Genomic DNA, 72,089 nt, shown 5'->3' on the forward strand with positions numbered 1-72,089 from the left:
AGTTGCTTACATTCCTTACTTTGCACATGCACTCCCCACATTGTTATAGACATTTTTGGGCACTTCAACCCCAATCATATATGTCCATAAACCAAGGGCTTCTAAGTCCCTAAAAGTGTTGTTTCATGCCCTAAAGGAACAAGGTCAGCTGATTACATCATCTCCTAGAAGTTCTCCAAAGAAAACTGCTCAGAACTGGTCAAAACTGGACCATACAGGTTGCTCAGTGCTAAAGGTGCGATGCATCTCACTTGCCCAGTGTAAAAGGTGCGATGCATACTGGAAAGCCCTTCTGTAGGGTGTGATGGGCGAGAATGGATGAATGGCAGAGACAGTTTGCGAGGTGGATAATCATGGAATCTTCCAGAAACTTCTCCTGTGACACTTGCCTCTCTGAATTCACCCAGGGATGAGTAAGATATCATCAATCTCCAAGTGGAATCAAGAACTATCAGAGAGAATACACTAATCAAAATCCCAGAAGCTGACTCACCTCCCTACAATCATCTATATATGGATCCCTCATCCCAGAGATCCAGAGGCTGGAATTTTGTATCTTGTAAGGAAGTGTTGTTGGTTTCCTGGTGGAATATCATAGTGTTGGGTGATCTAAGCTTTGCATGAGGTGAAGAAGGGCTTTCATGATGGGAGGATGACGCTGGGTCAAATCAATGGGTTGTAATCCTCTCTTCTAATCTTTACATCAATAAAGCTATTCAAGTTTTCCTCCACATTCTCGTATGTCTCATAGTATATGCATTTGTGTGGTCAATATATATCTAGTCCTATATTGTTTATGATTGTAGATCTCTGCACTTTGAAGGTATTATGCTGCTTTGACTTTACAGGTACTCTTTGAAGCGAAGTGGTCAAGGGAGAAGGGCCAAAGACCTGTCGGTGAGGAGAAGGAACAAGCAAAGAACCGAGCGAAAGATCGAGGTTGGTATTCTTTGATCCTCTCCTATCTACTTCTCATAAAGGAAAACGAAAGTAACTTTAATCTGTTTGTTTCTAAGATAGCTACCCATCTTAGTGGGACTAGCAGCTCTGCATAGACACTAGATTTCCCGATAACACACATACACATTTTGGTGCACTCTTGTATGTGATTTCCATGACAATCTTCGCATATATTTTGTCTGTATACTAAAACAAATGTACAGGAAAATGACTCTGCAGAGCAAGGAATTGACACTTTACCCTGCAATGTTTCGTATGTATGTATACATTTTGCATGCAACATATTTGGTGCAATATTCAAACTTTAGTCTTGATACAAAGTAGGTGCAAACATGCAGAAGTTCACACGACCAGAAAAGCTTTACATAAAATTTAATCAACCACTTAACTCTATACAATAGATAAAATGTCGCAAAAAATAGAAAAAAAATATTTAAAATCAAATTCCTCCTCCATACATTTCGTTTTGTAAACTAAAAATCATCAACTTTTACGTTATATGGTACACATATTTTCTCTTTTGGCTATAATGTTTTTAATGGTGAAGCTGAACTAGCAATTACTTGACATGGTTATACTTGAGATTGTAATTTCCACAATCCAAATGTCCTACAATGCCAAATAAAAATGTTTTTGAAATTATTTATCTGTTCGTTCGTCCATTTCAACATTACTTTCAATTGCCCAAAAGCCGGCGATTTTTCACTCAAACCAAGTCACTTCACACAAGGAAAGCTATGCACAATGAAACATTGACTATGACCAAATCAAATTTATTTAACAATATCTTTTAACAATTTCTAAAAATGGTAGGGACTTATGATACAATAAATTATTTTGCTAAAGTTGAAAGTATGATCTCATAATACATTAAACTATGGGTTTTATTTTTCAAAGAATTTTGAAAAACTCAATATTTACTTTTGTAATAGTCAATGCTAAATTACTCTTTGCAATTAATTTGCAGAGAAAAAAGAAAGATTATGAGGGAAGTGCGGCAAAAATGTGTGTGGAGAAACTGGGTGCGGGGGAATTTGTTAAGGAGTAGAGACTATGTTGAATCATGCTCTCTTCCTCCACAATGAGCATAAAGCTAAACTAATTTTGTGGATAGTTATTTCGTTATTGAGTACTTTGACACTGTTATAATTAAGATTGCTACTAATCCCTGAGAAGATTTCATTTTATTCTTATTCTTATTATTATTATTATTAATTTTAAGCATTTTATCACAATTTTGTGCTATATCTATATCTATATATATATATATATATATATATATATGCATCAAAGAAATTGCTAAAGATCAATAAAGCATGAAGCATAAGATATTAAATACTAAAAATGAATTCAATAAAATGAAACGATCATCTCATTGAATTTTAAATAAAAATAAATGAAAATAAGGAAAAAAAGAATATGTGGATGCAATAGCAAGAAAAGGGAAAGCTCGAATGATTGAAAATGTTAGAATCATTTGTAAATGAAGCTAAGTATCACTTTATGCAAAAAAAAGGATTAAAATGTCGATAACAAAGCAAAAAAAAGGTGTTTCACTACCAAGAAGGAAAATAAACAAAAGACCAAAAAGCCTTTTTAGGATCAGTACATATCCAAAAGCTATTAACTATGAGGGGTAATTATGGTAAAATATTCTCTATTCTTGAACCCGCGGACGATGGAAGCTAAGATTCACAATGTAGATGTTTCTCCATATGAGCCAATCTGCCTTCAAAGTGATCTAGTTTTTCCTATAAATGGTTGCGACCCCTCTGCAAATTTTTTAATTTATCCTGCATCTGACATTGGTTGCATTAGAGATCATGCATGAATGAGATGATAGTATTTTGGTCATATGCTTGTTTCTTACAAGTTGTTCTAAGAGAATTTTGAGATATGCAAGTTCATTACCAATTTTGTGCTCATCAAATGTAGTGTCATTAAAATCAAATTTGTTGTCAGGGCTAGGAATATGCCTCCCCCTATCCAATTCTCTCTATGTGACATCGACTTAACTCTGCTCATTCACGAACTCCACACCTCACTTTGCCTCGTTTACATGGCATTTTTTTATTTTACCAGAGAACAGAAAAAGAATTGAATACAATAATGCTATGGATAGGATAAACCAATGACATATTTTAAATTAAACAAAATAACAAGTTAGCTAATAATAGTAACAATCCACTTAGGCTTGCATTTCAATGAGCCAAGACCTAGTTTCAAAAGGAACTGTTTAAATGAATAGTCATAGACTGAAAAACAAAAGTTATAAAACAACAATTAATAATAACACAAAATACTGAAACGATAGCATAGAAGTATTCCACCTTAGTTTGTTATCAAATTTGAAAATATCCCAATATTTTTGTGAACCGAAAAATATTTCCCTAATTTTAAAATATCTCCATAACTTAATTTTCATATTTTTCTATTTTTCTTTCCGATTAACGTAAGCATTTATTTAGTGAATCAACATTTTTATAATGATTATTTATTTTTAACAAATTGATCGATATTATAAAATAGTATTTTCGGCATCTATTCAACAAATGCATGCATAAACATTGCTCCACAACCAATTTTTGTTGTAGTAGAGTGGAAGGATGTGTGGAAAGCAATATGTGTGGCCGAACCTTCATTTTATTATTTTTTACACTTTCATATATGTTACCCATCTACTAATACCCAATTTCTAGAGCATGAATTACAAAATATTAAGAAATTAATTAAGGCTAATAGTGAAATTGTTATGCCTCACATGGCAATTTGCAGAGTACGGGGATGTGGAATTAATTGATTAAAGCATTGTGATGTTTTTGTTCTGTCAATAATTGAAAAATTAATAAATGGTAACTAGAATACATGCAATTAAAATAAAGTCCATAATTCATGCAATTTGGACAAATAACAGTAGATGCTTTATTATATTCGATGTGATTTTGTTTGGGTAACCGATATACAAAATAGAGATGTACGCATTGTTTTGCAAAGCATGTTTCATATGTAAATAACCTGACTAGAGGTATTCGTTACAATTTGTTCTTATTCTAAAAAATAAAAAAATGTGATAGCAGTAATAAACAAGGATTAAGAAAAAAAAACATTGGAAAAATTCAATAGAATTGAATTCGCATAAGCTTTAAACATATAATGATTTTACCATTACTATACTACAAATGCATATGATCCCCATAGTACCTTCAAATAATATCTGAAAATATATTTTTTTAGTAATAGAATTAATTCTTAATTAGGTTTTAATCGATGTCTTGATTTTGTATCAATTATTCTTTTATATCCGATAATCCTCTAAATGTTGCTAACAAGTAAGGAAATGTACGCAAGAAGTGTGCGAAGAAAACGAGCTTGTTGATTACATGTCAATTTACCGAATAAATGGAGAAAAGTCTATTTTATAATATCTGAAAATATATCTGTTGTCATAGAATTAAATCTCAATTAGGTTTCTACAATGCCTTGATTACATATCCATTATTATTTTATATTCGATAATCGAAAAAATGTCGCAAGAAAACAAGGCAATGTGCACAAGAAGTGTGAAAAGCAAACAAGTTTGTTGATTACATGTCGATTCACTTAACAAATGGTGAAAAAATTATTTTATAATATTGATAATTATATTATTCTTGATATGTTGATGACCAATAATCATTATACATGTGCAGAATGTGAATATGTAGAGGAATTTTCCATTGTGAAAAAGGAATATGCAAATAGAAGTGTGTGAAGGAGATCCACACATCGTTTCAATTTTCCATGAGGCATATTAGCTATGAAAGCCTATGAATATTCTCAAATTGTTTACAAACAATAAATTTTATTAAGCACTCGAAGGATGTGCTAACTACATGTTGATTCATCCAATAAATGCTGAAAATAATATTTTATAATATCAATAGATATAATTTTATTGTATGTTTGTAACCAGTAATCATTACACAATGCACCAAAGAAAATTCTATTGAGCACTTGAGTGATAACGTGATTGCGTATTGATTTTCTAAATAGATATTAAAAGTACTTCTAAGCATTAATTAATTCTTCAATTCTAACTTCCAACTCATTTGTAGCATAATCAATATCCATCACTCCAAGTTTCTACATCTTTGCAAACAATTATGTTTCGACATAGGTTTTCCATATATGGCTACCCCTCACACTTGTCCTTTCTCACATTTTGTAGTATTAAATGCTTTCAACATTTTGTATGTTACCTATCATCATTAGAATGATTACATAATATAATATGTTATAAACACTAATGTTTACTAGCAATCCTTGCTTTCGTACTAATTCTTCAATTAATAAAGAGACACAACCTTAATAACACATTGTATAGAAGTACGGTATCTAGCATTTAGTGCATTTGATAATGTGAAGAGCCTTATACAAATGTAGAGTGAGAATATTGGAGTTCTTTGTCTCAAAAATATTTTATTTGAGAGATGTGCTAATGTGTTTTGAAGTGATATGTCATTTAATTGGCTTTAGTTGTTTAAAAACTAGTATTTTGCATAAGGAAGTTGTGCGAGAGAACTTTGAAAATATAAAATGGATGTGGAAGTGCAGAACATTGCAATAGACAAATTTAGATTATGGAGATACAAATCAAGCTTTCATTGTGGAGAAAGATGACTTTCATTATGCAGGATTGATGTGATATGTAAGAGCTAGAGTACCACGTCTATAAGTAAGCATATGTACTTCTCACAATGAAAGCCTCTTTCACTAAGGTATGCATGAGAACTATGCATAGAGAGAATGCATGCCTATTTTCTTTGAGAGATGTGATAACATGTTTTGAACTAAGATGTAGTTTCGTTGGCTTCAATCATTTAAAAAATAGTATTGTGTGGAAGGAAGGTGTGTGGGAGAACTGTGAGAAAGGACAATGCATGTGGAAGTAAAGAAAATTGTAGCAGAACAATTCATAATACAGAGATACGAATCAAGCTTTCATTATGGAGGAATATGGATTTTATTGTGTGGGGATGATGTGCTATGTAAGAGCTAGAGTGTCACGTATATAAGGAAACCTCTGCACTTCTCATAATGAAAAAAAAAATCAGTGAGGTATGCAGGAGAACTGTGTGGAGAGAGAATGGATGCGGAAGTGTGAAACATCATGAAACAATTGTATTTTTTATTGCGCACACTTGTTCTATCACACAAATCACAAATTAAAAAAAAAAAGATTATCTAGTGTTGTAGTGTTTAGTGCATTTGATAATGTGAATATCCTTATACAAATGTCAAGTGAGAATATTAGAGTACTTTGTATCAACCATATTTTCTTTGAGATATTCTCTAATGTGTTTTGAGCTGAGGTGCAATTTCGTTGTCTTCAACCATTTAAAAGCTAGTATTGACATGTGGAAGGAAGGTGTGTGGGAGAACTATGCTAAGGGAGAATGTATGCGGAAGTATGGAATATTAATTTCGAATACAGAGATATAGATCAATCTTCCATTGTGGAGGAAGATGGATTTCATTGTGTGGGATTGATGTGCTATGTAAGAGCTATAGTACCACATCTATAAGGAAACCTCCACACTTCGCACAATGAAAGCTTCTTTCACTAAGGTATGTGAGAGAACTGTGTGAAGAGAGAATGCATGTGGAAGTGTGGAACATTGTGGCACACTTGTATTTATTATTGTGCACAAAACACAAATTAAAAAATAAATTTCATATAATGTTGGACAACAAGTGTTCAATTCAAAAATTCTCAAAGAAATCTAATTTTTTGAAGCTTTCATGATTATAAATGCAAATTAGCATGGAGAACATAATAAAATTTTAACAATTAAAAATGTTTGTACTTGCGTTCATCAACTATTTTGTTTTCCATAAAATGGATGCTATGGAACATTGAGTCAAGAAATGGTATTTTACAGAAGGAGGGTGTGTGCGAGAACTATGTGGAGGGAGAATGCATGTTGAAGTATAAAACATAGCAGTAGAACAATTTAAGATGCAGAGATATGGAAGGAAACCTCTACACTTCACATAATTAAATATTCTTCTATTATCGTTTTACCTGCATCTTTGTGTGGTAGTAACATGTGTGGGAAGACTATGGAGATAGAGAATGCATGCAAAGGATTCTGTCATTATGGAGGAAGACAACTTTCATTATACGGGATTAATGTGCTAGTGGTTGATGGCCACATAAACGAATACACCAGTGGTGGGACCCATGGAGATGGTGTATATCCAGTTGGTAATAGGCCCCTCTATGGTGGTGTCTTTGAAGATCCTAATAGCAAGCCCAATTAGGCTTGATATCCTAAACACAAAAGCTTATGTTGTACAAGAAAGAAACATGCACCACAACATTTTCCTAAGCAGAACTATTCCCATGGCAATTGTAGTGAATATATTTTGTAAGCACATTGTCCACGGGGCTCTCCACACGTCACCCTTGCTCTCTACAATGTTGATAGCGTACCTTCAAACATTGATTGGAAGTAGAGTGTTGATATCAACAACTGGATCTCTTCTAGATGATACCTAGATGCATATTGTGCTCCTTCTTCTTTTCAATTTCTGACTTTCTCCACATCCCCATTGGTTTTCTAATTTTAATTAGCCCACATGATCATGAAATCTACTGACATTGTGATAAGGTATCAAAGAGATTTCCATTGTGCAGATATTTTTTTGCAGAGAGATTTCATTGTGTGGAGAGATTTTTGTGGAGAGCTTCCACTGTGCAAAGAGCTTTCACTATGTAGAGAGATTTCACTATGCAGAGAGTTTTGTGTGGAGATGTTTCATTGTGTAGAGAGATTTGTGTGGATAAATTTCATTGTGTGAAGAGATTTTATTATGCGGAGTTTTCTTTGCATTCCACGCAACCTTTAATCAATTAATTAGAGGTAGAGGAAGGGACTATGTTGTGCTGCAACTATTACCCTCGTTATATATGTGATTGGTGTGGTCACCATAATTAAGTATATGGGCCACTCTTATGGTAACTTCTTTAATGGATATGGTAAAAGAAATTTCATAATTTATGAGTAATTTGATCATGTGTTTATGGAATTATGGTAAGTATTTTGGATTATTGAAGATAATTTTATTGAGTCTAGCCAACTCAATAGGAAGTGCAGTGATTTTGTTAGAAATGGTTACTCTAACAAATCACACACATGTGAACATGGAAATCCAAGAACACGTCTAGAGAGTGACATTGAAGATGTCAAAGACAAATATGTAGAGGATATGAACAATTCCATAGAAGAAGGAGGTAAAGGAGCAGTACAAAGTCATGCATTGATAAAGTGTAAATGGGATTATATATTTTTGCGCAGATTATCACTACAATGGAATGTTGTTAATCTTTGTATCCTTGTTGTACCTAAATTGAGAATGTTGTGATGATGAGTTGTAAGGGGTGCATGAATGGTTGTACTTGGCACCCCTAGGTATTGGTCCAAGTTGATTTCCTTGGGTCTGTTATAAGCCCTATTAAATCAGGCATGTATTGTTGTGGAATTAACCATTAGATAGGTACAAGAGTGGTAGGCGTAGTGTACTTGTATATAAAGCATGATTTATAATCAAATAAGTCAGTCTTTGATTAAACAGGGTATAAATGTGAGATGGAGTGAGAATGTAAGGGACCAATTCAAAGAGTTTAACATGATTCATGAACCATGTAGGCGAAAAGGATTCCTAGAGAACTAGCGATTACAACAAGTTGTACCCATGTACCTTGATAGATGGATTTATTTTTATATGGACATCAACAATCAATTATGCATTTACAAGGGAGAAAAGAGGAATACTTGTTGTGAAGAAAGGAAAGGAAAGATAAAAATGACTCAAGAAAATGATTTTGGAGGCACTATAACAGCAATGGTTGGAGCAATAGATGAAATTTGATGGTGGACAAATGTAGGTAAATGCGTTTCAAATAAATAGTAGACTCATGATCATATGTTTGTGAGAAAGCCTATAGAGTTATGTTAGATTTTATGGATATTGTAATTGTACATGAGTACACCCATTGTAGTTTAGGCTTTTAGTCACCCAAAAACTACTTGAGGGAGGGTCAGTTGAGAAGACCCTAAAGCATGGTTGAGGGTCAACCGAGAAATACCTAGGGAGGGTTCTGAGATGAGGATGAAGGGGGAGGTATAGGTATAAATACATGTTTATTGAATGAACCATGTACTTGAAGAGAAATCCTAGTATACTGGCAATTGCAGCAATTGGGCACACATGTGTTTCGGTGGATGGTTGTTTCTTTATATGGACGTAAACACTATGATCTTATTTGTGAACACCATGTTGTATTAGATGTAGGCTTTGTTCTGATTGAGATTGAGACAAAAGTCATTGAGGGAGAGTGTTAGAACATATAATTCCAACTTGTCTCAGCATATGAGTTTTTTTCCTATTATTTAGGAGTTGTTTAGGCTAGTTGCTTGGTTAAGAGATTCTCTCCAACTAGTATTCCTATATTAGTGTGTGGTTGAGATATTCTATCAACCAAGTCCAAGTTAGTTTGTCTACATTTAGAGAACACTTCTTTATTATATATAATGTCATTTGATCAATATAAATGTATTATATGTGTGTTCAGTATTTCTTTATGACTCAAATTTGGGTTGGTTGTGTTATTTGTCATATGAGAGACTATGTAAGGATTACTTTGAGAAGGAGAGGTCATTATTGTTATAGAAGCACCAACAAGAATTCCAATAGTAATAGAAAGATGACATATGAAAATGGAAATCGATGATTTAATGTCTTGAATATCACCAAAAATGATGGCAAAAACATAACCTATTACCATCACATTCACTAAAAGGTGGAGTGGTGAACTTTTTCAAATGTTTGTCTTTGGTAAAGTGCCTATGCCTGGAGAAAAAAGTCCATTTCTTTTGTCATTGTTTTGAACTAGTAGTTACATGCTAGCTCAAAAATGAAGAAACTTCAAAATTGAAATGGGAGGGACTGTGTATTGATAGGTCTTCTTCATTCCTTATGATGGCAATGAGATGCTCCATGGATGTTTATATTGATGACTGTCCCATAGATCCTGGTTCTAAGGACCTGCGGTCCTTGGCATAACCGAAACTTGTGCGAAGGATGGTTTGGACAAAGTGCGACTTGGTGTATGCACGAACTACACAAAAACGACAGAGTGGTCACTTATGCGAAGTGGAGGAGTGAGTCACATGTTTATATGATGAATGAGCGTGGGCGTTCACTTAGCAAAGCTGATGGTAAAGAGTTGTTGTTTGGAGTGTTGGCTGATGGGTCGACCAAATGGAAAGGCAAACAAAGGCGTTGGTTGGAGTAAAACAAAGGTCGGTTGAGAGGTGGCATGACCACACAACATAGCGTATATATTAGACGCGATGTTGGATCATTCAGAAATCGATCAATCGATCAAGAATTCCAGCAAGATCATTCAGTGATGCAAAGAAGAGTGCGAGGTGCAGGTCGTAAGGAGCGTAGGTGGTAATGCGCCCGTTCTTGGGTGAAGGCACACGGTGAAGCACTACGTTCGGTTATCGGGTGAGGGCGCGGGTGAAGGCGCCCGGCGTTTGGGTGGAAGGCGCGGGTGGTGACTCAGGTGAGTCGCTCGCCCGTCGTGTAAGGCTAAACACGGAGGTGGTGAACAGGAACTTGGGTGAGGTCGCCCGCCCGCCGTGTAGAAGTAAGCAAAGGGTGACTTGGGTGAGGTTGCCCGCCCGTCGGAACAAGGTTCGGTTGAGAAGTGTGGTTGGAAACTCGTGTGAGGGTGTGCCCGCCCAGCTTGGGCAAGGATCTTTGGTTGGCACACGAAGGTGTGACAAGTTGTAAATTTGGCTAAGAATGAAACTTGGTTTTTCCCAAGTATACTTGTAAAGCTTGTGATATTGGAAAGTTGAAAGTTGATTAATATAATATATTCGGGTAGACTCATTGTTCATGGAGTTGCCCCTCCCTTTATACTGTTCAATTGTGTTCTTCATTTATAATTGCTGATGATAATGAATGTGTATGGGTGTTCATTGGTATAAAGGAAACATAATAATTACTTGGTTGAGAAACACAAACTAAGTAGGACAAGTGGTTAGGCGTAGTCCATGAACATAAGTATCGGTGTAAAGAAAGTGTTCAATGGTGCCGCACCTCACCAACAGCGGCTGAAAGACTACCGCCGGCCTAGGGGCGTGACAGTTGGTACCAGAGCTCATGGTTGGAGCTGGTGAACGAAGAGCAGATGGCTCGTGACAAAGTGCAAGTGTGCATACATTTGAAAGTTGGTGACAGTGGAAACAAGTACTTGTAGGTGAAGGAAGTTGGTTTCACACAAGTGGAACAAGAACTGGTTCGATTTGCAGGAACTTGGCGAAGCTGGTGAATATGGAGAAGGCTGAAAGGGAAAAGATGGTGGATGAACCTATGACAGGTAAGTCTAGCCATAACGCAAGTGAAGTCTTCCGGTACAAAGTGTTGGAACAGATGAGTAGATGGAGTTCTGACTGGGTTTCGATGAAGGCTGAGAATATGAAGATTCGAGAAAGTTGTTCGATGCTGAGGGAAGAACTTGAAGAACTCAAGTTTCAATGTGGAAGTATGATAGATGATGAACTCAAGGAACTTGACAAGGAGATCCAATGGAATGGGCTTGGTCTTCAAGAGCTCTTGGATGAAAGAGCCTGACTGAGGAAGAAAAGTGCCATGGTGGAGACAGAAATCAAGCAGCTTGAGGACGAGATGAAGAAGAAACTTCTTGATAAGAAGGTTGTTGTAATTGAGTAGGATGAGCTCGACTACATTTACAGGCTAGGGACTCACTACCGTAATAATCCAGAGGATGTTCGGAAGCTTAGTTCCATGAAGGTAGTCAATGGGCACTTGGTTGGTGCACTTAAGCAGGATACGATGGAGGAAAAGCTTGAAGGAAGTCAAGCTGAGCCAGGATCGAATTGCTTAGAAGGGCCAAGCAAGGGAGTGAAGTACCTTAGGAGGAATGTCAAATTGGAGCACAAGCCAATGGACACTTCTGAGGTCAAGTTTTTGAAGAAGGTTGTTGATGTGAGACACAAGATAAAGCCAATAGAAGGAAGTGATGCCTTGAAGCTGAGTTTTGTGCAGGTGACCGTGAAGGGCAAGAGATTTGTAGCTTTTGTGGATACGGGGGCTACTCATAGCTTCTTGAGTAAGAAGGCAGCAAAGTCTTTTGGGAAGAAAGCTGAAATGGAGAGGGAGTGGAGTGCTTTCAAAGCAGTCAACTCTACCATGAAAGCTATTATTGGTGTGATGGAGAACACTCAGGTGAGAGTGGGCTCGTGGTTTGGAAAGTTGGACTTGAGGATCGTGGACATGGATGATCATTCTATGGTGCTGGGGCAAGATTTCATGAAGCTTGCACAAGCCATACCAATGGTGGACCGGGACATTCTCTTGATCACAGCTGGAGGAAGAACTATGTTGGTTCCGATGAATAGAAGGAGTTGCTTGGGGTATAGACCGAGGATGAATTCTATGACTTTGTATCCCAAAGATCTGAATGTGAAGCATGAGGATGTAGAGCAAAGAGGACTTGGGAGTATGACTCAAACAACGAAGGAAGGGAAGGTGATTGACTTCGTTGAAAGAGCGAGGAAGAAGGAAGGAAGTGAGAGGACAATCTCACGAATCAGGGAGCACTTGACAGAGACATCTTCTACTGATGATCTTCACAATGGAGTTGCAAATGAAGGGAGTCCGAGTACTACTTCAGAGGCAGTGGTTGGAGAAGATTATGCAGGTAGAGATCCGGCTGGTATAGTGGAATTTTGCAGGTATGCTATGGGTATATATGACTTTCAGTTGCATAGATACTTGAGGACACAATATCAATCTGATACATGGGTGGATGAGAGTTAGGGAGGAAACTTCCTAGCCCTCCTTTCTCTATAAACAACCTTGGAGATGGGTTGGTATGGGGACCTTGTTTGGGAGGGGCTACACCAACTTAGCAAGGGGCCTTGGAGGAGGCTTCTTTATGATAGATTTGCAGACTTGGATGCGGATGATCAGATGTTGGGATGAGGCCACTTGGTTGGGCATCATGGACAACTAGAGTCATGGACATCAGGTTGGAGACATGGAGCATGAGTATGCAGGGACATGATGCAGGAGCATGTATAGAGGTGTCATTCATGGACATTCTATGGGAGTGCCGAGGCAGAGATGTTGTGCAGATGTTGATGTGACATGGAGATGTTTTGTATGATCCGATGGAGAGGTTGTACACTCCTTGTACAACAAGACCATGGACTGGACATGTTGCAGATGGGATGGAGTTTCCATGGACCTGAGCATGGGATTTTGAGCAGACTTTGATGAGTCCGAGATGTAGCAGAAGTCAAGGAAAGACTGATGATGGCATAAGGATGTGCATTCTTGTGGTTTGGGCGTATGGTTGGATTAGCTACCCAACTAGCTTGAGTCATGAGGGGTACCAGTGTGCATACAGATGGCAGAATCAGGTGGAGTATCTTGGTAGGCAGACTACACGGGAGGATGACACATGATGGAGATGTGGTTCTACATATGTTGCAGGGATTTTTACGGTATGTGGAGGAGTTGATATCATGGATAACACTGTTCAGATATAAAAATCTTGATCTTGGTGGATGGCTACCAGGATGGCATGTTGTCAGGGACGACAACGACTTCAGGTGGAGGAGGATGTAAGGACCTGCGGTCCTTGGCATAACCGAAATGCATGTGAAGGTTGGTTTGGATGAAGTTCGACTTGGTGTACGGATGAACTACACAAAAACGATAGAGCGGTCACTTATGCGAAGTGGAGGAGTGAGTCACATGTTTATATGATGAACAAGCGTGGGCATTCACTTAGCAAAGCCAACGATAAAGAGTTGTTGTTTGGAGTGTTGGCCGATGGGCTGACTGAATGGAAAGGCAAACAAAGGCATTGGTTGGAGTAAAAACAAAGGTCAGCCGAGAGGTGGCACAACCGCACAACATAGCGTATATATTGGACGCGTTGTTGGATCATTCGGCAATCAATCAATCAATCAAGCATTCGAGCAAGATCATTTGGTGATGCGAAGAAGAGTGTGAGGTGTACGTTGTAAGGAGCACAGGTGGTAATGCGCTTGTTCTTGGGCGAAGGCACACGGTGAAGCACTACATTTGGTTATCGGGTGAGGGAATGGGTGAAGGCACCCGGCGTTCGGGTGGAAGGCGTGGGTGGTGACTCAGGTGAGTCGCTCGCCTGTCGTGTAAGGCTAAACGTGGAGGTGGTGAATGGGGACTCGGGTGAGGTTGCCCACCCGCCGTGTAGAAGAAAACGAAGGGTGACTTGGGTGAGGTCGCCCGCCCGTCGGAACAAGGTTCGGTTGAGAAGTGCGGTTGGCAGCTCGTGTGAGGGTGCGCCCGCCCAGCTTGGGCAAGGAACTTTGGTTGGCACATGAAGGTGTGACAAGTTGTAAATTTGGCTAAGTATGAAACTTGGTGTTTCCCAAGTATACTTGTAAAGCTTGTAATATTGGAAAGTTGATTAATATAATATATTCGGGCAGACTCATTGTTCAGGGAGTTTCCCCTCCCTTTATACTGTGCAATTGTGTTCTTCATTTATAATTGTTGATGATAATGAATGTGTATGGGTGTTCATTGGTATAAAGGAAACATAATAATTACTTGGTTGAGAAACACAAACTAAGTAGGACAAGTGGTTAGGCGTAGTCCATGAACATAAGTATTGGTGAAAAGAAAGTGTTCGGTGGTGCCGCACCTCACTAAGAGCGGTTGAAAGACTACCGCTGGCCTAGGGGAATGACACTGGTGGCTGGATATATCATATATACATACCATTGGGTCTACGGAGTAATAATGACTATGCAGTCAACTGGATGATGAAATTTTCAAAAATAATCAATGGAATGAGTAGTTAGGAAAGTAGGCACTAAGCCGACTAGTAAACAATGTTGGTCACGATAATTTTATTTTTGATTTTATTCTGACATCCTATCTAATCTTTTATACATCCCCTCCACGTTCCTTAAATTTAATTCATTAAAAATTGGAGAAAGGGCACCTATTATAGTTTGTGCTAACATATATTTTTAGAGCTCATTTTTGTTGGAAGTTTGGAACTATTAAAATAAAATTTTATAGTTTTATGCATAATTTTTAATGGTAGTTTTTTAATGTATTAAATAGAAACATTTATAGTTATTAATTGATTAAGTGTAGTTTAAAGCTTTTCGTGAAATTTTAATTATATTTAAGATTGTATAAGGAAACATAGAACTAAGAAAGAAATTGCAATTTGCATTGAACCCGTCTTAATTATTTACCAAATCCATCGCAAAGAAGGAATAATCGTCACAAGGTTTTTGGATTTATTTTATTAAAGTTTTGTATATCTTGAAAGTAATAAATTCATCTTACATAATAATAAGGATATCCAATACAATTTTATACCTCTTTCTGAGTTCGTGGACTCAACGAGTTCAGTATTACCTTATTTTTTTTCCAAATCCATTTTGATGGACTTTGAATAAATATGATGCCTCACCACTATACTTTCTATTAGCATTATTAAGCATTTTTCGTCACTGAGAGCTACATGAAAATTCTTATAATTGATTAATACTTTCTATAGATTGTCTAATTCCACATCAAATTTATTGGCATAGGTAGTATAATTATTTATGTAATTATGTATTAGATCAAAGAATATTTCACCTATAGCTCATTGAAAAGTTGCACGAGCATTACAAAGTCTAAATGGAAAAACACGTTAAGGAAATGTCTCCTAAGGAAAGTGAATGTGGTTTTGTTCTTGTTTTTTGGAGTGATCTAAATATGGTTATTTCTATTGAGGAAAAATAAGTACTTCTTTCCTACCAATGTGTCTAGTACCTAGTCAATGAATGATAATGGGAAGTGGTCTTTATACGTGGTTTTATTGAGTTATCTGTAATTAACACAAATCCTCTATTTCCCTTTCTTTTTATGTACAATGATAAGATGGGAAACCCATTGGTTGTTATAAATGGAGTAGATGAAATCAATTGAAAATAATTTTTGCAACTCTTCTTTACTGATGTTCAAAAAACTAGGATTCATGCATCACTAAGGTTCTCAGATGGCTCTATTGTCCTCCTTGATATAAATGTAGTGTGTAAACAAATAAGGATGGATCTCTTTCATGTCAGTATAGTCCCAGGAAAAAGCAACACTACGCTTTTGTAGAAGCTTGATTAGTCATTCATTTTGGTGTTATGTTAGCCATTGATTGATTTTTGAGGTTTTCCCAGGGCTATTTTCTAAGTTTTCTATAGTTGAGCTTTATTATTATTTGAAAAAGGAATCATGTTTTACAAGTGATGTATTTGTAGTGGCAAGAGAAGCCTACACTTCAAGATCCATTGTATGGGTGAGAATATGTGAGTTGAATAATGAGGAGGAGGGTATAAAGTCACAAATTTATTCATCCTTAGTTTCTCTCTAAGGGAAAGATATTGGTCTATGGTAAGGAATTTATAAGCCATTTCTTCCTCATCATGTTCCTCTTCGTCTTCCCTAAGTGGAATTTCAGGATCAATACTAGATTTAGTTGGAGGATATAGGGTTTGTCTTTTAATGGAGGTCTTATGAGAGATTGTCATGTTTCCAAATCTGCAATTTGTGTATGCATATGCAGTGGCTATCCATGACCTTCCCAAGATTAGAGGATAATCCCAAAGGGATGACTTAGGTTGTAGAGCCATCAAATCAATAGGATACTCCCATGAATCCATGGAGATTATTGTATCCTCGAAGATTCATTTTGTTTTGACAGTAGATCTATCAACATGATGTAAGATGGTGGGGGTTCACTTAAGACTAGAAATCATAGGCATTCCATTATTTCGCAGGTCATTACATTAATAGTGGCACCAAGGTTTATCAATGTGTTGGGGATAATTGTGTGGTTGATTTGCACATTAACCATAAGGTTGTCGATATCTGAGTATTTTTTAGCAAGTATCCGCCCTCCCCATCATAAGCTTCAACAATTTTACCATGGGGGGACTCTTTTTTTTTCTACTAGGTATCTGTACACATAATTTCCTTACCTCTTTTGAGTAAATAGGAACGTCTTTGATTTCTTAGAACAATGGTATGTGAACAAACAAATTCTTGATTTCACTTAAGAAATCAAATTAAGGCTTGGTGGTAGGTTTATCTAGATCCAATATTTCAGTTTAAGGAGGAACTTGGGGTTTTGGGATATCTTGATTTATTTTTGATGTTTTCGAAGATTGAACCAATTTCGATTCTTCATTAGGAATTTCCCCATTAAAGTGTTCAAAGTATTCTCTGATCTAAGGTGGTTGTCATGAAAATCTAGGGAAGAGATGGAGTAAGTCGGGTAAGTAGCAAGCCCAACAGCTTGCATTAGTGGACTTGTGTTACCATTATTTGTTTTAGGAATGGGTTGTTTAGGAAGTTGAGGTTGAGGAGAAGCGGATGTCGATGATTGCATTGGTGGAGAAGAAGTGGCACAGGTGGTTGCAGCAAGGCTTGTTGAGGGCCTCTGAAGGATGGATTCCTCCACCCTTGTAGCCAAGTTTGGCTAGGTGGGGAAGCCATTCAAGTTTGAGTATGAAAGCACCATGGAAACGAAGAATAATGCATTGAAGGGTTAGTCCAACATCAGTTATAACTTCATGATTGGTATTGAATCATACATTGAGGTATTGGCTGCAATGGGTGCTTATGATAAATGAAACATAGTTGCTCTAGTTCTTCAGCTTCATGATAGACAACTTTTAATGTAGGTAGTTATACAAACTTGCTTGTATCATGGTCCTCACTACATATTGTGCAATATTCATTGTGATGCAATGGACATTCCTTCAACTGGTGCTTTCTTCTACACTTTGGAAAAAAGATTTCCAAAGTTAATTTTGCTTCTCCCTTCTTCTTGTTCACATGTAACATGCCCAATTTGGAATTAAATGAAATAATTATATAATTTTTAAAATATTTGATCATTTTTCCAATCTTATCTTTGGTAGTTCCATTACCAACAATCTTGTCGATTCTTGTTAATATGTCCCTCAATCCTTTGTCAGTGTTAAAAGTGCCTCTAGATCACATTTGACATAATTTAATAATGAAACCATAAGATTGTTGAGAGACATATCCTCCACCCATCAAGTTTATAAGTTCAATACCCTAATTCTAGATTCCTTGTAGTAGGAATACACAGTGTATCAGGAGCCAAACCTCCCTATCTTACCCTTTGTAAATTATAAGTGAATATTTCAATGTAGCGTAATTTTGTGTTATCTTAGTACTCCCTCCCTCCTTTCATTGTCTTTGCAATACTCTCAGTATATCTTAGGATTTTCATTTCATCTGTGTGTAGGTGAAAATTTTCTTGTTGCTAAGCCTGATGAATCAGTGTAGTAGGGAAATGTATCGACCTCTGAGCATCCATCACATAGTCATAACTTTTGTAGAGAACATCAAATTCAAAGAGGAAGGTGTTAGTCTCATCTTTCAATAAGCCATGGAAGTTGGGAAAGGCTGACTATGGAATATTCTTCTTCTTGGTCTCTTCATCCGACTCATGAATAGGGAATCTAAATGTGGATGTTTCTTCCTTGATAATCTCATGTGTCATCTTTCTCGAGAAATTTCCTCTTATTTTACAGCTACTTTAGGAGAGTCTAAAAAAATCAGCTCCTCAGAGTGGGACTACTCATTTTTCATACCTTCAAGGAATAAGATTTGTATTGGTCTAAAGGGTGAAGGTTATACAATTTGAGGTCCCTAAATAGAGGGTTAAGGTTTCTTCTTGGCAAGGTAGCTTGTTGTAGGAGTTAAATAGTTCAGTTGACTCTGTCCTTTCTCCTCTTGAGAATCTCGTACATTATTAGTCTCATATGGATTTTTGGGGGAGATAATGCATCTACCTTGCCAATCTCTAGCTACAAGCATGGAAAATAAAAATAAAAAATTTTATCAGACAAATTATTGAAAAAGAAAAAATTGAATAAAACACATCACATCAGTTAATTTAAGGAAATTTACTCACTAAATAAAACAAAAAATAAGGAATTGCATTATTGACTGTTTCCTAGTAATGGCACCAAAAATGATGGGTTCTTCAACTAATTCCTAATTATTTAGCTGATAAATGAGGAACTATGCACTTAATCAACAATCCAATGTTCATATGGAACTTATGAAATGTCATGCACTATATATATGCTAGTACAATACTATTAAGTGTGAATTAGGTTGTGATATTATGGATTTGTGTTTTAGAGCAAGATATTCATGTATTTTACAAGTCACTATGAAAATAAACCACACTTGCAGGAAATTAAATATCACACTTGCAAAATTGAAATAGCACACCTCTACCTAGTGGGCTTAAGAAGCTTAATTCTACAACCCTTGACATAGGTATAATAACCCACACATAAATAAAGTAAATGACACAGGTAGTAAAGTGGTGACTTGTTGAAGTTTATGGTGATCTTGATCCATAGAACAAAGATCCATATGCAATGGTAGAATGTTGATCCAATACAATACACAGAATGCAATCCAACTAAACATAACAAAAAAAAACAATGTAAATCTAGAAAACAAAGTAGTGAAATACAATCCTTAGAAAACAGAGTAAATTACCTATTTAGAATTATGAGTTGTAGAAATTTAAAGAAACAATTTTAAGTTAACAGATAAATCAACAATATAGAGGTACATAGTTATTGATCCGATCATTGAGTTGCAACAACATACAAAAATAGAGTAATTTACTAAGTTAGAAATTTGCAACAATGTACGAAAACAAAGCAATTTACCAAGTTAGCAAGTTACAACAACGTAGAAAAATAAGTAATTTATCAAATTAGAGAGCTGCAATAGTATAAAGGAACTAAGTTACATAAATATAAATAGAAGTATGAACTAATTTATATTGTTACAAGAAATACTTGACTAAAGAGGGGGCCCTACCTCCTTAGGTGAGGAAATTTTTATAATAAAAAAATCACCTAAGTTAGCATCACACCATTCACACAGAGCATAATAGAAAATGGAACATAACCATGATCTTGGTATTAATGGAAATTTAGAAAGAAAAATAAATTATTTTGTCCTCCCCTAACTCAAGTAAAGTAGGGGGTTTTATACACATCATTGAAGTCTAACTTGATTAAGAGATCTGTTGTCACTCACTGCTTTATCAGTCATCAGTTGCTTAACAAGCTAAATAGCAGTGAATTTTGATTCCAAATTTTGAGCCACAGAAGATATCAAAGCTAGATGGGACCCTCTCTATTGTAGCGTGGTCGGAAAGAGCTTTCTGGGGGCATATAGAAGTCAAAAGAAGGGTTCCTGGATCAGAAGTTAGGACCTGTTGAAGAATCCCTTTAGAAAGCTTAGAAAACCCAAAAAATGGCTAAGTCTAAGGGAAAAATCGCATATCGGGGTCGGCGAGTCTGGGCACATTGCATATCAGCATCAGCGAGCCTAGGTGGATAAAGAGCATCGGAGGAGTAGATTAGCGATCGGCGATTGGTGACTCTAGGTCTCGGGTTTATCGGCGATTGCGATGTGATAGAAAAAACTCCGGACGCAGTATATTATAAGTTGTGATTAACAAAGATTTTGGGTCTGGGAAATCGGCCGATGAAGGACTTATGTGATATAAAGAAAAAGGCCCCTGCACAGCAATTCAAGGCCTTAAGCACTTTAAAGATAAGCCCTCGGTCTCCTCCTGTGTTCATATGAAGAAATAAAAAAGGGGCTATAATAAAAGGGCATAAAGGATAAATGCCTAAGAATTAATTAAAAATACCCACTTGTTCTATTTGTTTTTGGTGTTAAAAGGCCCATGACTGATCCACTGTTCGCTACAACATAGCACCGAAAGGACTGCGCAGAGATTTTAATGGGCAGATGGGTCAGCAGCTGGGGAGTTTAATGAAGGTATGGGCGCATTCATGGAAGGACTCAGCCTGTAACACACCTCCATAAGTTGGTGCCGAAAGCAGTCAAAGGAGAGTTGACAAAAGCCGACTGATGCAGCAGTAAACCGCCTCAACAACAGAGAGAAGCATGACAACAACAAGGTTGTGGCTCCATCCAAGGCCTCCACTAAAGCAGCAAGGGGACACCTCCTTCCTCTCTCGACTTTCTTTCTCTGAGCACTTATTTATTTATTTTTCCAAGAAAGGGATTCGATCCCTATTATAATCTTAGGTAGGTGGTAGCAGAGCTTGGCAAAGCCGAGACAGCTAGTCTAGCATGATAGTTGGGGCTTAGGCTTAGATATTTTGATTGTAATTCAAAGCTCTCCCCCTCTTCTTATAAATAAGGGGATGAAACATAATACAGAGGTTCCGGATATTCTAGCCCACAAGGGTTGAACTCTGTGATACCATTTTGGTTCTAATTTGCTTGTTCATGGGGGTTTCGCTAATATCATTGTTGAGTGTATGGACTAGTTATTGGAGCCTTTGAGTTAAATGGTATTTTCCCATTGATTCCTAACATGATTAATGTGCAGTAAGTTTTACCTTCTGTAACCTCATTTCATAAATTGTTTTTCCTTCTCTAAAATAGTGTAATGAGATTGTTGGTTTCTCCATGGTTCATGGATTTACTCCGGCTCCTAAATAGAGAATAGTGCCTATGTGTATTACAGATTTACTTGGTTTTTTAATAACCTGCAGTACCTGTATGAGCACAACCTTTCTCACACTATTTAGTGATAGAGGTACCCATGTCATAGGCTTGAAAACTCAATAAATTCTCCGTTGTTTCTATCACTCCATCTCCTCCTTCATTCATATTTCTATTGGAAACCCATGGTTTAGGATTACGTGTTGTTTACAACCCTATCCATCGAGTTCCACTTCTATTGGAACAATCTTGTTTAGGATTCTGTTTGTTACAGCCCTATGCATCTATTTCCCTCCTTCCTTTCCTCCTCTCCATCATTCCTACGACTTCAGTTTTTAAGCTGTCTCATTTCCGTGTGTCGGCCACCAGAAGAAGAAACCATTTCTCTTTGAGATTGCCCCATATACCCCCAACATTTGGATCCATGAGTTGGCTTGAATCTACCTCTTTGAAAGCTAATTGAACCAAGCCCCTCCTATTACCTTTTACGTGACAATTGGAGTGTCGCAAACCCCTCACATATAACCTTACAAGAACTCCTGTATTTAAGATGTCCTAGGCATTGGTCTACAATCAACCCATAAATTGTCTCTAGGAGGCTTTCTATCTCCCCTATAGCACTTGTGCCACAAGGTGCTAGATTTAGCAACAAAAAGATCAAAGGAAAATAATGAGAATATTCATATTCTCAAGTTGTTCCTTGTTAGTTACAACAATTCACCAAAAAGTAGAAAGGATAAGAGAAATGTTTACTCACTTAGTTGTTGTGATAGGTGGAAGTTCATTGACCTTATGTTGCAGTACGATTTTCCTTGTTGGTCGCCAAAAAAATCTTGTCACTTTCTTCATTAGGTGGTCAAATGGTCAACCTATAATTTATCAATGACTGTGTGACTGGAGGTTGGATGGAGGTGCACTATGACAACTATCCCTTATTGGCAACACTTATCCTCAATGGTTAACTGTCAATGTGTTGTAGCATTAGACTTAGGCAAGTTGCAATATTGATTCTACTGGGATGTTGTAACAATGAAGATACAAAATTGTGCTCTATTGTGTTGCAAAGTTGTGTTGCAGCATCAATCCTTGTTCATGTTGTAATAGGTAGAGTTGCAACTCTTATCCTATAGTCATGTTGCAACAACAGGAGTTGCAACATTTGATCCTTAGTTATATTGTAGCAACGCCAAAATACCTAGGGTGTTGTAGTGAAATAAGGGTGTTACAAAAACCTAAAAGTGTTGTAGCAACACAAGAACAACTATCATTTATGATTTCTTTAAGAATACTTACCTTAGCTTGCCTAAAGTTATTCTCACATATTCTCACATGTCAACATAAAAAGGTAAATTCCTTCCTAAATACATAAGAATCAACATTAAAGCGACATAATTGGAAAATAATTGTGCCTTGACAAAAAATACATCAATATAAACAAACTATGTGATAATTTGGTATGAAAGTGGAAAAGAGGTACTCAAAAAAATTGTTGGAATCACATTAAAAAGATGAAAATTTGGATGTTTTTTAATAAATATATAGAAAGAAAATTTTGATTATTAGAAAAATAATCTCTTATTTATATGATGATATTGCATCAATCTCCTTTTTTTAATTTTTATTTATTTATTTAGCAATTTTAATACATAACTTTCATATTTATTATATATATATGGAGATATTTTTATATATATTTAATCAAAATATAATTATTAGTATTTTTATTTGTTATAAATATTAGAGTTTTATTTTCAAACCTAACATATAGTGATGTGAGTGTTACCTCTTTCCAGATCAGATTTTTATATAATGATAATTATAATGGTGTAATAAACATTACTTGTGTCGTTAAAGGGTAGAATTATATTAATTATTTTAATAATAGCACTAATGTGTTAGACATGTTTAAAGTCTTGGAATGTGTAAAACTAAACGATAATTATAATTGTATAATATTTGAGAAACTTTCCTATTGATATAATACTAACCCCCACATATGCTTGTACATAGACACATACATATATATATAGAATGTGAAATATAGAAATCACTATCAATAAAGTATAATATCTTCAAAATATTTAACTAATTTTTATAGCTAGCCCTTGAAGCTAGGAGTGATGATACATGAGGACAATAGAAGACTCCACACAAATTTAACATAAGCATTTTAATGGAAATCTTGTTACCAAATAATTAATGAATATTCATAGCAAATAACATACTTTCAAGATGAGGACCTCATTTAATTGTTGTTATATTTTGATAAGTTATCATTTACCCTAACTAAAGTGAACTCATTAATGATCCACTAAAAGTGCATAATAATTATCCCACCCACTTGTTGATGCACATCAACGATTTCAAAAGGTTCCACAAGCCATTGCATGTGTCTTCCTATCCCAACCCCATTCATAGGAGTGTTGCATCCATAATGAGTCTAAAGGTGAAAGAACAAAAGGCGATATGTGTATGGGTGTTTGTTGTAAAAGAACATATGTTCATTAATCTTTTGGGCCTTATTATAAAGTCAATTTATACACATATGTGGTCCAAGTCCTTGAATGAATATGGTTCAAGTCTTCTTATCAAAAGATGAGAGAAAGCCTCCCTTCCTTCCCCCAATGAAAAAAAATTGTCTTTAATTCCCATTGAAGAATGTACTGCACACCCTATTATAAAGTGAAATAATAAGTAGTTTTATCATAAAGAATTATGTACCTAAGATCTCTTTATCTTCGTAAAAAAGAGTTGTGCCTCTCTCTTGCCCCCTTTGATGTACTACTAATCATAGTGCCCCTTTTATCATATTATAATCCTTATGTCATGAATTTTTGGCTCTCTTCGTTATTATAAAAGTATAAAGATGGGCATCTCTTATTATTATTCAAGTGTAGTCATTATTGAATCTAACGTGTGTTCATTTTATGGAGTTCAAAAGTGGTACTCTCGTGACCCACATACATACATTACCATAGTCAATTTATACATATATGGCCCAAACATTGTGACCTTTGGTTTAAGCCCCACTATATCAAAAGGTTTCCATACATTACCATAATCAATTTATACATTGTAAGCCCCACTATACCAAAAGATTTTCATAATTTCTTTGACCTTGGTTTTAAGCCCCATTAAATCAAAAAATTATATACATACATGGCCGAAGCCCCAATATACCAAAAGATTTTCATATTTTCTTTGACCTTTGGTTTAAGCCCCATTAAATAAAAAAATTATATACATACATGGCTGAAACACTGTAAGCCCCACTATATCAAAAGATTTTTATATTTTCTTTGACCTTTGGTTTAAGCCCCACTATATAGAAAGATTCTTTTCTTTGACTCCTTTAGTTTAAGGCCTCACTATATGAAAATATTCTTTTCTTTCACCTTTGGTTTAAGGCCCCATTATATCAAAATATTTTGATTAATTTTCATATTTTCTTTGACCTTTGGTTTAAGCCCCACTATATAAAAAGATTCTTTTCTTTGACTCCTTTAGTTTAAGGCCTCACTATATGAAAATATTATTTTCTTTCACTTTTGGTTTAAGGCCCCACTATATCAAAAAATTTTGAAAATATTATTTTCTTTCACTTTTGGTTTAAGGCCCCACTATATCAAAAAATTTTGATATTTTCTTTGACCTTTGGTTTAAGTCCCACTATATGAAAAGATTATTCTTTTCTTTCACCTTTGGTTTAAGGCCCCACTATATCAAAAACATATTTGATATTTTCTTTGATCTTTGGTTTAATTTGATATTTTCTTTGATCTTTGGTTTAAATCCCACTATATGAAAAGATTATTTTTTGTGACCTTTGGTTTAAGGCCTCACTATATCAAAATAAAATATTTTCATATTTTCTTTTACCTTTGGTTTAAGTCCCACCATATGAAAAGAAAATATTTTCTTTTACCTTTGGTTTAAGTCCCACTATATGAAAAGATTCTTTTAAGGCCCCACTACATCAAAATATTTTCATATTTTAATATTTTCTTTTACCTTTGGTTTAAGTCCAACCATATGAAAGGATTCTTTTAAGGCCCCACTATATCAGAAGAAAGATTATTCTAAGGCCTTCCACTAATAAATAGCTTTTTCGTTGTCATAAATGTGTAATCGTATTAGTATGGCATTTAAACACGCTCCATGTGGGATAAGTGCCTTTTCTTTAAAGAAAAATGAAACCATGTAATCATGTACACCTGCGGTCATATTGTGGATTTATTTTATATATATTGCAATTATTGATTCCAAGAGACGCCCACCGCAGAGAGAGTTTTCATCATTTATATTATGATCTGGCCGGCCACCGTGAAAATCCGAAAACACAAAGCCCAAGTGTCTGAATTCTCTTTTCTTCATTGAAATTTAGAGTTTGAAAGGTGCCAAACTTCAACAGAATTTCATTGACTTTGGGAGATCGCAGAGTATTGCTCTCCATTTTACAAAATTCTCTGTTCCCGCTCGCGCGGCCATGGTGAATACTATGATCGATTTTCCTCCTAAAGCTGGATTTAGCTTTGATTTGTGTCGGAGAAATGAAATTCTCCTGTCTTGAAAGTCAAAAGAAAAAAGACATTACATATGAAGTTGTCGCTTCTCATGTCTTGAAAGTTAAAAGAAAAAAGACATTACATATAAAGTTGTCGCTGCTCGTTTCTAATTTATTATAGTCATGATCAAACTCAAGAAACAACCCAAGAACTCTCACATTGCGAAAGATTGGCATATATGGAATTGATACAATTATCATGAATTTCATATGATAAAAAATAAAAATCAAGGAAGCAACGTGGCATCCCAATGCTTAAAACCATCCACATTTATTTTATGAATCTATGACAAATGTTTTGCATCATTGCCTGAGACAAAAGGACATGGAAAGTTTTACATATTCACAACTGGTGCAAATGAACAACATTGGAGTAAAATGGAAAACGACCTACGCACTTTTGTAGATTTTCTTTCATTGTTCGAGGTTTGAAATCACTCTTTTGAGCACTATTGTGCATGTTATATGTTGTTGTATGGGTATTTCTAATAGGATTAATAGATTTAGTATTTAGTACAAGTAACAAATATTTATTTATTTGGGAATCAAGATCAACTAAATATAAATTTAATTTTTTCGGCAGTTGGTTTTATACAGTTTGAGTGGGTTTAATGGTTAAGAGCATGTGTTTCCTCCTAAGAGGTCACAACCTCAAAACCAGAGGAGGTGGAGTATGTATGCCTTTGTAGACTTAGCAGTGAAATTGTTGCGCGGAGATGGATCCCTTGTCCCACAAACAAGGGGGTCTCATACAACAATTTGGTGTCTGACTTGGTCGTGACTTTAAAATTAGATAATAATAATTATTATAAATGCCTTTACAATCGCCTTTATGCCACATGGAAGCACTTTGACAACATCTCTTATTGGAAGATAAAACAAGATGTTTACTATAGCTGCAACATTGCGAGGTTTTGACTAGGATAATATAAGCTTAAATTTTGTTCCTTGCACTTTCAAGAGTAAAGGTAACCCAAAGCTTATACAAAATATTTTTCATATGTTTACACCTAGTTCACACGTGGTTAGCATAAAATAAATGCAAGATGCATTTTCTAAGCACGAGGGAGTAAAGATAGCAGTTTGGGTCAAAGTTCTACACATTACCTTGTCGAAATTGCATATCGCAACAACTTTGGCATCATAAAGCTCATAGCATACCTTGGTGGCTTGTATATTTCTTATTGATTGCTCTTCGTGGTTATTATGATCCATTGTGAAAGAAATATTCCCCAATTGCTAGACCAATAGAAACTTTTGAACAAGCTTGTTTCCAGGGAACATGTAAGAGTTCATTGGGCAAAGGTGCACACTTATTTGAAGTATGGTAAATTTTCTGATGCAGTAAAGAATGGGTTTGAGAGAGAAAATTCAAGAAATGAATTATATAAGGGAGATAAAACAACATTGTTTAATGAAAAGGTGGCTGAAATACACTCAAGTTCGCATACATTTCTTAAATTTTCAATTTTGATACTTGAGGATGAAGTAGAGAGGTCAATCAATCAAAAGGTGAAGACATTGGTGAAAATCCTTGAAGCGTTAAAAGATATGAGAACAAGAATTGCAACTGCAATTGGAAGAGGGGAAACAACTTTATAAATGTTTGAATAGAATTATTGAGCATGGATTGCAATTGTATACTTCTGTTGTGACCAGCAACAACCCCCCCTTTTTTCATTTAAGTGTTGTCCAAAATACTAAATGAATGGGGACCCTTAGTTAAAATTTAAGAAAAGCAAGAGTTTCCTTTCTTCAAAATAAGGTTACCATCGTAAGCTTAGGAAGATCTTTTGAATACTTTAAAACCTAAGTTTATGATGAGAGAAAAATTCTTTAAAAAACTGCATCATAAAATAATAGATAAGCACCTCCATTTGGGTATAATCTCGGTATGTGCAAGATTCTCGTACTAAGCAATATATCGCATCGCAATAAGGTAATGCTAATGAGAAAGACTTCAAGATTTTCCGATTTGTGATAACCCCGATCGCAAGATCGCATATCGCAGGGAATGGGATAACAAAATATGGCAAGCATAAAACTTCTGCGATCTGCGATGTTGCGATAAAGCGATGGTTGCGATATTAAGCCAAATCAACTCTGCGATGTTATATTTGTGAGTCAGTGCGAGAGCGCGATAGTGCAATAATGCGATGTCACAATCTACGACGATTGCGAACCAAATCGCAAAATCACTCCATCGCGAATCTTTCAGGCACGCTATTCAAGAAAAGCCACTTACCATAATCTGACTCAAGGTCATGCACTTTTAATGATAATAAAGGAATTAGTTGTCATCTATTAAATGTAGACGCGTGCTTTTGCAAAGAATTATTTCACGTAAGGTGGCATATTTGATATATCTGCTGCATTTAAGACTCTCCCATCACCTTTCTTGATCAGTCATTTCCATTTCGCTTGTGAACTGCAGGAACGAAGAACGAAGGACGATACCAAGGCATACGGAGGAAGAAATGGGAAAGAAAAATAAGGCTCAGGGCTCTGAGGTGAAGGAAATGGCACCTTTATATATAGACACAGCTTGTAGCAGACACGCGGAGATATCAACGTGGGAAAGCATGTACAAACTGCTTGAAGAAGAAAACCCCAGAATAATGAAGGTTACCGCTGTCGCAGACTCACAGGGCTCTTCCGAAGCATCCTTATAAGAACTAGTGTGCCCATTCCTTCATCGGATAGCAGCAAGGCCAAAAATTCTCCCATATACGGATATGATCAAGTGGATACTTGACAATGCAGAAATAAACGACAGACAGTTCAAGATTCAAGGACATGGGCTCATTGGGTCATTCGCTGCACAAGACTTAAAGCTCATGTATCATCTTCCTGAACCGTAGGCGACTTACAATGCACAATTCATTAAAAAATTTGTGGCGGAGAACCCAAACCTATCAGAGACCACCCCGGGGTATTTACCAAATAAACTATGACTAGAAGCAGAATGGAAGCAGAAGACGCAAGAAAAGGGAAAAGCGGTCCAAGCACTAAACAGGTTAAATTGGGAGTGTTACTGGGCATACTTGGTGCAGCCGCATAGTCAGTGGATGACTGTGAAATGTATCATTAATGCGGCCAAAAAAAATGGTGCCAGCTCTCATAGATTCTGTTTTCTCAGCCCAGCTCAAAGCAGAAGTCAGCCAGCCGACTCTCCTTAAACCAATGATGAATGCATGCAACTTTAAAGATTAGATTCAGAAGTAGTTTACTTTAGAATGTTGTTTTTACTTAAAAAATTAGATTAGAAAAAGGACGGTCATTTGAAAACCGCATCCTAAATTTTGTAAATAAACTATTATTAGAATTAGGAAGTAGTATTTAAACCCTTCTCATGCATTTAGAGAAGGGTCCAGAAATTTGTCAAAAACTTGTCCTCGGAACATGCACTTCTGCACCCTCAGAGGAGGTTTTGATGAATGAATAGATCAAGGTTTATTAATGTTTGCATTTGATATCTGCTACTGATGTTGCACTTCTGTACTCTTGGTAGATATTCAAACAAGTAGAGATAAATCATTGTTCCTTGAAGCTTATGAGTAGGACCAGTCATAAATGGTACTTTTATCTCTTGGCCATTTCTGCTTATATTCTTAAAGTGATATACAGTTTTTATTTGTTTATATTTTATTGCATGAATGTTTGAGTTACCATTTGACACTTTTGTACGGTGGAGTCATTTATTTATGTTTGATATATGAATAACTTATTATGCGATATGCTGTTCACAACTGTTTTGCCTAACTTTTTATGCAAAGTGGTTCATCTTAATTGATTTCCATTCTTATGATAGCTGAATGATCTTTATTACCAGTTATTATTTGAAATCTCTTTAGATCGCATAATAGAAGAAATACATCCCATGTTAGCGTAGATTAGATGTGTTGTTTTCATTAGATTACAATAGCATAGAATTAGATTAAAGTAGCTTAGATTAGAACTCTTAGATCAGCATCATCCAACTCTGTACACACACACACCCTTAGATTGGGAAATTGGTCCCATTATCCACAGTCGGACCCGCTACACCAAACGGATAAGGAGCTGCCAACCAAGGTCCGGACCGGGTGGGTATACCCCTTGTAGTCGACCCGATTTTCGGGGCTTCAACATATTTGGCGCTAGAAGGAGGGCCTGAAGCATAGTGTCTGTTGGAATGGTTTGAAATCGTAATCATTTGAATTAGGATGGCTGCTCACAAACTTCCCATTTGGAGCTGCATCCATGTTCGTGCCTCTTCCAACACTCCACCTAAAGTGGTAAGACTCTTGTCTCAGGTAAAATTCAATGGTAAGAATAATTTTTCTGCTTTTAATCATGCCCTTCAATTTATTCAAAGTGTTTCAAGTTCGAACGTTCAAAGAATTGATGAAGGCATTTTATGCAGAATTTTTACTCTCACATTCACGGCGGAAGCTAGAAAATGGTGTATAACCCTCCCAGTTGCCTCAATTCACAACTGGGACCAATTTGTCAAGGCTTTCATTTGTAAATTTGATTGCTATGATTATGATCAGGTATATGATGAAATTGAGTATCTATGAAAAGAAGATGAATCTGTTAGGGATTTTAATATGCGATTTCATCTTGATTGTCTAAAATATGATCTTGAAAATGAACTCATGAATGAAGAATCTTCAGATTATGCTGAGCATTCCCTACTTCCTATGTCCGATCCACCAGAAATTAGTCCAAGTCTTGTTTTATTTTCTTCTAATAGGAATGAAAATTCCAATTTGAATGTGCCAATCACTCATGATGAAGAAACTTCCCAAAGCTTAGGAAACATGCCTGCTCTAATGCAAGAAGACAAAAGTGAGAACGTTGAAAGAAAGCCTGCCTTGGAACCAGAAAGCAACTTGGAGACAAGGTTAGATAATATCATCGCAAGTCAACAAATGCAGACGGCAAGGTTAGAACAACAAATTAATTCTCTTTCGGAAAATACAAACACGAAAAGGTATGATCTAAAGCCCGATGTCTACAATGAATGTGATGAACAAGAATTTTTTCGCGATGATATTTTCAAATGCATTGTTTCGGAATCACATTTTTCTCTTTATCCTGATGTATTTAGTGATGATAATTTTTTCCCCCTCAGTATTAATGATATCTCAAAAAGTACAGAGGATTATTCAAATGATTCATCGTTAGTTTTTCAAGATAAAGAGGCAGCTATAGAACATCCTTTGATCATTTACAAACAAGAACGACTTGAACTTCCTTTTCTGAAAATATTGGATGAAAAAGAAAAATCTAGAGAAACCTATAAAATCATTTATGATAGCTACTTTGATGATGATGATGTTGATTTATCTCAAGTAACTCAACAGAGCTCAGATAATGAGAGATATTCTAATTCAAGAATCATATCAGTCGATTCTCATTCCAGAGTGACGGATCATTTGCATGATTTTACTATTCAAAACAATATCCCGATCTATGATTCGTATCATGAGCAAACCCCCATGCCTGTTCCCAATCATAACTTGTTTTCTGATTCACAAGACGCAATTCAAAATTACTCGGATCCCATAATTCTGGCCAGTTCTTGTGAAAAAGAAGATATTTCAAGTCAATCTCAGTTGTGCTGTAACATTAGTTATACAGATAATCATTGCATTCTTTTTCGCTTGCACTCATTTTGTATAAAATCGGATTGTATTTTAAATTTTTAGACTTTTGATAGATTACTATGGTATATTGAGCACCTTATCAAAGAACATTCGAAAGATGTATTACCATTTTGGAAAACTAAATTGTGTCAAGGAAATACATAAGTTTTTCAATTCCACGATCAATCAATATCAGCCTTTCAGAAGAAACTTCTATGTCATCCAAAACATCATCAACAAAAAAAAGTATTTTTGGAAACTTGCCAGCAATTTGCGTTGATTGATAAATCTCTTTCCAAAAATATCCATCTATTCTTCATTGATTTATTTAGTGATTTATATGTGGAAACTTTCCTTTTACGAGAAATTGCTAAAAGCTTGACTTTAACGCATAGTAGATTACAGGCCATTAAAACTAAAAAATCATATTCGCAACTTGGCTTGTCATCTTTCCTATTACATGATCACCAATCCATAACAGAAATTCATCCTGATTTTTATGATCCAATAGGTATCCAATTGGAAAGAAGATTTCATAAGAAAGAAATTTCAAGCGGAACTCTGCCTGAAGTTACACTTTCTAATCCTACATTCAATGTTCACAGTCCAAGAAAAGTTTTATTCTTAACACTGATGTTTGAAAGGTACATATGTGTAGGAATAAAAATGAAAAGATGGTTTCACTGGAAATATCATTTTACCTAGTCAATTTGTCTGTGTATAGTTAGAATAGAAGTAGGGGTAGTTTAGCTAGGTTATTAGGTGGATAATTTAATTTTTAAATGTTGGTAGGAAAAATAAGAGAATAAATTACCCCTATCATGTACATACGCCAAGGGAATAGTTACCTCTCATTTCTTTAAATATTTTCCTCCCTAATAAAATTTGTTGTGGTTAACAGCATTTGACATTTACTAAAGACACCATTTCTATATCAGATTTTGAACTCCTGCTTGTATAAATAGTAAATCTTTTGGAAACTTGATCTTTATTATTAATAGATACAGTTAAAAAACTTTAACCCAGATATGATACTAGTTTCAACTTCAAGAAAATTGATGAAAGCAATCTTAGTGAAGAAATTGTTTTATATCAGTACAATGAAAAGTATAAATAATAGAATGAGGATTCCTTGTAGAACAGCCATTTCCAAAAACTCTATTATTGTCGTCCAGAGCTTTCTTAAGGAAAAAATGACTTCCTCTCTGCTAAAGAAAATCGCAGCATTTAGAGAAACAACCCAAGGATACACTATATCTTGAAGAATAAGAGGTCTCATCACGAGCCGGCTTATCATAATCACAGATATTATAACTTGCTGCCTTTGCCATTACTGTCCACCAAAACAGGGCAACGACTTAAGATTGTTGAGATCAAAAGACAAGGGGTCTCATCACGAGCCAGCTTGTTCAGCAAAAGTGTAAATCAAGTGAATGACTGTGTCATAATTTGGCTACCAAACCAAGACATTGTTCTTTAAGAATAAAAAAGGGAAAAAGTGTCAATATGGGTTTTTCTTTGAAAGTTGTAGATCACCTTAAGCAGGATAAAGGATCATTACTGGGTAATAGGTAACCCTGTCGAGGCTATGAATGCCTGCTGGCAGCAGAGGCTCTACCTACGACAAATGAGCATATTTAAAAAACTGGTACACAGGGAAGACCTTATTTTATCTTTACAAGACCAAGTAATGGCTGATGTAAATGCAAGGACAAGCTGAGGAAGCAAATAATTAAAATAGAAAGAGGTTGGAACAAAATGTCATTGACAGTTTGGAGTATAATGTGCTTTATCTTTTTATAATAAAGTTTAATTTTCTAAAAAAAAATTGTTTTGGAAATTTGAAAAGTTCAATAGAAAATCAGAGATAACTGGTTCTCCCAAGTGAATCACCAATTGTTGTGACCAGCAACAACCCCCCCCCCCCTTTTTTCATTTAAGTGTTGTCCAAAATACTAAATGAATGGGGACCCTTAGTTAAAATTTAGGAAAAGCAAGAGTTTCCTTTCTTCAAAATAAGGTTACCATCGTAAGCTTAGGAAGATCTTCTGAATACTTTAAAACCTAAGTTTATGATGAGAGAAAAATTCTTTAAAAAACTGCAACATAAAATAATAGATAAGCACCTCCATTTGGGTATAATCTCGGTATGTGCAAGATTCTCGTACTAAGCAATATATCGCATCGCAATAAGGTAATGCTAATAATAAAGACTTCAAGATTTTCCGATTTGCGATAACCCCGATCGCAAGATCGCATATCGCAGGGAATGGGCTAACAAAATATGGCAAGCATAAAACTTCTACGATCTGCGATGTTGCGATGTCGCGATAAAGCGATGGTTGCAATATTAAGCCAAATCAACTCTGCGATGTTATATTTGTGAGTCGGTGCGAGAGCGCGATAGTGCAATAATGCGATGTCGCGATCTGCGACGATTGTGAACCAAATTGCAAAATCACTCCATCGCAAATCTTTCGGGCATGCTATTCAAGAAAAGCCACTTACCATAATCTAACTCAAGGTCATGCGCTTTTAATGATAATAAAGGAATTAGTTGTCATCTATTAAATGTAGACGCGTGCTTTTGCAAAGAATTTTTTCACGTAAGGTGGCATATTTGATATATCTGTTGCATTTAAGACTCTCCCATCACCTTTCTTGATCAGTCATTTCCATTTCGCTTGTGAGCTGCAGGAACGAAGAATGAAGGACGATACCAAGCCATACGTAGGAAGAAATGGGAAAGAAAAATAAGGCTCAGGGCTCTGAGGTGAAGGAAATGGCACCTTTATATACAGACACAGCTTGAAGTAAAGACGCGGGGATATCGACGTGGGAAAGCATGTACAAAATGCTTGAAGAAGAAAACCCCAGAATAATGAAGGTTACCGCTGTCGTAGACTCATAGGGCTCTTCCGAAGCATCCTTAGAAGAACTAGCGTGCTCATTCCTTCATCGGATAGCAGCAAGGCCAAAAATTCTCCCATATACGGATATGATCAAGTGGATACTTGACAATGCAGAAATGAACGACAGATAGTTCAAGATTCAAGGACATGGGCTCATCGAATCATTCGCTGCACAAGACTTAAAGCTCATGTATCATCTTCCTGAACCGTAGGCGACTTACAATGCACAATTCATTAAAAAATTTGTGGCGGAGAACCCAAACCTATCAGAGACCACCCCGGGGTATTTACCAAATAAACTATGACTAGAAGCAGAATGGAAGCAGAAGACGCAAGAAAAGGGAAAAGCGGTCCAAGCACTAAACAGGTTAAATTGGGAGTGTTACTGGGCATACTTGGTGCAGCCGCATAGTCAGTGGATGACTGTGAAATGTATCATTAATGCGGCCAAAAAAAATGGTGCCAGCTCTCATAGATTCTGTTTTCTCAGCCCAGCTCAAAGCAGAAGTCAGCCAGCCGACTCTCCTTAAACCAATGATGAATGCATGCAGCTTTAAAGATTAGATTCAGAAGTAGTTTACTTTAGAATGTTGTTTTTACTTAAAAAATTAGATTAGAAAAAGGACGGTCATTTGAAAACCGCATCCTAAATTTTGTAAATAAACTATTATTAGAATTAGGAAGTAGTATTTAAACCCTTCTCATGCATTTAGAGAAGGGTCCAGAAATTTGTCAAAAACTTGTCCTCAGAACATGCACTTTTGCACCCTCAGAGGAGGTTTTGATGAATGAATGGATCAAGGTTTATTAATGTTTGCATTTGATATCTGCTACTGATGTTGCACTTCTCTACTCTTGGTACATATTAGAACAAGTAGAGATAAATCATTGTTGCTTGAAGCTTATGAGTAGGACCAGTCATAAATGGTACTTTTATCTCTTGGCCATTTCTGCTTATATTCTTAAAGTGATATACAGTTTTTAATTGTTTATATGTTATTGCATGAATGTTTGAGCTACCATTTGGCACTTTTGTATGGTGGAGTCATTTATTTATGTTTGATATATGAATAACTTATTATGCGATATGCTGTTCACAACCGTTTTGCCTAACTTTTTATGCAAAGTGGTTCATCTTAATTGATTTCCATTCTTATGATAGCTGAATGATCTTTATTACCAGTTATTATTTGAAATCTCTTTAGATCACATAATAGAAGAAATACATCCCGGGTTAGCATAGATTAGATGTGCTGTTTTCATTAGATTACAATTGCATAGAATTAGATTAAAGTAGCTTAGATTAGAACTCTTAGATCAGCATCATCCAACTCTGTACACACATACACCCTTAGATTGGGAAACTGGTTCCATTATCCCCAGTCGAACCCGCTACACCAAATAGATAAGGAGCTGTCAACCAAGGTCCGGACCGGGTGGGTATCCCCCTTGTTGTCGACCCGATTTTCGGGGCTTCAACAACTTCAAAAGCATTATTCGAAAACAACCTGTCACCATGAACATGATAACGATAACAACTACATTTGTGAATGAGAGCAAGGGGAGAAATATATATATATATATATATATATATATATATATATATATATATATATATATATATAAACGAATATGTGTTTCATTCAACAATAGGAATAGGCAGATTATATTTATTAATCTACCTGAAAATGAAAACAAATATATGTACACCAAATAATTAAGCTTTAAACAAAGTACGACATAGTTTCCAAACAAATGAAACCACCAATTTTTTATTCGATGGCCAATCAAGGAGGATTGATACCATCCATTTGCCTCAAGAGATTTATAAAAAGCAAGCAGTCACTCAAAACATGGGATTCCCTCCTTTGCATACCCAGATGCTACCAATTTTGTGAGTGAGGTCATGTCCAATAGTGAGGCTTCATTTTGTTAATCCTAGTTCCTTCTTCATGCAATTGATCTCTGCTAGTATAATGTCATTGTTGGTTTGCAGGTCAGCTCTTCCATAGTGTCTCCTAGAAATTGAATGCACATCTCTATTGGTTTATATCTGGGAGAAGTTTAAGATCATTCATTACATTTCTTTCACTAGCTCTATCATTTAAGTTGGTATTAACTATGTGACTATTTTGTAGGATATGATCTACTCGTTCCCTATCGATCAATTTGAATCCATTTATGTATCACCTTCTTATTTTCATGTATATTTCATGTTGTCAAAGATGCACTTTGATGTTGAAACTATAATAAAAAAATAATTTCTTCTGCTAGTTGTTATCACTCAGGTTGTTCCCTTTGACTCCCAAGGGAATACAGCCGAGGTAACCACTAACCAATCTTTGGACTGCAGGTCCTAGCCTACCCACAATCAAAGAGGGCTCTCTCTTAATGATTTAGCTTTGTTGATGATGATTTTAGGCTAGTTATTGAGTTCAAGGGGTTTTGTTTGAGTTTGGTGGGATGGATGAGGCCTCCAAGTAGAGAGGTAGGTATATTATGAGAGTTTCAAACCATTGGGCATGGAGTCAAGGATTAGGACTGCTGGTGCGTTTTCTTGGTCACAAGAGCGAAATATGGAGCAAGCTAGCTACACATGTGTTATCACTGAAAATGCTGTAGTTAAAATTTTTTTAGCCTGGCTTAAAGAGTGGGTGTTTTCGCAGCGCCAGAATTCTTTTTAGCAGTTTCGCAGCGCTACCTGTTTGAGTGGTTTCGTAGCGTGCTACGAAACTGGGGATTTGTTTGAGTTTTTAGTGAAGGTCCAAATCCTAGCATGCTTATTGTACAGAGTTCTTCTTCCAGGAATGTTGATGAGAGCAGTGGCAGTATGTTCAAGGAGACACCTTATGATGATGCAGCTATTGTAGGATTGCCATCAAATACATTAAGGGAGTTATCTCTGAATTCTGGCTCATGGGTGATTGTGAAAGATGTACATACTAATGTGGGAGACTTGCAGGAGATTTTGTGTTGAATCCTCTGGACAAAGAATCTATTAGATTTTATAAGTCATAGAGTGTTTGATATTTGGGATTGTCTTTTCACAATCTGTAACTTCTTTCACAAAGCAGGGCGCCACAATGGATTGAAAGATTTGAAAAATATTTATGATAAAGTTCATGTTCCCGTTTGTTGGGTATTGGTGTTCAAAGTTGGATTAGGTAATAAAGGGGCTGCGCTTGCAAATAGCATTTCCAATTGGCTAAATGTGGCACTTCTATCAATTTATGTTAAATCTTCCCCTGCATGCAAGAAGACATGGACATCTTTCTCAAGGGAAGCTTTATATGACATTACAAATTTTCTTAAGCTTACTATTCTATCTGCAGTAATGCGTTGCTTGGAATACTGGTCTTTTGAAATGCTTGTTCTATTCTCCGGTTTGTTACCTAAGCCTGAACTTGAGATATCAGTTCTCTCCATCTGTCTTGGCACTGATGCAGTTGCATATATGATCCCTTTTGGCATGGGTGCTGCTGTAAGTACACGAGTTTCCAATGAACTAGGAGCTGGACGCTCACGCACTGCACAGTTATCAGTGTGTGTCGGGGTTTGTATGGCAGTCAATGAGGCTCTTATGATAGGATATATTTTATTCTCTATCAGAGATGTATGGGGCTATGCTTATAGCAATGAAGTAGAGGTAGTTGAATGCATTTCAACCATGATGCCACTGCTTGTACCCTCAACATTTATGGATGCCATCCAAGGTGTTCTATCAGGTATTGCTAGAGGATGTGGATGGCAAACGTTGGGTGCCTATGCAAATCTTGGGGCATACTATGTGGTTGGCATGCCTATAGCTGTCATTTTAGCCTTTGCACTGCATGCTGGCGGCAGGGGACCTTCGGCATTTGAGCACCTGTTCTGTTGCTAAGAACATTGCGCTAACAAAGGAAAGTCTTATCAAAAATTTATCACTGCTGCACAGAAAAGGATATATGGGAGCACCCAAAAGAAGTTGATCAGGTTTTGGTTAAATGTGAGCGCCTTCAAAAAATTTCGCATTCATACTCCAAGTGTTACAGAGAGGCAGCGTTGTGTTTATTACTGCAGGGGATCACATTTTTTTTAGACTGGGACACACAGCGCCTCCTTCTTGATATTACTCTCTGAAACAAAAATGTTTTGGAGCTATCGTAATTACCTGGCTTATGCGAAATGCGTTGTAGCCGTTTCTTCAAGGCACATGGGTTTTAAGATGACCGATATAAATGCAAGTGTCATAAATATTATAAAGCATGTTGGTTCAGCATTAATGCGCATATTAAAGATATGAGAGTGCTCTTATGAAATTCAGTGATTAATGCCATGTGTCAAATGGTCTTTATAAAGGTTTGATTGCCACAAGATCGCCATTGACACCGGGATTGAGATGTGGCACTTCTGATGGCCACCTGCATTAGCAAAATCACCAGAATCACGACAGATGCTACTTATAAGGATGATGTGCTGAGCGATGTTTTTTGTTTAGCTCACCGCGGTTTAGATAATGGCGTTATTCCAAATAAGACACAGAGGTGCGCCTGCCACTGAAAAGATATTTCCATGGATGCTCATCCCTCGGCTATCGAGCAGCATAAGAATTGGATCCGTTTCTGGTGAAACGAATGGGGGGGTGTCTACCATAGGGACTTGAAGCCAGAAAATTTGCTTCTGGATACATATGGAAATCTTAAAGTATCAGATTTTGGCCTAAGTGCACTGTCTCAACAAGTCAGGGATGACGGTTTGCTTCAAGGAGGCAGAGCTAATTAATTATTTTAGATCCCAAGAATGAAGTAATATTCCTGTAGTTGAAGTTGAAGTGCATTTTTAGGGAGTTGAGGTTGAATTGTTGTGCCAATTTTGGAGAGACCGTGTAGGGTCTTCCTAGAAATCATTCGCTCAGCCAAGTTCTGGAATATTTGTCCATATTGCTGCCTTTCAAAGCAAGGTTTCGATCAGCTAATTACACCCTAGAGGAGGACAAATGATTTACTTGCATTTCAAGAATTTGTGCCAAGTCTATCTTCAAAATTTGGAGCTGAACTTGTGGTCGAATTTACTACAACTAGTGGGCCAAAAATCTGTCTTAGGGACTGATATTTTCATGTTGATCTCAGATCTGAAGGTGCCACGAATTTGTCATTTCTGGGTTGAAATTTGCTAGATTAAATACTGTAGTACCTTTGTGTTGATTTCCTGAGTATACCCAAGTGTTGGGAGGTGAAAAACAATTATTAAATCTCTGTTGAACACTGCATGTAATTGCTGATGTTATTACTCTGAATGATGACCTCCATATGCAGTCATTTGCTCACTATAGTGGCTGGAAAAAGGGTAGATATACGATGGGGCAACTGCAGACTTGTGGTCATGTGGTGTCATCCTATTTGTTTTAATAGCAGGTTACTTGCCTTTTGATGATCCAAGCCTTATGACATTGTATAACAAGATATATAAATCAGATTTTACATGCCCTTCATGGTTTTCTTCTGGTGCAAAAGAGAAATTACAAGATGAAGATGCAAGGTTCAAAGACTGGAAGAAAGGGTCATTTGAATGTAGCTACAGAGGTATTTGAAGTAGCTTCTTCTCTTTTTATGGTTGAAGTCCGCAAGGCTGGAGGTGATACCTTGGAATTTCATAAGTTTTACAAGAACCTTTCGGCAGGCCTAAAAGTATCTCCAGAAAGCAGAGGAATCCGAGCATGCTGTTTGAGTTTGTTTTTAGGAAAAGTTATTGACATTGAAGCCTGGCAGCTAAACAGGATTATTTGCAAATTGTTGTTCATTTGTTGGAATGAGGAAGATCATTAATAAATGTAGCACACTGTTAGCAGAAAACCAGTGAGGGGGACTGTGTTTTTAAATCACACAGCAGTTTCGTAGCGCGCTACGAAACTGCTGTAGGTGATGATTTTAAAAGCGCAGAGCAGCTAGTGTGACACGGTGAGCGGGGGTTTGAGGAAAAGGAACAGATGTCTATCAAAGACCACCTACAGCACATCAGAAACCTGGCATCACTCCATACTTGGGGTTATTAAAGGATTTGGGAGCAGACTGCTATATGTTAGGAGAATGTTGGGAGACAGAAACCATTATAATAGGAGCACACCTTCCGGTCATTTAATGAGCTATCAGCGCTCTTAAACATCCTAAATCACCATCCATTGCACCTGTAGCTCAGCTATATCAGATTAATTGAAGGAGGACAGCTGTTAAAGCATTCAAGAAAGCATCAAGCATACGAGGAGAATGAAATTAGTATTTTATTTTGATTAGGATAGTGTGTAATTATAGTTCAGCATATTTGTAATTAATGCATTAGTGAGTAGCATGTAGGAATAATTAATAGCCACCTTCGAGGCTCCCCTCATGCTAGAGGAGGATGCTCGAGGTGTTTTAGTTTGCTTGCCTATATATGGGCCAAGGTTAGATGTAGAAAGGGTTGGACTGTTAATACAAAAACAGAGTTTTTTAGAGCTTATGTAAAGACTGTTACAGTAATGGCAAACAGGGTTTTTTCTTCCCAAGATTCTCAATGCATCTTTTTGTTCAAATGTGATGGTGGTTTAGTTTCTTAATGTTCTTTTTACAGCCTTGTTATGGCACAATCCCTCAGAATTCATATTATATGCTCTGACTTCCTGTGTGCTTGACAAGCTGTGGGTTTTGGTGAAGCATGTTTGAACATCACTCAGAATTCATTTTTTAATGCTCTGACTTCCTGTATGTTCAGCAGGCTTTGATTTAGGTAAATTATGTTTGAACCTCTGATGATGCAAAGAGCCTTGGCTTCTATGAGATGACTGTGATTTGGTTTATTAACTGTGAGAGACTCCATAGCCCAATGAAGACCAATTTGATGTATGTCCAACCAGCTATATTTTTATAAATGTGTGAAGAGTTAGCCCTCTGTTGTTGTGATTAATTTTCTATCAAAAGCCTGTGAGAGAGCCCTCTCTGATTAGGAAGGCTAATTCCTAGTCTAAAGTCTGGTCTGAAACAGTTACATGAAGCCTTGCTTGGTTGCAGCCCCTAGTACTGGTTTTGTGATAACAACATGAAACAATGATTCAAGCTAAAAGGATGGAGTGAGGGCTAAGGAATGAGAAGCAATTAAGAATTTCTCATTCAGCTTAACAGAGGGAAGGCGAATGAGCTCTATCTAGGAGCAGTAAAGAATCCCTAGATAACTGTCAAACATGAGTGAATTAGGGTAAATATGAGCCAAAGGGAATTCATATTTATTACCAATTCAGATGAAAACATAAAGAAACAGCAGAAATTGAGCATAGAGTGCAGCCAAGCAAGTTCTAAGCTAATCTTTCTTTCTGCTATTTAGATGGTGATACATGTATAATATGAGCATATGTCAATGAAAACAGAGGTAAGAAGAACTTATTGAGTCGTGTTGCAGCACAAGAATTCCATATTCATTCTTTAAATATTTATACACAGCACACAGTCCATTCTCCAAGCTTTTAGCAGTCTTTGATTAAAGAAAACATATCAGATATACAGAGCGAGTCTCTCTTGGAGTGCATTAACCAACCAACCCTTTGTACATAGCTTTGGGTGGTATTTATAAGCAAAATATCTACAAAACAGATCATAAAAGACCTCTGGAAATAACTGCGATTAACCTAACATCTATTGAAATAAATGCAACAAATATCTATCTAATGCGTTGGGGGCAACCGCCTCAAAAATGAGCTGAAACCTATCCTAGTGGCTCTGTGTTGTTCATTTAGCCATAAATGCGCATTGGCATCTGATCCATTGTTGTTTGGTGGCTTTAAATGCTTTAACTGTGATCGAAGAGCCTTGATGGGATTTCACCGCTTTCTTTGACTTTGTTGGAGGCCATTCAATGTTCACCTGCTTTGGGAAATAAAGATTTCCATTAAAAACATTTAATTGATACTCTTTGTCGCTTCCTTGATATGCTTTGGCACTGTATCTGTGCCTTTTCTCACCGCTGATACTCTTTAAACTGTCCCATCGACCTTTTATGGCTGCTGCTCGGCCCTCTGTTGCCTTTAAGAACTGTTTTGCCCCTTTTCTGAATCCTGCGTGAAGAAATTTTTGTCATTTTGTGACTTTCAGGCCTGCTGGTAGCCGAGCCATGAGAGGGCTTCCATTTTGGCCTATTTCCCTTAGTGATGCGCGATTAGCGCTAATCGCGCATCAAAAACTGCCTCGGTTTTTCATTCCGAGCATCCCTTGCTGCAGATTTCATGCTTCACGCCCATTTTGATGATGACATCAGCATGACATAAGCGGTGGGTCCCAGAACGGTGGTGACGTGGCAGGGTGACGTCAGCAGTACGATGGCAACGACGTGGCAAGGACACGGTGGCAGGAGACCGATGCAGGTTGATGACATCACGATGACATGGTGTTGACGTCACTCGACGGAGGCGGTATCCGGTTTTCCCAGCACCACCTTTCAGCACAGGCGGTATTGGGGGAGGGGTCTCCGAACACACTGGGAGGCTGACACATGGCGGGAGTACGGCAGGGAAACCGCCCATCCCCCGGATGTTAACCTCCGGCAGATCAGCATATGAAAACACCCGCCCACCGTTGATCTTGGGCGTTGGCCATCAGACGGCTGGCGGGTGGATTGGGGTAGTGCGCAACTTCGGAGCGGGGCCCGCGCAAATTTTTAAAATAATAATATGCTGCGGGAGTTCAAAACTTTAGAAAATGTGGGTTTATGTTCTATGCGGGTTAGTTTTAAGCGGGGGGTGGAACGATAATTTAATGTTTAATAAAACATTTAAACATTAACTTTGGGAAAATGACTGCGGAGGGGTAGAAATATGAGGTTTTATGGGAAAAGGGGTGGATATAGGTTATTGGCCTAACCAGAGGTTGAGATCAATCTCAGGGTTATGACACAGATGGGTTCAAAATAGTCCCAGGTGGACTATTATATCCCAGAACTATATGTACATAGCTATAGTGCTATAGGGTGGGATATGTGATATTTTTGGGGTTTTTATATAGTTTTTTGTGTAATAGGGGATAAGGAGATGATCTAGGGAGCTAGATAGTAGAGTTAGGAGTTAATATGAATTTGTGAGAAAAGCGCTAAGGATAGAAATCCTTTAGGCTTTAAAGGGGAAACAGGACTTGTAGAAGAAATATAAGATCCTTGAGTAAAGGAGATCTTCACTTAGGCAAATGTTATGGATAATGATGAATTTAAGAGATATCAAGCAGATCTTGACCTCTTTAGGGGAAGTTAGTGAATGATTTAAGGGAGAGGAAGAAACAGAAGTTAGACATGCCTCGCTTGAGCTGCTCCAAAGGGAAATTGCCTTGTACTTGTGATCTGAATAGATATAACACTTAAAAACATGAAATGGATCGCACAGCTTGATTCTGCAACCACAAAACTACTTACCCAACCTACTTACCTAGCATTTTTTCTTCTTTTTGCATGGGTGCACTTGGACTTGCAGACCTTGATTATCCTTTTTTCTTTTTGCTATCCTCCTATCTAAATCTACACTTATTTCTTCCAAGGGCCCAGATTAAGCAGTTGGGCTCCTTTGTTTCTCTACCTATCTAAAAATCTGCCAATATTAAACTGTTTGGACAGATTTTCATTCTCTACATTCTAAAACAAGAAATTGAAACCTAGGGAAGCCAAGATTAAGCTGTTTGGCCTTCCCTTAACAGAAAATTTTTCAAAAAGGAATAACTCATCAAAATTGGAATACAACAGTGGCATTTAGACTAGCACACTTTCATGGCCTCTTCTTTGGCCTCTTTTGGAAATATGGAGCATTGCAGCATGCAAAGTATGACATATTTGGCACTTTCAACTGTCAATCATGAAAGATGAACACCTGTTGCAATAGGAGGCTAACAGTGGCTCCACTTGGGGATGGCTTTTCCTTGTGAAAAGCCAAGAACAACAGGTCAGACTGCCTTGATCTTCTTTTGTTGCTGTAGGCTGAAACTTCCCTTGTGCTGGCTGTCAAATGATTGAAACTTTGAAACCTGAACACAACATTCTCATCAACTGAATTTTTATACCATAGCAGCATCGCCTGCTTTCTTCTGCGTGCTCTATTATTACATGCACCTGTGCCTGAGAACCTGCCTTTGAAATAAACACAACATAGGGGAACAAAACTAGAGCACTTCCCTTGATTCTGTCTTTGAAAAAGGGTGCTGATGTAAACTGAAAATCCTCTTCTCTTTTAATACCATTGAAGGAAAGAACTGCCTGCTCTTTTGCTGTGATTGATGCAATGACAGAGATCTGAATGGAGGACTTGCTTTGGTTCTGCCTTTAAAAAACTTTTCTGCACTGTTCCATTATTCGGCCTGCTAAAAAAAAAACAAAGTGCTGAAAATACAAGTATTTATGTACAAATATAATACAACTGCGTTGTGTTCAACAACAGGGATCATAATAATGCTTTAGCATTCGGCCATTGATAGGGCCTTCTTCAGTTATGTCGTTCTCCTCAGACTTGAGGAAATATGTGTTATTGCCTTGCACAACGCTGATAACAAATGGACCTTTCCATAAAAAATCAAATTTTGCATGTTTGCCCTTGTCTTCTCTTCGTGAGTCCCACCTTAGAACTTTGTTGCCAACACAAAAATCTTCAGCCTTAGCTCTCTTATCAAACATCTTTTTGAGCTTCTCTTGCAAAATTTGAGCTCTGTTATAGACCTGTTCTCTTGTTTGCTGAAGATGAATGGTCTGGTTTATTCTTCGTTGAATATCATTTGGTTTTTCCTGGATCTCTTGTAACAGCTTGATGATAGGAATGCCCAAGGAAGATGGAAATCTGGCCTCCATGCCATACACCAGCTCATAAGGGCTCATCCCAATGGATTTCTTTGTTGAAAGTCTGTCTGCCCATAGGGCATTTGTGAGCTTTTTATGCCAGTTCTTCTTGTTTTCTTCTAGCACTTTCTTTATGATGTTGATGAGGCTTTTGTTGGATGATTCGGCCAAGCCATTACCTTGAGGGTAATAGGGTGTGGAGTGGCACAAGGTAATGTGAAATTTATGGCAAAAATTGATCATCTTTTTGGATTTGAAGGTAGCGGCGTTGTCAGTAATGATCTTCTCAGGGCATCCAACTCTAGAAAGGATGTTGGTCTCAAGGAATTGGATAATGATGGAGTGATTGGCCTGTCTACATGGGATGGCTTCAATCCATTTAGTGAAATAGTCGGTGGCTGTTAGAATCCACTTATGCTGGCCTGAGGAAGAGGGGTGGATTTCTCCAATGAAGTCAAGACCCCATTGTTGAAAGGGCTTCTCGGTTGAAATGGGCTTAAGAGGCAAAGGTAATAGCTTTCTTTTGCCCTCAAAGATTTGGTATTTGTGACATGAGATAGCAAACTTCTTTACATCTGCAAACAAAGAGGGCCAATAGAAACCAGCCCTTAAAATTTTATCAGCAGTGGACTTCCAATATAGATGTCTTCCATAGTTCTCTGCATGGAATTCTTTCATGAAATTGTTAGTTTCATTCATGGTTAAACAATTAAGCAATATGCCTTCATGATTTTTCCAAAATAAAGCACCATCTATGACACAAAACTTTGAAGCCTTCATCTTTAAAAATCTTTTCTTGGTTCTGGACAATCCTGGGGGAGCAAACAGGTTTAACAATACAAAGCATATATCAGCATACCATGGAGATTGTAAAAAGGTTTCACTGATCTATGGAGTCGCCAGCTCTTGTTCATTGTCTAGTTGGTTAATGTCTAAGGCTTGAAAGTGGCTATACCTTGTCCCTTTATGAGCTTGGTTGGTTTTATTTCTATGTCATACTCAAGGATGTTATCAATCCACTTGCCTCTTTTGCCTTCTAGCCCCTCTTGGGTTAATATGTCTTTTACAACAGCATTTGGGACATAGGCAATCGCATGTGAATATAAAATGTAAACTCGGAAATCTTTGATTGCTTTAACAAGGGCATAGGCCTGCTTCTCCATGATTTGGTACTTCAAAGGGGCATCTCTTAAGGCTTGGCTGAAAAATGCAATTGGCTTTTCAGCTCCTTGATCATCCTTTTGAAAAAGGACAGCAGCTATGGTGTGTTCAAATGCAAAAGAAAAAATGATAAATCTTTGTCAAATTGTGGACTTGTGAGGACAGGGGCTTGGGTTAAGGCAGCTTTGATACTCTCAAAGGTTTGCTTGGTTTCAAGAGACCATTTTACCTTGGCATCCTTTTTTAACATGTTGCTTAACAGTCTTATCAGCTCGGCTAGATTTGGGATAAATCTCCTTAGGAAATTGATCTTTCCAAGGAATGCTTGCAACTCTTTTATGTTCCTTGGATATGGGATTTGGAGGATGGCTTGGATCCTTTCCGTATCTATTCTAATCCTGTCCTTTGAGATGATATGGCCAAGTAGTTTGCCTTCTTCAAGGCCAAAGAGAGACTTCTTGGGGTTCAAGGAAATGCCGTATTTCCTACATGTCATGAATATTTGCCTCAAATGTTTTAGGTGCTCTTGATCAGATTTGGAGAAAGGGGTTAAGTCATCGAGGTAGATAACTAGGAAATCATATATTTCCTTGGAAAATGCAATATCCATTGCCCTTTGAAAGGTAGCACCAGCGTTTTTAAGTCCGAAAGGCATCTTCACATACTTAAATGTTCCCCACGGTGTGGTAAAAGCTGTCTTGTCTTGGTCATCCAGGTGAACCAATATTTGATTGAAACCTGAAAAGCCATCTAGCGAAGAGATTCTAGATGACCCCACTACTCTTTGTAGAATGTGATCCATTTTGGGCAATGGGTAGTGGTCTTTTAGGGAGACTTGGTTTAAATTTCTTAGGTCTACACATAGCCTAATCTCACCTGTCTTCTTTCTTGTGGGAACAAGATTGGATACCCATTCAGAAAATCTGATGGGTGCTATGATACCTGCTTCAAACATTCTTTTCACTTCCTTTTCAATCAAAGGGAGAAGCACAGGATTGATTCTCCTTAGTTTCTGTTTGAAGGGCTTTTGATTTGGTTTTAAGGGAATGGTGTGTTGGATCACTGAGGTGTCATAGGACTTCAAGTCCTCATAACTCCAAGCAGATACATCTTGGAATTATTTGAACAAATCAACATATTTGGGCTTTTGATCGGGTGGAAAAGATTGAGATAGTTTGATCATTTTGGGCTTCTCTGCTGTCCCAATGTTGTGTTCTTCTATAGCAGCGTTTAAGGGTTGCATTTTTGGTTTTTTGGGCACATCATTTGCATCAAACATATATTCTAATGGAGTGAGGCCAGCGGGCAAAAAGTTATCCTTTAGATCAATGATCTCAGCCTCTGTTTTGGCTATTGCCTCCAAATGCATCTGTTTCAGCTCTTCTATGTTTGCATTGTCAAAAACAGTTGGGTTCAGCATTTGTTTGGCTGTTACGGCTGTTACAGGCTACTATTTTTCATTTGTTTTCTGTTGTTCATCCATCATAGCATCCATGTCAATGTTAATATTTGAAAACTCATGCTCAAGAGTGAGGAAATTGTTAACCTGGGCATCATTTTCAAACACTTGCCAACCTTTAACATTATTTGGGACAACAGGCCTATATTTTATCTCAGTAGTGAAATGGTGATTTGGCTCAAAGGGAAGCTTGCATGTACTAGCAAAAGTGGCTAGGCTGTTTGCATGAATGTTATGATTTCTTGAAATCTTGGCAAGCTTGGATTCAGTGAATGTATTAAGTATAGTGGCAGCAGTCCTATAGGCCTTCATTCTATTGTCATTAGTAACAAAGTTGCCTTTCATTTGTTGTATGATTAAATCAGAGTCACCTAGAATGGACACTTTTACAGCTCCTATAGCTTTGAGCAGTTTAAGGCCTAAAAGGAGAGCCTCATACTCTTCCATGTTATTGGTGCATTTGAAATTCAATATGTAGGCATGGCCTTCTGCATGATTGTTATGTGTATTGTGAATCCATACACCTGCCCCTACTCCTAACTTGTTAACAGAGCCATCAAACTCTAAATACCATGTGATTTCTTGCTTGTGGTTAGTATCAAGAGTTTCAGTCATTCTTGCAGTGGGCAGATTTGAATTTTCTATTTGGGGAGGTTATTCTTGTATGCTGGTTGCCTTGATTGTTTTGACAGTTTCATCAGTATGGGCAACCGATTCTTCATTGATGTGTGTGTCCAGTTCTAAAGCCAACGACTTATCATCAGTGGGAGGACTTGTTTCATCATTAAATAAAATAAAAGAATCCATATCAGAATGGATTGAGTGAATAGGAAAATTTTGGGGCTTGTCCTCACTAGTTACCACATACTTCATCAGTGTTTCTCTATACAGTCTCTTTGGTTGCCCAAAGACAGATATAGTGGCATAAGAGAGGTCTAATTGGAGGGATCCTTGGAGTTTTGCTCCCCAAGATATTGACAATAGCATGCCATACTTTGGTGGAATGTCATTAACCACCACATCCATGAGGATTGTCTTGTTGGGATATTGGACTAAGGAGACACACAAGTCTTTGATGAGGCCTAAACACTTGACTTGACTTGAGTCAAAGGAGAATAGATCTTTGTATGGCCTAGTGACATCAAGGTTTAGCTTCTCCATTACAGCTTTGGGCATAAGATTGTGTGAGGCACCTGAGTCAAACATAGCATTGTGCAAGACTTTGTCATGTATGTGAAAACTGACATAAAAGGGTAAAATAGACCCATATGTTGATTTTCCATTAACTTCTAGACCGAACAATAGTTTAGGGGTATCATCTAGAACATTCACATCATCCTTGACCTCTGGCATTTGAAGTGATCTTTGAATTTGTTGCCTATACACATCATGTTTGGCAAGTTCCGAGAGAGGGACAAATATCTTCAATTTACCTATTTCTGCCTCTAAATCAAATGATTTTTCAGATTTGGTTTTAGTATTGTGAGAGGCAGGCTTCCCTTTTTCCATTGGAGTATCAGCAATTATCTCTTGTTTATCAACATTATGGGAAATGATTGCTTGCGGTTTTTCAGTTTTAGGAGGACCTTTTAGAACGCTGTTCGAGTTCTCTTTCGAGGAAGAAGGTGGCAGAGGCTGATCATTAGAGGGCTGCATGTCTGTGACATCCTCTATGGTGACATCCTCTATGGTGACATCCTTTGGATTAGGGACTGTTTTATCAACAGTTTCTATGAGGGAAACCTTTTCTTTGATCTTCTTCGGCTGCTTGGTATCATTTGGTTTAACCTTTTCGGGCACATCTATGGTTCTTGTCCTCAGCTTATACTGCTTGTGGACTTCATAAACAGCTGAATCATAACCCTGTTTAAAGTCAAAAGACTCACCAGAATTAGTTTGAAATTGATTAAATTCATGCTCATCTTGGTATACTTGGGTTAGGAAAATTTGTTGCTCAGCCTTCAACTCCACCAAGTTCATGTGAGTGTCCTCTGTGGGCTCACTAGATGTAGATGCTTCAGCATAATTTTCATGAAAAGGGGGCCTTACATCATGGTCTGGGCTAGACCTACCAGCATTTGTGTTCTGAGTTTTCCTGAAATTTGGGTTCCTTATGGTATTAGGTTGTTGTCCTTCCCATGATGATTTCCTCTCAACACTCTCTACTCTGTCTCCCAGCTTGTGCATGCCACTGATAATAGCATCCAACTTTTGATCTAAGGCTGAGGGTTCCTCTTTAAAGGTGGTTCTTCTCTCGGCTCTAGCTCTGTTTCTTTTGGCAATTAGATTTGCCTCTACGCTAACAGCAACATTTTGCATGTCTGCAAGGGTTTGAGGGGCTCTTTCCCTTAACTGATAAGCCATGTCAGTATCAAAACCATCAGGGAATTTATACAAAGCAAGATCAGGTGGAGGTCTTAAGTTCTGTGGTATTGCATTATAAACATTATTGAATCTTGCACAATAGTCCAAGACAGAATCTTGAGGGCCTCTTTTGATGGTGTCATATTCAGATAATATGTGCAAGGGGTCTTTCTTTTTCTCCCATCTGTTGATAAATGACTGGTATAAGGCTTCTGGTTTTGCTAAGGAATTGGCTGTGAGTGTTCTGAACCAAGTCCTGATATCACCTGTCAAACTTTGGACAAAAATCTTCATTCTCACACTATCATCATCTATCTCGTAGTTCTCAAAATAGTCTTGCATTTTCATGGTATGCTGAAGGGCTGTGCAAGAACCACTTCCATCAAAATATGTGATTTTAGTTTGATAATCCCGAGGCATAGCCCCAGGATTAGCAGGTAATTGCAAGGGTGCATATCTATTCGCCATGTTTACAGGGATAAGTGGAACAACTGGAACAGCTGTAACAATAGTGGTGGTAGTGGAAGTATGTGAAGCGAATGGAGGTGTGGAAGGAGTGCTTTGAGAGGTGGATGATGAGCAAGGGGAAGTAGGGGTTGAATGAAATAAAACTTTGACAGGGTTGGAACACAACTTGGTTGAACTATTTCAGGGCTAGAATCAACAAAATCTTCTCTTCGCTCTAGCTTCCTGAGGTTCCTTGGGATTAAATTGGGATTTTCAAAAGCAGCTGGGGGATTTGGGTCTGGATCTGACCTTGTATAACGTGAGTTCCTTTTGGGAGCCAGATTCTGAACTTGTTTTGGTATTTTCTGTGAATGTTTTTAAAATTAGCAAGGAACTGATCAAATTTTGGAATAGCTATCTACAGCTTAAAACTAGCATGAAGATTGACTGACGCAGCTTTTATTTACTCCTGTAAATGCAAAGCAAGAACAGTTTCACAGGCTCCCTGGTTGACATTCAGGCTTCATCTGTAGTTTTAAGGAATATACAACAATTAGAAAATTCATTGGTCCCCAGTGGAGTCGCCATTATGTTATCACTCAAGTTGTTCCCTTTGACTCCCAAGGGAATACGGCCGAGGTAACCACTAACCAATCTTTGGACTGCAGGTCCTAGCCTACCCACAATCAGAGAGGGCTCTCTCTTAATGATTTAGCTTTGTTGATGATGATTTTAGGCTAGTTATTGAGTTCAAGGGGTTTTGTTTGAGTTTGGTGGGATGGATGAGGCCTCCAAGTAGAGAGGTAGGTATATTAGGAGAGTTTCAGACCATTGGGCATGGAGTCAAGGATTAGGACTGCTGGTGCATTTTCTTGGTCACAAGAGCGAAATATGGAGCAAGCTAGCTGCACATGAAACAATGATTCAAGCTAAAAGGATGGAGTGAGGGCTAAGGAATGAGAAGCAATTAAGAATTTTTCATTTAGCTTAACAGAGGGAAGGTGAATGAGCTCTATCTAGGAGCAGTAAAGAATCCTTAGATAACTGTCAAACATGAGTGAATTAGGGTAAATATGAGCCAAAGGGAATTCATATTTATTACCAATTCATATGAAAACATAAAGAAACAGCAGAAATTGAGCATAGAGTGCAGCTAAGCAAGTTCTAAGCTAATCTTTCTTTTTGCTATTTAGATGGTGATACATGTATAATATGAGCATATATCAATGAAAACAGAGGTAAGAAGCACTTATTGAGTCATGTTGCAGCACAAGAATTCCATATTCATTCTTTAAATATTGATACACAACACACAGTCCATTCTCCAAGCTTTTAGCAGTCTTTGATTAAAGAAAACATATCAGATATATAGAGCGAGTCTCTCTTGGAGTGCATTAATCAACCAACCCTTAATACATAGCTGAAGGTGGTATTTATAAGCAAAATATCTACAAAACAGATCATAAAAGACCTCTGGAAATAACTGTGATTAACCTAACATCTATTGAAATAAATGCAACAAATATCTATCTAATGCGCTGGGGGCAACCGCCTCAAAAATGAGCTGAAATCTGTCCTGGTGGCTCTGTGTTGTTCATTTAGCCATAACTGTGCATTGGCCTCTGATCCATTGTTGTTCGGTGGCTTTAAATGCTTTAACTGTGATTAGAGAGCCTTGATGGGCTTTCACTGCTTTCTTTGACTTTGTTGGAGGCCATTCAATGTTCACCGGCTTTGGGAAATAAAGATTTCCATTAAAAACATTTAACTGATACTCTTTGCCACTTCCTTGATATGCTTTGGCACTGTATGTGCGCCTTTTCTCACCGCTGATTCTCTTTAAATTGTCCCATCGACCTTTTATGGCTGCTGCTCAGCCCTCTGTTGCCTTTAAGAACTGTTTTGCCCCTTTTCTGAATCCTGCGTGAAGAATTTTTTGTCATTTTGCGACTTTCGGGCTTGCTGGTAGCCGAGCCATGAGAGGGCTTCCATTTTGGCCTATATCCCTTAGTGATGCGTGCACATCAAAAACTGCCTCGATTTTTCATTCTGGGCATCCCTTGCTGCAGATTTCGGGCTTCGCGCCCATTTTGATGATGACGTCAGCATGATGTCAGCGGTGGGTCCCAGTACGGCGGTGACGTGGCAGGGTGACATCAGCAGGGTGACGCTAGCAGTACGGTGGTGACGTGGCGGTATGGTAGGGGTGATGATGTGGTAGTACGATGGCAGCGACATGGCAAGGAAATGGTGGCAGGAGACCGATGCAGGTTGATGATGTCACGATGACATGGCGCTGACATCACTCGGCGAAGGCGGTATCCAGTTTTCCCAGCACCACCTTTTGCCACAGGCGGTATTGGGGGAGGGGCCTCTGAACACACCGGGAGGCTGACACGTGGCGGGAGTATGGCAGGGAAACCGCCCATCCCCCAGACGTTAACCTCCGGCGGATCGGCATATGAAAACACCCGCCCACTGTTGATCTCGGGCACTAGCCATCGGACGGCTGGCGAGTGGATTGGGGTAGTGCGCAACTTTGGAGTGGGTCCCGCACAAAATTTTAAAATAATATTATGCTGCGGGGGTTCAAAACTTTAGAAAATGTGGGTTTATGTGTTATGCGGGTTAGTTTTAAGTGGGGGGGAATGATAATTTAATGTTTAATAAAACATTTAAACATTAACTTTGGGAAAATGACTGCGGAGGGGTAGAAATATGAAGTTTTATGGGAAAAGGGGTGGATATAGGTTATTGGCCTAACCAGAGGTTGAGACCAATCCCAGGGTTATGACACGGATGGGTTCATAATAGTCCCAGGTGGACTATTATATCCCAGAACTGTATGTACATAGCTATAGTGCTATAGGGTGGGATATGTAATATTTTTGGGGTTTTTATATATTTTTTTGTGTAATAGGGGATAAGGAGATGATCTAGGGAGGTAGATAGTAGAGTTAGGAGTTAATATGAATTTGTGAGAAAAGTGCCAAGGATAGAAATCCTTTAGGCTTTAAAGGGGAAATAGGACTTGTAGAAGAAATATAAGATCCTTGAGTAAAGGAGATCTTCACTTAGGAAAATGTTATGGAAAATGATGAATCTAAGAGATATCAAGCAGATCTTGACCTCTTTAGGGGAAGTTAGTGAATGAGTTAAGGGAGAGGAAGAAAGGGAAGTTAGACATGCCTCACTTGAGCTGCTCCAAAGGGAAATTGCCTTGTACTTGTGATCTGAATAGATATAACACTTGAAAACATGAAATGGATCACGCAGCTTGATTCTGCAACCACAAAACTACTTACCCAGCCTACTTACCTAGCATTTTTTCTTCTTTTTGCATGGGTGTACTTGGACTTGCAGACCTTGATTATCCTTTTTTCTTTTTGCTGTCCTCCTATCTAAATCTACACTTATTTCTTCCAAGGGCCCAGATTAAGCAGTTGGGCTCCTTTGTTTCTCTACCTATCTACAAATCTGCCAAGATTAAACTGTTTGGACAGATTTTCATTCTCTACATTCTAAAACAAGAAATTGAAACCTAGGGAAGCCAAGATTAAGCTGTTTGGCCTTCCCTTAACAGAAAATTCTTCAAAAAGGAATAACTCATCAAAATTGGAATACAGCAGTGGTATATAGACTGGCACACTTTCATGGGCTCTTCTTTGGCCTCTTTTGGAAATATGGAGCATTGCAGCATGCAAAGTATGACATATTTGGCACTTTCAATTGTCAATCATGAAAGATGAACACCTGTTGCAACAGGAGGCTAACACTAGTCATATCCCTTTTCAATGGTTTCTGCCATTTGGGTCTTATGTTCTATGTTTTCTAACAATGTTTAAATTTTACTTTTAATTTTCTCTATATGAATGTTCTATTTCATGTCTTTTACTATTGTAACTCTGTAATATATGTGTTTCACTTCTAATGTTATGTAAACTCTATTCACCTTTTACTTTGTTTTAATGTTTCTACACTAACCCTAATTTCTGTAAATAATATGCTAACTATTAATTTACTTTTAGTTTCTTTGATGTCTTATTTTAGTTAGTTGTCTTCTTTTAATTTAGTTTTTCTTTTGTACATATTTTGGTTTATGGTTAGTTTTAATAACTTTTTAATGGCTATAATGTGATTAATATTTAATAATTTTATCTAGGTGGATATTGGTGGCCACCCACCTATTCCATCTAGACCCCCCAACTAGTTTCATATATTTCCTTGTTCATTTCAGCATTTACAATTTTTAGCAGTTTTTCGGGTCCCGAACTTCAAGCGCTGTTTTGACCCCCTAAACGGCGTTTTTTTGGAGTCCACAGTAGTTGCGTAGGCATAGGCGCCCGCAGTGAAACATGTAGTACTCAAAGAGACCTTTCCAACAAGGTATCATACACACCAAATGGAGATAATATGACCAAGTTAGAAGTTGGTTGCCCAACTAACCCCAACGAGGCCCACAAACTCTTGGTGTTACATCTCCTAGGGTTAAGGTTTTTTAGGGTTTTATCATGTTTTCCAATAATAAATAGGCCCTTGAGCCTCATTGTTACACAGTTCAGAGGATGTAGCTGCCACATCTCTTCTCAGAGATAAGTTACCATCGCCCGAGCCATCTTATTTCCATTCTGTTTGTAAGCATAGTTCAATACTTTTCTATTAATGAAATGAAGTGTTTTTTCGTTGCATGTGTGTGTTTATGATTATATATGTAAGTTTTTGCGTTCTTGTTTAATTTTGGATCAGTGGTATCAAAGCAGTCTGCTCTTTCTCTATTTTTCTTTGCATGTCCCAACGAGGTCAAGGTATAAGGAGTTAGGGCTTGATCTGGTTGAACCATTACAAGATCAGGCTCGCAAAACCCGACGACCCCCCATGGTGGAAGAAAAAAAAGATGAGGGGGCAAGAGATCCTTTCTAAATGTTGCTCGAGGAAGCCCTCGAGTGACAGAGAGACGCGATGATGGATAAATTTTCCCAGATCCTTCGATGGCTACCCACAGGCGATGCATCTTCATCCAACACCCACTCTGGAGGCGCTACTCCTTTTAAGGTACATGTTAACGTCGATATTCCCATATTCGAAGGCCTGATAGATGTAGGCGTCATAGATAAATGGTTAAATCTATTGGAAGGATATTTTTCAATTCATGACTTTTCTAATCGGGAAAATATTACTTTTGCAATTCTTAAAGCCGCCCCACACGTCAAGGATTGGTGTGAAACCTAATGTGAACAAAAGGACGAGAGTGAACCCTCACTATTTTCAGTCGCACCCCCTGGAATTCCTTTTGAGATGCCATCAAGGAACAATATTACCATTTTGGGAGATATTAAGACAAATACATAAAGTGGACCACGCTATAGAAGGGAAGGGACCAAGATGTGCCAGATTTCACAAATACTTTCCATACCCTTCGCACGAAGATGGGTATCCAGGATACTGAGCGATATTTGGTGCTCAAGTACCACGGTTGTCTACACAAGTACATCCAACATGAGATGGAGTTCCTAGACATTTCCTCGCTCAGCACAGTGTATCGTTACATTGTCAAGATTGAGAAAAAGTTTAAACAAAAGAAGCGAGACTTTGGATATGTGAATCCAAAGCAAGGAAAAGGCACCCCCAATCCACATAAAAAAGGACCAAGCCAAGGCGACGCTACCTAGGACAACCCGCCAAAGCCGCAAGCAAAGAACAACACCCCAAAGATGAAGAAGGACACTAGAAAATGGTGTTTGTTCCATAAGAGCTCCACTCACAACACAAGTGATTGTTGGGCCAAGCAATCACTGGTGGTCGAGCTGAAGGCTTTCGAATCAGATGCAAGTTCTGACTCTGAATCAAAACCCGATAAGGGAACTAACAAAGGCAGGTAGATCATTAATGCGGAGCCCAGTGCCACTATGGCCACCACCAAGATCCAGAAGATTGAGCCTGAAGATCCAAAGGAGGGGGAACGCCTCTTCCACTCATAGATATGGGTGAAGGGTTCTCCGTTGTAGTTCATTGTCAATACCAGGAGCCAAAAGAACCTCATTTCAACAGAGGTCATGAATTAGCTATGCCTAAATACTATAGCACATCCACAGTTGTACACCATCGGGTGGCTTCACCAAGGACGAGATCTTGGTGTTAGCCAGTAGTGTCGCCTTCCCTACAGCATCAAGCCCTTCACAAATGAGTTACTATGTGACGTTGCTCCTCTTGAAGTTTCTGATGTATTGTTAGGACAACCATACTTGTGGAAGTGACATGTTGTATATGAGTCTAGACCTCGCTCTATGATTATTACTTTGGTGAATAAGTTGTACAGGATACTGGAGGTAGCCCCGCCTACTGCCATCTCTTTGATCACTGGAAAGTAATGTTAGAGAATTATTTATTACGGAGCAATGGAACACATAAAATACTACAAAAATATAAACACAGAAAATGCATAAAACAAGAGAGACACAGATATACGTGGTTCACCCAGTTTGGGCTACGTCCACCCCGAACAGCCAGTCCTTCCTTTCTATTATCCAACAAAATGAAGAGACACAACCTACAACAAATCCATTGTAATACCCTCTGTTTTCTCTCACAGTCTCACCTCTTTGTTTCTCGCTCAGAGAATACACATCTATATCACAGCTTCAAATACAATGCCTTCATACAAAGAGAGGGGTTGCCTTCTAGGGCAAAAAACCCTAAACTAAACATAAGTTCTACCGTAAGATCATCCGCCTAATGAACGGCCCAGATTAACTAGAAACTACTATACTTTCACAAGGCAATTTTACATCTATTTTTGGCTTCGGGGGCGCTGCCCCCGAACCCTCACCGGGGTACCGCTAGCCCCCAGACCCCCCAGCTGGGGGGGATCGGCCCCCCCAAACCCCCGCAGGGGAGAAAAGTCCCCCCCATGTGGAGGGGTGTACAAACTTCCTCGGGTATACATTCAGCTAAAAAAAAGACCTCTGAACAATCATTCTCCACACACAACAATCTCCCACTTGGAGAATGATTGTAGCAACTCCACCGCTGCTTCATTTGCTGGACAATGACTCCTCTTTTGGACCTGGTTGTTTCTCATCTTCATCATCATCCTTGAAGACCAATTGAAACTGAGCATGTTCTCAATTTCTCCCTGGTTACAACTTTTGTTAGCATGTCTGCAGGATTCTGTCTAGTGTGTATCTTTTCCAACTTCAACTCTCCATCTTCCAAAACTGATCGTATGAAATGGTACTTGAGCTGTATATGTTTAGTCCTGGAATGAAATGTTGAGTTCTTTGCAAGATGAATGGCACTTTGGCTATCGCTGTATAACGTGCCCATATCATGCTCCTTACCCAATTCACCCATAAACCTTTGTAACCAAATCATTTCTTTACTAGCCTCTGTAGCAGCAACATACTCTGCTTTTGTTGTTGAAAGCGAAACAACACTTTGGCTTTTTGAAACCCAATTAACAGCTATTCCACCAACAGTAAATACATATCCTGTAGTGCTCCTCCTGTTATCTCTGTCACCTGCCATATCTGCATCAACATATCCCTGTAGAGAAATGTTTGAACCACCAAAGCATAATGCTTGATTTGTGGTACCTTTCAAATATTTGAGAATCCATTTTACTGCTATCCAATGTTCCTTTCCTGGATTGTTCATGTACCTGCTTACAACTCCCACTGCATGTGCAATATCAGGCCTTGTGCAAACCATTCCATACATTAAGCTTTCAACTGCTGATGCATATGGAACTTTAGACATATAATCCATGTCTTCTTGGGTCTTTGGGCACATTTCCTTACTAAGTTTGAAATGGATAGCAAAAGGTGTACTAACTAGTTTTTCATTATGCATATTAAATCTTTTCAACACATTTTGTATGTACTCATTCTGAGACAATGTTAATTTGCAATTTTTCCTGTCTCTAGTGATTCTCATACCAAGGATTTGTTTTGCAGCTCCCAAATCCTTCATTGCAAATGAATTTGCCAATTTTATTTTGAGCACATTTATTTCCTGCATGTTAGACCCTGCAACAAGCATGCAATCTACATATAATAACAATATGATATAGCTGCCATCATTTTGCTTTTTTAGATAAACACAATGGTCAGAGTGACATCTAGTATAACCTTGTTCAGACATAAACTTGTCAAATTTTAGATACCATTGCCTTGGAGCCTGTTTTAAGCCATACAAGCTCTTCTTCAACCAGCACACTAGTTTCTCCTTCCCTTTCATCTCATATCCTTTTGGCTGCTACATATATATCTCTTCCTCCAAATCCCCATGGAGAAAGGTTGTCTTTACATCTAACTGCTCAAGATGCAAATCTTTAGCTGCTACTAGACTTAAAATAGTTCTGATTGAAGTCATTTTAACAATAGGAGAAAATATTTCATCAAAATCAATACCTTTCTTTTGTGCAAACCCTTCACCACAAGTCTAGCTTTGTACCTCTGTTTTCCTCCATCTTCTTCCTTCAACCTGTAAACCCATTTATTCTTCAACGTAGTTTTTCCTACAGGCAACCTGACTAAGTCCCAAGTCTGGTTATGCATTAAGGAGTCCATCTCTTCTTCCATGGCTACCTCCCACTTCTTCCTGCTTTCAACCTCCATTTCTTCTTCATAACATTCGGGTTCACCAGAATCAGTCAACAATAAATAATATAATGGAGAGTATCGTTCAGGGGGTCTATTTATCCTAGTAGATCTTATAACACCACTTTCAGGTGTTTGGGGTGTCTGTTGCTGTTGTGGTGGTTTTTGTTGTTGTGGTTGTTGATTATTATTATTTTCAGGCACCTTTACTTTTTCAGTGATTTCGTCAAGAACTGCATATTCCTTGTTTTCTTTTTCTTACTTCTTTTCCTGCAACTGATTCTTATACAAGACCTTTTCATTGATTATTACATCTCTCCTCCTAATGATTTTGTGATTTTCGTAATCATATAAGTGATAACCAAAATCATTAACACCATATCCAATAAAGGTACATTTCTTTGACTTTGCCTCAAGCTTTGTTCTATTTTCTTTATCAATATGGACAAAGGCCTCACAACCAAACGGCTTTAAAAATGAGTAGTTTACCTTTTTACCTGTCCATGCTTCCTCTGGAACACCACAATCCAAAGAACTTGAAGGCCCTCTATTTATTAGATAAACAACAGTATCTACAGCATCTCTCCAAAACTGTAAAGGCATACCTGCATGCAATCTCATGCACCTTGCATGCTCCATGATTGTTCTATTCATCCTTTCTGACACACCATTTTCTTGTGGTGTTCTTGGAACTGTCTTCTCTCTGCGAATTCCATGCTCTGAACAGTGCCTATCAAACTCTTTGCTGCAATATTCACCTCCATTATTTGATCTAAGACACTTCAATTTCTTTCCTGTCTCAATCTCAACCAAAGCTTTCCATTTCTTGAAAGTATCAAATACATCAGATTTATTCTTAATACAATAAATCCAAGTTTTTCTAGTTGCATCACCAATAAAGGTACCATAATAACGAGAGCCACCGAGAGATGATACTTGAGCAGGTCCCCATACATCTGTATGCACAAGCTCTAATTTTTCGCTCTTCTTTTCTTTCCCAACTCTGAGAAATATGACTCTCTTATGTTTTCCATAAATGCAATTTTCACAGAAGTCCAAATCAACATTCTTCAAACCCGGCAACAAATTCCTTGAGTGAAGAATCTTCATCCCCTTTTCACTCATGTGTCCAAGCCTATGATGCCATAATGATGTATCTGCTCCTTTGGAAGTTAAATCATTAACAGAGTTAGAAATACCATTTCATAAATACAATGTACCAACCTTTTCACCTTTTGCTATTACCAGGGCTCCTTTGGTGACCTTCCAAGCTTTATCTGTGAAATTTGTCACACAACCTTCACTGCCTAACTGCCCTGTTGAAATCAGATTTTTCTTTAGATCTGGAACATGCCTTACCTCCTTTAGTAGCCATTGGTTTCCATTCTGCTGTTTTACAATAACCTTATCCATTCCAACAATTTTACAGGGTTTATCATCACCCAAACAAACTTGTCCAAAATCTCCTTGAAGATAGTCATGAAAGTATTTCTTATCAGGTGTGGCATGGAATGAGACCCCTGAATCTACCACCCAGGAATCAGTGATATTTTCGAAAGAAAGAATCAAAGCATCTTGTAACACCTCACCTGTCACATTTGCTTCATGATTGTTTTCTTGTTGTGCATCTCCTTCTTTTCCCTTTCGAGATCTACAATCTTTCTTTAGGTGTCCTTTCTTTCCACATTTCCAGCATACTATCCCTGATCTGGACTTGGATCTGCCTTTCCTTGATTTACTGCGATATCTTGAGCTCTTTCCTCTTTCCATTTTTCTTCCCCTAGACTCTGCAATCAAAGCATTACCCGATGTCTCATCGGAGCTTTTCCATCGCATTTCCTCATCAAGGATAGCACTGACAACATCATCAAACTTTAAAGTACTAGATCCAGAGATAGAGTTACTAATGGCCATTACTAAACCATTCCAACTTTCTGGCAATGAGCACAAGAATAACAGAGCTCTAACTTCATCTTCAAAGTTTACCCCTACAGAACTTAACTAACTTGTAACTGTATTAAAATCATTTAAATGACCTGCAATAGATCCACCTTCCGACATCTTCATATTAAATAATTGTTTCATAAGAAATACCTTGTTTGAGGCCGAGGGTTTTTCATATAGTTTTGGCAATGCCTGAATCAAACCCTCTGTTGTTGTTTCCTTCGAAATGTTGAAGGCGACTGACACAGCGAGGCACAATCGTATTGTTTTGAGTGCCTTTCTATCGAGAAGGTTCCATTCTTCATCTATCATAGCCGTCGGCTTCTTTGTTTTTCCTCTCAATGGTAGACACAGATCTTTCTGATACATATAATCTTCCATCTGCATCTTCCATAGCGAGAAGTTTTGGCCGTTAAATTTCTCGACCCTAAACTTACCATCTTCGGCCATTGCTCCCAATCAAACGAGGAACCCTTCTTTCCTGCACATTTATCAGCCAAATAGACCTTCGGCTCTGATACCAGTTGTTAGAGAATTATTTATTACGAAGCAATGGAACACATAAAATACTGCAGAAATATAAAAACAGAAAACGCATAAAACAAGAGAGACACAGATATACATGGTTCACCCAGTTTGGGCTACGTCCACCCCGAGTAGCCAGTCCTTCCTTTCTATTATACAACAAAATGAAGAGACACAACCGACAACAAATCTGCTGTAATATCCTCTATTTTCTCTCACAGTCTCACCTCTCTGTTTCTTGTTCAAAGAATACACATCTATATCACAGCTTCAAATATAATGCCCTCATACAAAGAGAGGGGTTGCCTTTTAGGGCGAAAAACCCTAAACTAAACATAAGTTCTACCATCAGATCATCCGCCTATTGAACGACCCAGATTGACTAGAAATTACTATACTTTCACAAGGCAATTTTACATCCCCGCACACCCCCGCGTGGAGGTGTACAAACTTTGTGGGGTATACATCTGGCTAAAACAAAGACCTCTAAAAAATCATTCTCCACACACAACAAGTAATGCAGTAAGATCATTTCCCAGACCAGGAAATTTCTTTTCCTTATGATTCACCCCTAGGGAAAGAAGAAGGTTGTGGCCACGGCTTCAAGGCAGGGCTCCTTTGCACAGTAGCAGCAGATGGACAAGGTCATGGAGGAGTATAAGGATATCTTTGCCTCACCCATAGGGGTACCTATGCACTGTCAAGTCAAACACCCCACCGATCTGACCCCGGGCGTGCCACTGCCCAATGGACCAATCTATCAATGCTCTGTTCTAGAGAATGATGAGATCAAGAGGGAGATTCAATAACTATTGCATAAAGGGCACATAAGGCCAAGCTCGTCACCTTTTGGGATCCCAATTATAATTGTACAGAAGAAGGATGGGACCTTGAGGCTTTGTATTGACTATTAGGCGCTAAACAAGATCACTGACCAGAATAGCTACCCAATCCCGTGAATTGATGACCTTCTAGACCAGCTCAAGGGGGCCAAATATTTCAGCAAGATTGACTTGAAGTCAGGTTATCATCAGCTTCCTATCGAACCCTTCGATGTGTGGAAGACTGTCTTTGAATCTGAGGGCCTCTTCGAATGGTTGGTCATGCCATTCGGATTGACAAATGCCCCTGCAACCTTCATGAGACTGGTGGACGACATCTTGTGACCCTTCACCAATGCATTTGTGGTGGTGTATTTAGATGACATCTTGATCTTGATCTAGAGTTGGGAAGAGAACCTCCACCATATTTGATAGATCCTTCAAACCCTGTGCCAACACAAGTTGTGTGCTAACTTGGAGAAATGCACCTTTGGCCTGACCAGATTCAATATCTAGGGTACATCATTGATGAGCAGGGTGTGCATGTGGACCCATCCAAGATATAAGTCATCTAGAATTGGCCAGCTCCAACCACTCTAATAGAGCTCCATAAATTTTTGGGTCTTGCCAATTTCTACCGTAGGTTCTTTTTAGGGTTCTCTCATATCACTTGGCCTTTAAGGCAAGTCACCAAGGGTAGAGTGAAAGAAAAGTTTTTTTGGTTGAAAACCCAACAACAAGAATTCTCCGAGTTGAAGAATTGCCTATGTTCTACACCAGTGTTCACATTACCAGACCTGCAACAACCATTTGAGATTGAGGAAAATGCCTTCGACTATGTTATTGGTGTGGTTCTTAGTCACCATGGGCATCCAGTGGCTTACCACAGTGGGACACTTTCAGACACTGTCCAAAAGTACCCCAATTACGACAAAGAAATGTATTTCATTGTGCATCCCTGCCATTAATGGAATCATTACATTCTGGGGAAGGAAACGGTCATCCACACAGACCACTGACCTCTATAGTTCATATAGATACAAGGGAAGTTGTAGAATGATCACCATTAGAAATGGTCCACATATTTGCAACAGCTCCATTTGAACATTAAGTATAAGAAGGGAAACACAAATAATGTTGTTGATTTCCTCTGCCGACCACTGGTCTTAGTGCTGATCACTATGCTTGAGTCCTGTGGGCACGAGACATCGGGGTGGCTGCATCTTTACAAGAGCGATCCAGAATTCGGCAGCATATACCAGACACTCCTGGAAGGGAATCATGTTCCAAATTTTCACCTTCAGGATGCACTTTTATGCCACTTGGGACACGTCTGTATTCCTTCAAGTGAGCATGCCAAAATGATTTGGGAGGCACACTACAGTCTGGTCACTGGAGATTTCGGAGTAGAGAAAATAGTGGCAGTATTGCAAAAGTATTTTTATTGGCTGAAACTTCGTCAAGATGTTGGAAAGTACATTAGATATTCAACTGCCTGTGCCATTACCAAACCAACCTTAAGAAGAAAGGCTTGTATACTCTTATACCTACTCCTATACAACCTTGGGAATCTGTCTCCATGGATTGCATGTCGGGCCTTCCTTCTATTACGCACAACAAAGATTGTATTTTCGTGGTTGTCGACAAACTCTCTAAGATGGCCATCATGGCAGCCTGCAAGAAGAGTATCACAATAGAGGCCACTACTAAGCTCTTCTTTGAGCGATTATGGGTACACTTTGGGATCCCATAGTCCATTGTCTCGGATCAGGACATCAGATTCTTGAGTGCGTTGTGGTCAAGTCTCTAGTCAATGTTGGATACAAAACTTACTAAGTTCACGGCTTTCCATCCCCAAACTAATGGCCAAACAAAGGTTTTCAACAAGATCATCGTACACATTTTGCGCATGTACAACTCGAAGCATCCATGCACATCGGATTAAAGTCTCCCCTATGTCCAACATAGCTACAACAAAGCTCTCCACATCTCAATAGGCCACAACCCCTTTCAGGTAGGACTGAGATTTCAGTCATTATGCCCCATTGATGTGGCCATACCATTTGCGGCTACTTAGGTAGATTCGGCTCACGTTTAGTCTGAAGCTAAAAGGGCTAATAGCTTCATTGAGGACATTCAACACATCTGCTAGCAGGTCCATGACATATTGGACAAAGCCAATTCTAAGTACAAGTAGGGCCATGATCAACATTAAGTGTCGCACAAGTTCCAAGTGGGCAACAAAGTTTGGCTACATTTGCAGAAGGAGAGCCTTGATGGACACCACCGCAAGCTTAGGCCACTCTGATATGGGTCATACACCATCACCAAGGCCATCAGTGATAATGCCTTCAAGCTCAACATCCCACAGTTCCTTGGTTTTCACCCAGTGTTCAATGTAGACCGCCTTTGGCCATACTTTCCACTATTGTTGGACACATCTTACATTGCAGAATAACTCAACCTGAACTACATGGAATAGGCCACAATTGATAATATCATGGAAACAGAAATCAATAACACTCACCAACAAAGGATACATCTATATTGAGTTGTCAAAGCAAGCCAACACCTTCACTAGGGCAAGTGGTTCACCAAGGACTAGGTTCAACAGAAATTTCCTCACATCATGGAGGCTCTGCACGCAATGGGGACCATTTCTTCCTAAGCGAGGATGAATGATCTAGGTGGATATTGGTGGCCACCCGCCTATTCCACCTAGACCCCCCAGCTATCTAGTTTAAACCTGTAGTACTCATAGAGACCTTTCCAACAAGGTATCGTACGCACCAAATGGAGATAATATGACCAAGTTATAACCCCGGGAAGTTGGCTGCCAAACTAACCCCAACAAGGCCCACAAACTCTTAGTATTACATATCTTGGGGTTAGGATTTTGGTTGTTTAGGTTTTTCTCATGTTTTCCAATAATAAATAGGCCCTTGAGCCTCATTGTAACACAGTTTAGAGGATGTATCTCTTCTCAGAGATAAGCTACCATCGCCCGAGCTATCTTATTTACATTCTGTTTGTAAGCATAGTTGAGTATTTTTATATTAATGAAATGAAGTGTTTTTCTTCTACATCTCTATGTTTATGATTATATATGTAAGTTGTTGCATTCTTGTTTAAGTTCAGATCATTGTTGTTAATCAAAATCTTATTCATTAATAACTTAGTTATACACTTTACATAACGAATATAGGTTACAATTTTTATAATATAAATATATCAAACAACAATTAAAGCAATGCTTAAGACAAAAAGAAACAATTGATATACAAATATGCCTTCACTTACTTCGATTTTTCACTTATATGTTCAATATTTGATATAAATAGGAGAAGATATAACCTTTATTCAATTGTTTATACATAAAGGATATTGTAGTCAATTTATTTTTCTTTAATTTCTAAGTTAAATGCAGCTGAGACTCTACAGTACTCTAAGGCCAAAACCTTAGAATATTGATTAGCTTACTGTTTCTGAAAAATAATTTGGTGTTTAGGGTTAGCATAGTTATTCTTTTATTTTTCTTTCATCCGTCATGGTTTCCAACTGTAGGACTCTTCCTAGTAAGATTTGACCCCTTTAAAAAGTGAGAGGGTTGAGTTACGCCACTCTTGTTGTGGATTCAACCCCTGCTCAGGCAACTATAAAATTTGGGATACCATTCTTGTTACTTCTCAACATCCGCCAATAAGTTCAAGATGTTGATGTAGTGTCAAAGCAACACACTTGATTTAAAAAATGTCAACATATTTTAGTGACCATACTGAGGAGTGAATTAGTTTCTCTCTCCTTAGTTTTTGGTCTTATATAGCATGCACAACTTTTTCCAAGTCTTGGTTGAATGCTTGACATGGCTTCTTTGCTCCATCTTTGTTGGCCTTCCTTCTTAGTCCTCCAAGGACCATGTTAACAAATTCCTTGATTTTTTTCGATCAATAGGAGTTTATGACCTTCATATGGCCTCCTTCTTATTTCTCCTAATGCTGTTTGGAGGGGTAGAAGATTGGAACCTTAATCTTGTTGGCCCTACTCTTTTCGATAAATTCATTGATGATTTTCCTAACTTTTCATATTCTAAATTATTGTGTAGTTTCTATGATAGTGCCCATGGTTTTTCAACTTTCCAAATCCTCTTTGAATCCAAAAGAAAATATAGGCTAGAGAAGGAAAGCCAAGTATCTTCCTATGGATGTGAATATACAAGTTTTGAATTTGTGACTCCTAATCCATGTGAAGAGACTATTCTTAATCCCTACTCAATTGAATAAGAAACCTTTTGTCATGTATATCCATTTGATGACCTACTCTTTCAAGATGACTCAAAACCTCACATAAGAAATGATAATCATCACCTTAAAGTTTATTTAAACCCTCTTCATCCCAATGCAATGTAAATTATGGCGATTTTGATGAGAATAGCTCTAATCATAGCCATCAAGAATGCTTTCATGACATGGATTAAGACTCACCCCTTCACAAACCTCCCATATATGATGATGACCATGAACCTAAATTTGACTTCAACCTTATTTATCCTAGTATCAATGTTATTTATGATAAGTATGATGAATATTAGTTGAACTTTGAGGGTCAAGAGTCTTTCCATGACATGGGAGATGATTCGTCCTTCAATGAACCTCGTAAAGAAGTCCTTTCTTATGACAAACTGAGCCTTGGTGATGAAAATCCTCATGATGAAATTACTGATGATGAATTGTTCTTTAACGAACTTGAAAGAGAAGTACATCTTTAAATATTGAAAATTCTTCCTATTCTAATTATATAGACTATGAAATATTCTCTAATGAAATTGAGAAGGATGATTTTGTTCTTGACTTTGGAGACACTTCTTTAGTTCGATCGGTTGAATGTGAAACATTCAAGTCTGAATATTTTCATGCCTTCACCCCCCCTTTGGTTTGTGAGGCAAAGTATGACCATGGCCGCATTGGCACATCTCTTGATATAAGCCTAGATCTCATTGCACATGAATATTTTTATTCTTCTATTATGGTTTGCACATGCAAACACACTCTTTTTGGCTAGCACGTTATGCGACACAACCAATAGTTCTTTTGGTCGTTTGTTAATTTATCCACTTTGTCACTCACGCTGGTTGGTTGGCATGGCAAACACCCTGACCTAATTAACATCCAATAATTCATTAATCTTGGATGTAACATTCAATATGCTTTTGTATATGCTTAATTTCAACATGTATGATGATTAGACAATCTTGAAGTCTTAAACTTGTACATAAATAAACCTTAAAGAAACACATACACGCACACACAAAATTGCTTTCTTTTATGTGTTTTGTTTCTTTTTACATCATTTCATTATATTATTTCCTTTTATGTTATGATGATCATTTTGATTCATAATTTTGAGCTTCTTCTAGTTTAGCTTTGTTTTTTGTTTCATGTTTTGCTTGTCTGCATATGTTTGCAATTATTGTCACTTTTATTTGCTTTCTTTTCACATTTTCCTTATGCCAATAATCATTGATAAACATTCCCTTTCCTCACCCACAATTCTCATTGTTATGAAGAAAGACGAATTTCAGTTGAACTTAAATCAGTCGATGGTGATAGGAAATATATATTTATGCATTTATTCTCACTAATGTACCAACTTTTTGATGAGAATAGGGAAAATAGAAAATATCTAATAGCCTCCCATGCTCATCCTTACAAAGCCTACTAGAAATAGCTTTGATCTGCTCTTTTAAAGGATCCAACTAAAAGGAAATGCCAGTCAAATTAGTGGATTTTCATTGCTTCCCCCTTCATTGTTTGAGTGCACTGGATTGCCCTATGTAGCCACTAAGGATTTTTCTTCTGCCAGACTCACCACTTTAATTCTCATCCCTTCATCCCGATTCTTTCGCCCCCTTTACCATCCTATCTTTTCCCCTTTCCCAGTTTCAAGGTATCACTAGATTTCTTCTAAGTTCGGGTTTTCATAATGAAAACCACCCTATGGAGTCACCAATGTTGATGCACATCAATGATTTCAAAAAGTTATGCAAGCCATTGTAGGTGTATTCCTAACCTCAACCCCATTCATACGAGTGTTGTTGCCCATCATGGTCCTAAAGGTGAAAGAATAAATGGGGTATGTGTATGGGTGTTTTTTGTAAAAGAGAATAAGTTCATTAAGAATTTGGTCCTTATTATAAATGTAGTTTATACACATATGTGGTCCAAGTCCTTGAATGAATCTGGTTCAACTCTTCTTATCAAAAGAAGAGAGAAATATTCCCTTCCTTTATCCAAAGAAAAAATATTTCTTTAATTCCCGTTGAAGAATTCACTTCATGCCCTATTATAAAGTCAAATAATAAGTGGTTTTATCACAAAGAATTATGTTCCGAAGCCCTCCTTCTCTTTGTCAAAAGAGTTGTGCCTCCCTCTCACCCCCTTTGATGTACTACTAATCATAATGCCCCTTTTATCATATTATAGTCCCTATGTCATGAATTTTTGGCTCTCTCCATTATTGTAAAAGTCTAAAGATGTGCCTCTCTTATTATTATTAAGTTTAGTCATTATTGAATCTAACATGTGTTTATTTTACAGAATTTCAAAAGTTGTACTCTCCCAGCCCACACAAATACATTATCATAGTAAATTTGTACACATATGGCCTAAACACCATGAACTTTGGTTTAAGCCCCTTTGTATCAAAATATTTTCATTCAAAAAATTGCAGTGCCTCTTCCCCTCGGGTACCTCGACAATTACGGAAGGGTGGTCCATGCGACAAGTTTCAAGGCCTGCCACTAGAAAAGGCTTTTTCATTGTCGGGTTTGAATGATAATCCTAAGTGACTAACTTCTCTTCTCTTCATTTCAATTTAGAAGTTTGAAAGGTGCCAAACTTCAATAGAGTTTCATTGACTATAGGAGATCACAAAGTATTGTTGTTCATTTTACAAAGTTATATGTTCTAGTTCAGAAGGCCATGGTGAATACTATGATTGAATTTCCTCCTAAAGGAGGCTTTAGCTTTGATCAGTGTCGGGGAACTGAAATGCTCACATATTGAAATTTAAAATAAAAAAAATACATTACGTATGAATTTTTCACTTCTCATTTCTAATTTTTTATAGTCATGATCGAACTTAGGAAACAACCCAAGAACTCTCACGCTACAAAAGATCAACATACTATGGAATTGATACAATTATCATGAATTTAAAAAAAAAATAAAAAATCAAGGAAGCAATGTGGCATCCCAATGCTTAAAACCGTCCACGCCTCTTTTATGGATCCATGACAAATGTTGGACACCTAGTTCACTAAGGGTTGGTGTGATGGAATGTGAATAGTCACCGGAGCCCAAGAGACCACTTTGTATATGGAAACCAAGGGTCATAGAAATGTGTTATAAATGTATATCTTTGGGAATAGAAAAAAAAACTCACGATTATCTTTCATATCTTGTTCATGTTCCATGTTTGTGTTTAACATGGTATCAGAACTGGTACGTTCCTAACCTTCTCAGTCTTATTTGTGCCATTAGTTTTGTGGCATTCCTCCAGTGACTTTTCCTACCATCCCTAACAAAATGTTTCTTTACTTGATAGTCAATACCTAATTCTCCTTTAAAAATAAATTATTCTGACATATCCATACTTATTGTTTCATTTCTACATACCCATCTGATGGTTAACCCATGTGAGCCTTTATTTTTTGCACGTCCTCTAAAATAATGGGGTGTTTAGCAGGTATCTGACAAGAAGGTAGCCAGATCTCGTAGGAAGGGTTTCATATTGTCTAGCTTATGCACAATCATAAAAACAAAAGTGTGTTATCCTAATACTAAGGTATTTCAGTTTACACGCTTTTCTTCTGGTGTACATTTTCTCTAGTCAGGCTCCAAAAATAACATTTGTTTTTCATAATGTTTTCTCCTCTCACCCTGGGAACTTTCCTCCAAGCTGTTTCATCTGAGCCTATTCCCTTCCTCTCACATCTACTGACACAACGCAGCCCCACTCTTGTTAAAATATCTTGGAGAAATATATTCATAATCTCTCCACATATTGTAGTCAACGACCTCATAGATCCCAAGTCTAGCTCTAAAACAAAGATTTCATGGAATTCTTGCATGAGTTGTTGGGTTGAATTTCAATGGTTCTATTTTTTTGAAAGGAATATCATAATATGAAAGCATGAATTTTCTTCATGTACCATTCATACAAGATCACAATACACTCCATTTTTTTTTCAGTTTTATCAAAGTTGGTGTTTTCAATCCTCTCTTTCTCATCTCCATTGTTTCTTCTATTGTTAACCCATTAATAGTCATCTTTATCATCCTTGGATAGACAGGCTCATGTGGTTTCCATAGAATTAGTGGAATAACATACTTATCTTTTGGATCATAGTTTTTGCCTCTGTATAATATGATGGTGCCATAATTTTGATAAATTATTTTCCCACCAGTTTTGTCTTCCAAATGATAACAAACATTTCTCATATCAACCATTAGTAAACCCATAAATTCTCATAGTTTGTTCACGTATCCAATAGTTGTGTATATCATTTATCATGTTATGAGTTAATCCATCTCTACCTAAATTTACCTGGTGTTTGGTGCTTTGGCGACGTTTTTTATCAACGAGAACGTGAATTTCTTGCTGAGTGAGTGCCTCTTCCATGATGTTGAAGCTAGAATGGTGTAGGGGAAAATGAAGTTATAATCCACTAAGCTACATTTTTTCTCCACGCATTGTAAAGTTGCTCTCTATTCTCTGTAATATCGCTTGGGATTCTTGTTGAACATTGGTTCTGAAATCTGTTAGAACATTGGTCCCTAACATTGGTCGAAAGGAAACAATGACATTGTATTGGTGAATGAAACATTGGTCTCTACGTTGAATCCCCTGTATTTTGTATTGAAAAACATTGGTTATGCATGCATTGAACAAAATTTCGTTGAGCATTGAGTCCTAAATGCATTGAAGTATGTGAATTAAAGTCCTGGTATGTGATGGTTATTATATGTTCATATAATGTTTGCGTTGATGTATTTGGTTCCATTCAAGGCTATTGTGCATATTTTTTAGTGTTATATGGTATATGTGAGATGAAGTATAATGTGCGAACATGAGTTAAGTGTTGTGTGAGGATGTGTGTCACTATGTTGTTGACTATGTTATTCATATAATAAATCTACCTTTTCTTATATAT

The 72,089-nt window shown here is 37.6% G+C and overlaps 1 protein-coding gene across 1 annotated transcript; it reads left to right on the top strand.

Annotated features, from left to right (window-relative positions):
- Positions 1-11,072: 11,072 nt before the first annotated feature.
- LOC149187077 (protein DETOXIFICATION 16-like) lies at positions 11,073-43,537 on the top strand. The gene is made up of 4 exons (XM_089409546.1): positions 11,073-11,194; positions 11,331-11,398; positions 37,910-38,602; positions 43,455-43,537. Exons 1-4 carry the CDS (start codon positions 11,073-11,075, stop codon positions 43,535-43,537), a joined length of 966 nt encoding a protein of 321 aa, XP_089265672.1.
- The last annotated feature ends 28,552 nt before the right edge of the window (positions 43,538-72,089 follow it).

Source organism: Pinus tabuliformis, chromosome 3_1 (genome assembly GCF_031772625.1).
Source record: "Pinus tabuliformis cultivar Carrire ecotype Pingquan chromosome 3_1, CPIR1, whole genome shotgun sequence".
NCBI lineage: Eukaryota > Viridiplantae > Streptophyta > Pinopsida > Pinales > Pinaceae > Pinus > Pinus tabuliformis.

What these genes read in the sequence shown, in the direction of transcription:
- LOC149187077 (XM_089409546.1), top strand. Translation starts at nt 11,073, where the DNA reads ATGAACATAAGTATCGGTGTAAAGAAAGTGTTCAATGGTGCCGCACCT. An exon ending in AGAGCTCATGGTTGGAGCTG is followed by an intron (nt 11,195 to 11,330) that starts GTGAACGAAGAG and finishes TTCGATTTGCAG; the next exon opens with GAACTTGGCGAAGCTGGTGA. An exon ending in GGTGGATGAACCTATGACAG is followed by an intron (nt 11,399 to 37,909) that starts GTAAGTCTAGCC and finishes TGGTGTTCAAAG; the next exon opens with TTGGATTAGGTAATAAAGGG.